The sequence below is a fragment of the Hibiscus syriacus genome, unplaced genomic scaffold (genome assembly GCF_006381635.1).
Source record: "Hibiscus syriacus cultivar Baekdansim isolate YM2019G1 unplaced genomic scaffold, ASM638163v2 tig00111493_pilon, whole genome shotgun sequence".
Classification (NCBI taxonomy): Eukaryota; Viridiplantae; Streptophyta; class Magnoliopsida; order Malvales; family Malvaceae; genus Hibiscus; species Hibiscus syriacus.
In genome coordinates this window covers 211,578-283,666 of record NW_024063102.1, presented here as the reverse complement: position 1 = coordinate 283,666, position 72,089 = coordinate 211,578, and the positions used below count along the sequence as shown (strand labels likewise).

Genomic DNA, 72,089 nt, shown 5'->3' with positions numbered 1-72,089 from the left:
ATCTTAGCATGTATTCCATATAGTTTGATCCGATCGGTGTAACCCAACCGCAATGTACAATCTGTCTCATATCGTACAAATCTTTTATAAACAATGTAAATGCAAGTGAGTGAAATTTGTGTGATGTAAGGGAATAAATCAAGTCATTGCCTCTAATGTTGACGATTGGAAACTATATAATATTCCCCATTGTACGAGATTTTATGGAAACCCATCATGTCTTACTCACAAAAATCATCTTATCTCCTAAACTCTCAACTTCTTCCCATCTGAATTCACGGTCACAATTAACTTGAAAAACACTAACATACTTACCAATATGGCTGGCGCTTATCAAAATCAGTTTGTCGGTCGAGTCAACTAGAAAGTTATCTTGGATATGTTGAAAGTTAAAAGTAAAAAAGGCAACTAATTTCAGTGTATTAATGCACTGAATTGTTGTAGTGATAATTTTCAAAAATTACTACTGATTTTGGTTGAAATTTGGCAAGGTAAAAATTACTCATTTAGTCCCTACACTTTAAGGTATTTATAAGATTAGTCCTTAAACTTCAATTATAAATATTGTAGTTCATTTAGCTTCAAAACCATCCCAAAGTATTCTAACTTTCTTCCATTACTATAGAAATTAGAGAGTTTTCTTAAGAGTTGTTTTCTTCTTTTTATCAAGAGAGAATTGTTATTGTTTTCTCCCTGTTAGATTGTGAGAACTTGTAATTCTTATTTTCTTATAGTGAAATTCTTTTACCTTTTCCCTATATTATTTAGGGGTTTTCTATGTAAAATTTGTGTCTCCTTTATATTCATTTTTCGATTTTGCTCTATCTGATGACCATATTCCGTAACAATTAGCATCAGAGTCTGATTTGAGTGTGTAATATCTACTTATTATCTTTTTGGTTTCCATCAAAAGACGGATCCTCCATCATAAGAAAGTAAAAAGGTATTATCCATTCTTCGAATGTTCTAGGGAACTATTCATGATAGTGAAATAGTGGGAGCTATCCGTGATAGAAGTTATGGCAATGAAATTTGATATTGAAAAATTTAATGGGAGAAATTTCTCATTGTGGAAATTAAAGATGAAAGCCATCCTGAGAAAAGATAGTTGTCTAGTGGCTATCAGTGAAAGGTTAGCAAGTTTCACAAATGACAACAAATGGAATGAGATGAATGAGAATGTTATGGTAAATCTTCATCTAGCATTAACAGATGAAGTATTGTCAAGCATCGAGGAGAAGAAGAAAACTAAGGAGATTTGAGATCATCTCACCAAATTGTATGAGGTCATATTGTTGCATAATAAAATTTTCCTTAAGTGGAAACTGTACATTCTTCAGATGTCAGAATCTACTTTAGTGATAGAATACTTAAACACGTTGAACACTTTATTTTCTCAGCTTACATCCTTAAAATGTACGATAGGAGAACAAGAACATAATGAACTTATACTCCAAAGTCTACTTGATTCATATGATCAACTCATCATCAACTTGACAAATAGTAATGTCACTAGTCTAGTCTTCAATGACGTTGCAGCTACTGTTCTACAAGAAGAAAGTTGACGCAAAAGCAAGGAAAACAGATAAGTGAATCTATAACAAGTTACATAGATGTTAATGGTGATGAGAGGAAGATCAACAAAATATGGCCAAAGTAGTAATCACAACCATGGTAGATCAAAGTCGATAAGTTAACACGTTATATAGATGTTGACAGTAATGAGTGGAATCTGACATTTCATTCAAGGACAAAACACATACGAGTTTAGTACCATTTCGTTCGTGAAAAAGTGAAAGAAGGAACGGTAGCAGAAAATCCATACCAAAGACAACATAGCAGATTTCATGTCAAAGGCTATCAGTGCTGATAAATTCTTTGGTGTCGATTCTCTTGTGGCCTGGTAGAGACATAAGAAATATGAATGGTACAAGGAGAAAGAATGGTGTGAAGATATAATTGTTCCAATAAAATCTTCAAGTGGGAGATTGTTGAAAGTTAAAAGTAAAAAAAAAGGCAATTAATTTCGTTGCATTAATGCTCCAAATTATTGCAGTAATAATTTTAAAAATTACTTCATTTAGTTCCTACACTTTAAGGTATTTATAAGATTAGGCTTTAAGCTTCAACAATAAATACCTTAGTTTATTTAGCTTCAAAATCGTCTCAAATCATTCCAACTTTCTTTCATTACTAGAGAAATTAGAGAGTTTTCTTAAGAGTTGTTTTCTCCTTTTTATCAAAATAGAATTGTCATTGTTTTCTCCTTTAGATCAAAAGTTGTAATTCATATTTTCTTATAGTAAAATTCTTTTACATTTTGCCCGTGATTTTTACTATATATTATTTAGAAGTTTTCTACATAAAATGTCTCCTTTATATTCATTGTTATTTTCTCAAATTGCCCATCTATGCTTAAACAATAGAAAGCACCCTTGTAGAAAACAGGGCTGCCATGTGATGAATCGAACCATTGGTTCTCTTCACTGCAAAGGAAAGTCGTTATCGAAATTTTTCTTCGATGAATTATTATGATATTGGCTTCTTCCGGGTTGTCGTCGTCAATACCAAAAACCATGCAATCGGGTGAAGTCGGGGGAGACGAGAAGCACATTCTGGCACAGGATTTAATGTGAGCAACGTAGGAAAGCCATGGAATCGGTAAGTGGATCCTTTGTTTGGTGAATGGGTGGAAGAAAAAAGTCGAGCAGCATGAGACATGAGCAACCAGCCATAGTTGGAGTGGCAAATTCTTGCATTGATCAACTCGTCGGGGATTAGAGAGTCGTACGAGGCATTGTAGAAGGGGTCATAGAATCTGCAATCCGAACTGTTATCGTAGAAGTGGAAAAGCTATGGATATTCCGATGAAGAAGGATTAAGGATGGGTGTTGGCGGAGGTGGAGCCAACCTCCATGAACGGCAAACAGCCAGAAAACTCATATGATCTTTACCAAAAAGAACGGATCGTAGCTAAAATATCATTAGGAAGATTATACCACTGTCCCGTTTGTTCAGCTGAGAATTAGCACCTTTCCATGTTTTCTTTATCCTGAAAACACCGAACAAAATTCTTTTTAATTCTGTAAACTCAAACTAATAAAGAATGAGGGGATTAATTGATATTTATAGAGGTCGGGTCAGGTCACCCCTTAGCAGTGTTTAAGTTAACAACCATCTCTTGAATTCCGACTCCCAGTTTAACAAGGATACTCGCTCGGAGTTTAATTTAGTTTATCTTCTTTACAAAGAAAACAAAACAATAAAGATAAATAAAAAAAGATCTACAGCCGGATCATGTCAGTATTTTGATCCAAAATGTTTGTCTGTATATTCGTGGATGACGACTAAGGAGAAGAACTTTAAAATAGAAATAAGAACACCGTCTGTGGGAGTCTAACCCACGACCACGTGGTTAAAAACCACACGCTCTACCGGCTGAGCTAATATGGACAGGATGTATATGGAAATTATTGTCGCTGAAAACCTCCGAGCTTTTGCACTTGAAGTTGTTCAGGAAGCTGAAAGAAGTTAAGTTTGAGTTTATTAATTGCATTAAAACTCTGTTGGAGCTGAAGATAAGGTTTTGAAATTCCAGGAGACCAATCAACTTCCTGATCAAGCAGCTCTCTACTATTCTCTGCAAGTACAGATGAAAAAAAAACCTACTGCTTGACAGATAGTCTTTTTTAAAGTAAATTTCAACTTCATTCGTAACTAAATAATATGCAAAGACCCACCTGCGGAGCTTGCAGACCTTCTTTGCCTGGAAGCAAACGCAACTCAACAAGAAGTCACTGCTTTTTAGCTTACTGTATTAGGCTTCTCTCTTTCAAGTAAAAATAATAATAATATGCAAAGAAAATAGAGAAGGAACGCGTTGCTCTGCCGGGACGATGAAACTGTATTCGAAGTGGAATCAAATCAAATTCCCACCTCATCTTGGTTTGTATCAGGCTATCAGCCTTGTTCATGTGTTGTCTATTAAGCCCCTGCGCTCAGTTCATATATGCCTGTGTGATCTGATTATTTGTGAATAAAACACAAAGGACAGTGCCATAAATCAAGATGTCACACTCTTGGATCCTGTACGGGCGCTTTCTTCTTTCCTTCAACCTGCAAGTTTCAAACATATTTGTATCCGACATGATAAAACATCGAGAAAAATCGAACATAACCATGTCGGATACGTAAACTCACCTTGGAGTTTGCTCTGCATAAGCTTTCTGATATTTTGAAAAATTATCAGCACTTCTATTTTTAGTAATCTTCTGTTCTGATCAAAGTTTCTACTAGTGAGCTCAAAGGTCAACTCGTGGCTTGAGCAAATGACACAAAATAGTTATAATTTTGGCAGTAGAGATGATGGAGAGCCACATGTAAGTTGCATTTAATCTACGCGAACATTTATCGACCTTAGAGAACTCTTATTAGAAGGTAATCGATATTATAATGCTTTTATTAATGATTTCGCAATAATTTGTTAGATTTTTTTCTTAAAATTTAAGTTAGAACTGGTTGGAGTATTTTGAAAGTTCAAGAAATTGTGAAAAATTAAAATGACAGCCAAATTCCAAATATTGAAGTCTAATAATGGCAAAGAATGAAATTTAATACATTTTGTGAAGAAGCTGGAATTGAACATCAATTAATAGATGTATGTTGCATGAGAAAATTTACCTAGGTAAAGACACGATTTTCTTACAAAACAGACTACTAAAGGGTCAAAAATTTTTACACCAATTTCTCATTTGGACACAATAAGACTTGTAATTTTTGTAATTACTCGAATAAATTAGAGGATGTATCATATTGATGTAAAATCAACCTTTTAAACAGGAAAAAAATATTTTGAACATTATGAAAGTTTTGTGAAAAAAGAAGAAGAGGAAAACAAGTTGTTTCTTCCCAAGAAGATTTCTTTTTATAAATTGAAACAAGCTCTAAGAGCTTGATACAATTAGATAAATAATTATTTGTTGAGTTAAGGTGTTGTTATTTTTTCTTAGTTTAAATTGCAAATTTTGATGAACAAAGAAATATAGTCTAATTTTCTTCCTTTTCAATTTTTTTTCCTGATAAAGAATCAACAATATATTTGTAGCTGAATGGATTCATGAGCTAGCATCTTCACAAATAATTTGAAAGGAAAGACTATTATCTGTTATATTTAAAATAGGATGAAATGAATACATTTATACTATATGGAAGGAATACAATCAAGGATAGATCGAAGGGTATATATTTTCAGTTTTAATTTGCATTCAATCAAAACATAATCCACCTGCTAAATACAACAGCTATAACAATGAAATTCATGCATTTGAGGATGGCGAGCAAGGTGAGAGGATCTGTCGGGAAAGACTGCGTCACGATTATCATTTTCAACATCCCAGAGTTTCTTCATCATCAAGGCCTTTGGCTATTTTTTGATAAATATGGTGAGGTGATTGATTCCTTCATCCCTAATAAAAGAAGCAAGGGAGGAAGCAGGTTTGGTTTTGTTCGTTTCACCATATTGGAGGATGCGAGGAAGGCTATTTTTTATGCTGACAGATCTAGGATTCAGGGCAACAAAATTAGAGTTTTTATGGCGAGATTTCAACCTCGTGAAGCCTTCTGGAGAAAGAAATGTTCTGCTCCAAAACCAGCTGTGGTCAAGGACCCCATTGTTGGCGTTATTGATGAGGATAAGCTTTGTACTCTTAAAGATAGTTTGGTTGGTTGGTGCAGAAAATTTTTCAAATTGAAGGAGTTGGCTTCTATCATGCACAAAGAAGGTATATTGCGTCCGAGAATTATGAGATTAAGCGGATTAGCTATCTTAATCATTTTTGAAGATGAAGAGAGTATGAATTTTACTCTTAACAATTAGTTTGAGGCACTGCAAACCTGTTTTGACAAAGTGGAAGTGTGGTCGGAAAATATTCGGTGTAATAATCGACGGGCTTGGTTGTCGTGTAAAGGGATCCCATCGTTTGTGTGGAGTCCTTCAACCTTCAGAAATATAGCAGGAAAATGGGGTGAACTCATTTCTATAGAGGATGAAACTTTAAATCCTAGCTCGTTTGACAGGGTTTTATTTCAGGTTATTACGAACCATCAAGCTCGTGTGGAAGAAAATGCTGAATTGATAGTCGGGGATAGGACCTTTACTGTATTTGTTTCAGAGTTTGAACCCTGTTTTAACCCAGAATCTGTTTGGGAAGATTCGTTGCTGTTGGAAGAGGCAGTTGCTGTCCCGGTCTCTACGGTGGGTGAGATTGAAGGCGCCACGCCAGTTAAGCCTCCCGAGCTGGAGACATGTGCCGGATTGACTTCCCATGTAAATATTGATTCCATTCATATGGAGAATGTTCTAACAAAGAATCAAGAGTTCAAAGATGGCTTGTGTACTGGTGCTGGTTCGTAACGTTCAGTTGTTGTGAAAGCAACTGTAGGTTTTTGTTTCAAAGATGAATGGGCTAAGGAATCAGATTCCCAGGCAGCTCGTAATGGGGCAGCTGCGCATGTTGCATCGTGCCAGAGGAGTGGCATTTCAAATGCGGTTGAGGAAGTTTTCTGTCGAAAGTGGATCCTATAGTGGATTTAAGTGATGATATTAATAATGACAATTTAAAGCTGGCGCCGTCGCATAATGGAGTGACCTTGTCCAAGGTGGCGCATTCCTTTACCTGTCAGAGGAACGGCATTATAAACTTGGTGGATGAATTTAATATTGCGCTTGTGGATTCAACAAGAGCATTGGATGCTGCTCACGAGGTTAATGCTCTTGAGGATCCTGTCCCGTCTTTGGACAGTCCGTTTAATAAGGAAAATACAAACGTGGGTGAGGTTTTTTATAATATGCATGTGGATTTAGTAGTGGCATTGGATGATGCACACGAGGTAAATGCTTTTGAGGGTCCTTTTACACCTTTGGATAGGCCGTTAAACAAGGACATTGTCGTTGGTTCGAATGTAGAATTAATTCCTTTCCGTAAAGCGGATGAGGATACTTTTTCTAAGTCTCCTGTTGGGTGCGATTCTGAGGAGTCGTTAGTATTGCCGTATCGGTCCTTTACCAAAAAATTGAAGTTGAAGAAATTCATATCAATGCTGGACATTCAGGGTAAAGTCCTATCTAAAGCTGAGAGAAGGAGAAGAGATCGAGCGCTGAAGAAATTTAATTTGAATAAATCGGATCTCTTATTATTTGAATTATCAGGTACATCTATATCAGATTCTGTTTTAAAGCAAAGGTGGGTTGAAGCTTTTGTTGAAGCACATGAGGCAGTGTCTGTAGGTAGGCAACTTGAATTAATGGTTGTTAGTCCTGAAATGGTGGCTCTTTAGAAGCTATTGTCGTTAGTAATGCGTTTGACGTTTTTTAGAGTATTGTTGGGGTTTCTAGGTGATTGCTTTCGGTTCTTGAGAATAAATTAGTTTCTGATTTTTTGTTCGACTGGATAAGGGGGTCTGGATCGATTGTTGTTCGTTCTGGAGCTGTTGGAATTGCAGATTGGAGTTTTTGATCGATTTACTCGTGGCCTGTGTAGCTCCCTTGTTTTCCACGCTTTTTGTTCGAAGGTCTTGGTCGTTCTATTATTAAGTTGTTATTGTTGAGTTGTGCTTTGGTGCCTTTAATTAGGAGGTTATGTGGTAAAATGTCTATGTTTCTTCTCGGCGGGTTACCAAATCTTTTTGTAGTTGTTTTAATAACAACAGGTTTGATGTGTCTTTGTAGTCTCCTATAGCTTAGGCAGTGTTTACTTTATCAGGAGCTAGTCTCTGGCTTTCTGCTCTTTCCACCTCATGGTTCACTCTTTTTCCTTCAAATAGGTTTAGGGAGGTTTTTTAATGAGGTCCATGGTTTACCTTGTATCCTTATCAATAAAAAGTACTCATCTTTAAAAAAAAATTAGTATATATTTTAGATACTTTTTGTATTTTCAATTGATAATCTATTTTCGTCCCCTAGAATTTTATAAATTTATCATCTCCTAAAATTTTTGAAGTTAATAGGTGACAATTTCAAGGGTATAAACAAATTGAATTTTTTTATTAAGCTAAGGTGATTACAAAGTAATATATGTTCTAAATATACCTCTCAACCATTTGATAATGAACGCTCAATCACCCTACTGTAGTTGTTAGAACCCGTGACCTCTTGGAATAACAATGATTCTTTTAACCACACAGGTAAGTTGGTTCGTGCATAAAGAAGCTGAATTAGAAGAATTAGAATTGTGAGTCTATAATAAATGTTTTTAGGGTAATATTAGTAGGAGATATTATTAAATTGAATGATTTTGTAAACAATAGTGTGCATATTTTGAGGATTAGCCATGCATAGTGTATAGATGATTTTGGTTGTTGATTCGTTGTATTTTATTGGAGTTCTGTACAGGAATTATATTTAAAATCAGAGATGAAAATGGGTAAATTACTCTCTACTTCATAAAAGTTCGAACATAGTTTCAATTAACCCACAAAAGGGAAAACTAAATAATCACCAATATCCATTGCCCAAACATGAAAATGGTCTTTCGTATGATAAAATCATCACTAACATTTTACTGTTACTCCCACAGCCTAAACTGACATAATTATGAGGAGACCTACGACAAGAGATCCGATTGAAACCGAGAGCGCGGATGAGCCTGCTTTAGGAGGAGCCGGCGTCAGTGCTGCCTCCCTTGCTCCCCCTGAGCCGGTTGTTGGTGAACCTGCTGTTGGTGTTGGTTGCACACCTACAAATTTAGCAGAGAATTTTAAAAATAAGTCTACTTACGAATTTGGGATGAGCCAAAGAAAGTTATCAACATAAAAGTATTGATGACAGACAACATTGAGATCAATTTATTTTTCAAGTCAATTTAAGTTTCAGTCAACAAGATTTTTCAGATCAGATTATCTTTATTCTTCCGAATTACTTATTCGAGTCGTTTTTGGATAATGACCAAATTCATATTATTTTAAATCGGGATCATTTCTGATTCGAATCGAATAAGTTCAAGTTATTACCTTTTTATTATCAAATCAGGTTGAGTCGAGATTTAAATTAGATTAATCATGTACTGTTTTTGGATTTGAATTAGAATGAACAAATCTAAACTAGATTCATCTCAAATTGAAATAGAGAAATTAAATAGCAAAACTTAACATAATAGAGGGACTAGAAGCATATTTACACCTTTAAAATGAAACAAACAATTTGGATTTATTAAACGTACCTGGAGCAGCAGCAGGTACAAGAGACACTGCCAAAGCAAAAACCCACTTTATCAATCATCATTCATAAATTCTAAATTGAAACACACGACGCGTGCTTTTATTTATATCAGTTTTTCATGGTTAATGAATAAATGCACGACAGCGATGATTTCTATGGAAAAACTGAGAGCCAGGCGTCACTCACAAGCGCATTTAGGGACGGAAGAATGGGGAGTTTTGCAAACAGCGGGCAAAGTGGAAGCCTTAGTGAGATTGAGAGTAACACCAAGAGAAGCACTGCTCTTAAAGGCCTTGCACAAGCACTCACCGTCGGTTTGGATCACGGTTTTCAACCCACTACAGCACGTCCCTTCTGGTTTGGAAAGCCGACTCCCGCTCGACACGAACGTCAAGCAATCCGCCATGATCAGGATCAAAGACGAGCAGTCCGCTGTGGGGGAGGAAGAGGGTGACGGCGCCGCCGCCGCAGGGTGTTGGTGGGACTGGGCAGCGTCAACGGTGCAGATTGAGAGGACGGAGAGAGTGAGGGTGAGAGTGAGAGTGAGAGTGAGAGTGAGAGTGAGAGTGAATTTTAAGAGTGCCATTGCTTGCTTGGAAAGGAGAAAAGTGGGGTTTGAGTGATTAGGGAATGGAGGTAGAAGGGAGGCTCTTTTGTTGGATGTTGAAAATAAAAACAATGGCAAGTGTAGGGATTTCGTTAGTAGATGAGAGTAATAACCGGGGATTCGACGAGGGCATTCCCTACTGAAATATATCATTAATTCAGTCAACAATAAATTATATTAAATATAAAAAAAAGAGAATTTAATTTATGGAATTTTTTGGAGCAGTTTTATTGGATAAGAGCATTTTATTTTCCCTAGATGATTCACATTCTAGTAGTATAGTATGAGAGTTTATATTTAGGTCTTTTAAAAAAATCAATTTATAAACATATTAAATAATCTTAGTAATAAAAAGAAAATAACAATTTCTTTAAAAAATTAGATTTAAATAGTTGCGGTTGCAAGATATGTGCGTGTTGTCGATAAAAAAAATATAAATAAATATAGTAAAATAATGAATAATTGTGATTTTTTTAATAGCTTGAGATTATTATAAGTTAGTATTTGTTCAAAAAATTTCTTAATTATAACAATCCATATATACACTCTATATACATAGTTGCTAGAACTCAAATACCTTTGTAAAGAACAACAGTTGATTTTATCACTAAAATCAGGATTCGAATAATCATGTGGTTATATTCGTACTCTTAAAAAATAATTAATTAGAGATACAGTGTGAAAATATATGGTCATCTGTTATTTATTTATTTGCTTCAATTTGAGAATTATAACGTTTATTTACAGATTCCCTTCCGCGTTTGGCAATGAAATCCCCGCACCACATAACAACTCCGGCAAATCATTTGTGAGATTTAGAAAATGAGATTTCACTTTAACGTTAAATTCTTGTTAATAGTATAGAATTTAATACTGGAAATTAGACGGGTTGAGTTGGATAGAATTTTAATACTGAAAGTTTTAGATAGAAGGTCAATTAAGTGATTGAGGTTTAACAATCTTAAAATTTATAATCATAATCATCTTTCATGCCAAATAGAACATTAAGTTTGGAGTTTTCGAATACGAAACATTTTGTATCATAACCATTTTAATTTCGAATAATCTTAATTTATTTATTGGAGTTATTTTATGTTTAAATTGTTGTGTTCAAATTTGAATAATTTATATTTAAATTGAACATACACCCCAATGATTGCTATTATATAGTATCCTATATATGGTTTTGAATATATATATATAATATATAGTTTTTGAAAAATATATATAATATTTTAAAGCATATTACAATTTTGAAAATATATCTTTTTAAAACATATAATGTATAATTTCTTAAAACATAGTTTTTGAAAATATAATATGTTATATAGTTTTTTGAAAATATATAGTTTTTAAAATATATATAGTATACAATATATTATTATTACTACTTTTTTACTTTTATTTTAGGAATCGGAAATCCTTGTTCAGATAAACTTCGACTATCGCTGTTAACTCAAAACATTTTAGAAGCGCTTGGAAAAACTCGACTCGAATTATGCTTTCTCGATGAAAGTTGAACTTGATCCCAATTTCTCTTACCATGCCATCGCTAAGTGTGTTCAAGGGAATTCAAATCAATTGATTCTATAATCCCAACGTTAAACCATAATAGCATCAAAGCCAAAATCTATTTTTGAAGTGAAAATGTTTTGATTTTAAGAAAGAACGATCGCCAATCTAGTTTCAGAAAATTGAGAATTTAACCCAAAAAGATATGAGGTGCTTTTCAATTATCGCGTTAGGAATAGAGTCATCGCTTCAACATTTGGTTATGAAAAACTTAGCTAAGTATGATAGAATCATACTTAGCATTTTTTTTTTAAAAAAAAACTTTGAAAGAAAAATAAAAGAAAGAAAAATAAAAGAAAAAGTAAAATTTTATAAAACTAAAGAAAGAAACAATAAAATTTAAGAGTGAATGATCTCAATGATGAATTGAGGCTTAACCCAATGGGTATTTACAATCCTCAAAAACCCTAAAAGATACACTTAAAATTAAAAATATAATTCCTAAAATAAAAATAAAATAAATTCTAATTTGAACTCAAAATTTTGGTTGAGTCTTTGGTCTTCACGCCACTGTTGAGTGGACCTTCTAGAAGCTGCTGACTGGATGTCACGTCAGCGAAGTCATGCCCACTAATCCAGTCATGATTCCAGAAAATCAAAAATTATATAATTTCATCAGTTTTAGCAACGTTTCTGAAATCTGTTGTCCTGCATTGAAAATGAATAAAAAGGTCCATGTTAGCAACTAAAAATAGCTAATCAAGGAGTAATTAATCACAAAATAATGTATAATTTAAGCACCAATCAAATTCTCTCTGACTTATTCAATGCTTGTCCTCAAGTATTTCTCAATTATCATGCTAAAAATCTCAAGTTGCCAACTCCAATTTCATAGAATTTCAAAGATTTCTAAGCAAACTCAACCAAGTAAATGTCAAAATTCAAGATCAATCAAGCAAGGCATAATCAATTAAGTGCAATTCAACAATGACATTTCAATCATCCATCAATTTCAAAGAATACAAGAATTAGTTCCTCGCATTGGTTCACTCATTTCGCTCAAGTGTTTCGGGTGAAAAAATCGCTCAAGCCTAAACTAATTAATACATTATCATAGGCTTGCAACAAAATCTAATCTCCACTACTTAATATGAAAATAATGCAAAAATCAAGAGGACTTTAAAACGGGTTGTAACGGGGCTAAGGTTCGGGTAGGATAAAGGTCGAAAATGGGGTTTCAAGGATTCAAGACAAAGTTGAGATTATTTCGAAGAATTATTCAAAGGGAAGAAAAAATTAATGAAATGATAAACAATAAATTCAACAAAGTTTTATTCACTCTCTTTTTCTTTTCTTTTTTTCTTTTTTTCGAATGTTTCTGTTTTTTCTTTTTCTCTTTTTTCTGCTCGAACCAAAATGTTTTTTTATGCATTGAATTTTTCTGCTCATTCGAATCAAAACTACACTATTTGAATTTTCCTTCACTGAATTTTTGCGCTATTCAAACCAAACTGCACTGGTTTTTTCTACTGTTCAAACATGGTAAATTTCTGGACTATCTTGTTCGATTCTGCATTGTTTAGAACATTTTTTTGGAACAACCTCACCTTTGACCTGAAAAAGGGTAACAAAAAGAGGGGAAAATAAAATTGGCTTGGGTTTAAAAAATGTGGTGAACAAGGAAAAGGATAAGGCTAAAAAATGGTTCACTAAAGGAAAATAAATAAAAAGGTAGGTTATTTTGTTTGGGAAGAGAAATGGGTTTAATCCTAATGCCTCTATCACATTAAAGCATCATAATCAGAATATGTAGTCTCAACAAGCATCGAGTTACAAGTTCTAGAATGCAATCAATTAGTTCGGTACACTCAATTGAAAACAAATAGAAAGAATAAAAGATATGATCGATAAGCTTAAAACTCACATGAAAGGTTTATTAAACTAAGTCATGCATCCAATTCAATCAACCAATTCATGAAATTACCAAGAAAAATTTTCATCAATTAGTCATGTCATGCTATCTTGCATCCTAAATTCAACAAGAACAAGATTGAATTCACAAAGAAACATAATGAAATTAAATCAAACAAGAAATCGACAACCAAGATTATCAACAATTCTAACCTAGAAACTCAATTTCAATCACAAAGCATAAGCAAGAGTTAACTTAATTTATAATCTCACCCCTCACTTAAAATCATATCGCCCCAATATGAACAAAAACTAAAATGCAAAAGAGAGAGGATGAAAATACTCCCCGATTAATGCAAAAGGTGATGGGAACGATACCTGGTTATGGAACCATTTTAATCGACTCCTTTGTGTTACTCCATATAGCTGCAACTCAAGGTCCTGTTATGTTGGAAATAGTTGACGACACTGTGGGGTAAAAAGTGTTATATAATCGCCGGTTTTCGATAATCTCAGTTTATGTTGTACGATGTGGTCCAACTGTGGCCATCAATGACAATTTGTGGAAAGTAATTCATAGTTTTCAAGGACTCCAGAAAATTAAGATTTTCCTATGGCTTGTTGGAAATAACCGAATCTTTACAAACGATGTTTGGGTTGCTGGGCACTTGACCACTGATAGTTAATGTTCGATTTGTAATGATATCGTAGAAAATGTTGATCATCTTTTTAAGGGGTGCCCGAGAACGAGTTTGAATTTGGGCTACGTTTATCCGAGCTGAAAGTCTGCATGAGTTTCTCCACATGGACTTTAACGTTTGGCTTCTGCTTATTCTCACAAATGCAATGTGTTAGAGTTTGACTCGAATTTAAAATGGCACAAATTAATTAATATATAAATATTGAGAAAGTAGGAAACCCAGTTTAATTAACAGTAGAAAATTTTATTAAATTAGATTTCTATTTTATTTAGTTTTCCTTTTTAATCAAGTTTTTCTTTCAGAGATCAATTTTTTCTTTCACCAATATCCTTTTCCATTTTCTTCCTTCATATTAGTGAAATTATTCTCTTCTAACTGTGATTTTTCCCTTTTGGGTTTTTCACGTAAATCCTGGTGTTCTTTGTTTTTCTTTTTCGATCGTATTTATTTGTTTGTTGATAATCATCGTTATAATATTATAACAAATTAGTAACAGAGCTTTAGGTTTAAGATTATGGAAACAATGAAGTATGATATTCCGCTGTTAGATCGAAACATTAGGTTCTCGCTATGGCAGGTGAAGATTCGGGATGCTCTTGCACAGTTAGATCTCGACGATCCAATAGAAGGATTTGACAAGAAGCCGATAACAGAATGGATGAATGAGGAAAAGCGTAAGGATCTTAAAGCTTTTTCTCAGGTTCGTTTACACTTATTAAATCAAATTTTACAGGATATATTGAAAGAAAAAAAAACAGTTGCATCTTTATGGGCAAAATTGGAGCAACTTTGCATGCAGAAATCATTGACCAGCAAGTTGTACCTAAAGCAACGTCTTTATTCGCTCAAGCTGGCGGAAGGTTCATCTCTTGAAGAACACCCGACCGCATTCAAGGAAACCATCTCTGATCTAGAGACTTTAGAAGTGAAGTATGATCAAAAAGACTTAAGACAAATCCTCCTATGTTTGCTACCTCCTTCCTACTCATCTTTCAGAGATGCAATATTGTACAATCATGAAACACTCAATCTTGAAGAAGTTTACAATGTCTTGCACTCGTTTGAAAAGATGAAACATATTGTATTTGGTTTCGAGCCCTAGGCAGATGGTCTCGTGATGCATGAATCGACTAGCTCAAACAATGGGAGAAAAGGCGAGCATTCTTCTGATAATATTAGAAGGGGTTGATCAAAATCTTCCAACCAAGGTAAAACTTGTCACTATTGTAAAAAGAAAGGTCATGTTAAATCGGAGTGTTACAAGTTGCAAAATAAATCAAAAGAGAAACTGAAGAGCAGAACTCTGGGAAATCTGGTGAGGTCGGTATAGTAGAGGATTACGATGACAGAGAACTCCTAGTTGAGGCTGATGACAACTTAATAACAAGTGATGAGTGGATATTTGAATCTGGTAGTAGTTTTCATATGAGTCCTAATCGTGACTAGTTTGCGGCGTATGAAGTTGTATCTACAGGTGATGTATTTTTGGGAAATAATGTCTCTTCTAAAGTCGTAGTTATTGGCATAATCAAGATTATGATGTTCGATGGGATTGCTCGAACACTTGGCAATGTGAGACATCTTTCAGATTTGAGTAGAAATCTAATTTTGTTAGGTACTCTAGATTCAAAATGGTACAAATTCTCCAGTGAAGGTGGAGCTATGAAAATTTGCAAGGACTCTCTTATTGTGTTGAAAGGGCAGAGAAAGACTATCAAGTTTTATGTTCTTCAAGGTTCAATAGTTTTAGATAATGCAGTTAGTATTTCATCCACCGTGTCAAATAACATTGTTGAATAAAATAACCATGGGCGAAATGGTTATGTGAAGTAGAAAAGAGTTCAATTTCGTGAACATAATGAATTTGAAGATAGAACTATCATTGATGATCGGGATCGTGCTGTGCATGATATTGCTTGTGATGAAACATTTGTGAGCAAAGTTGGCACTTATGATAACCATGTCAATGTAAAGACTAAATCCAAGCCTAGAAAAAGTTTGGATTTGGTCGGTGTCCATTACTGAAGATTACCCCTTTGAGGGGTGTTGTGGAAGAGGTGGAGAACTTGTTTGCTGAAGTGAAGAATTGTTTTTTGTTGAGTTTGGGTGTCACATCAAATTTAGATGTTTTATCTCGAAACCTTTGCACTTTCAGAATTCATGTCAAGCTGGAGATTTGTTAGAGATTCGAAGTGGCACAAATTAATTAATATATAAATATTGGGAAAGTAGGAAACTCAATTTGATTAAAAGTATAAAACTTTATTAAATTTGATTTCTACTTTATTTAGTTTTCCTTTGTAATCAAGTATATATCCCTATAAATAGATACTAAGGGTCAGGGTTTGATATCAAGTTTTTCTTTCAGAGATCAAGTTTTTATTTTACCAATATCAACTTGTATTTTCTTCCTTCATATTAGTGAAATTCTTCTCCCCTGCCCGTGGTTTTTCCTTTTGGGTTTTCCACATAAATTCTGGTGTTCTTTGTTTTTCTTTTTCGATTGTTTCTATTTGTTTGTCGATAATCATCGTTTCGAAATTATAACACAATGAAATTGTTGCTAATGTGCAAGATTGGACAATATTATTTGGGTCGCTCTTCTGAAACATATTGCTGGACAGAAATGCTAGGGTCTTCAATAACCCTTTGGATGAGTTTGGTAATGTTATTGACAGGAGTTTATATTTGCAGCAGTTGTGCTCTACGGCTAAACGTGCTGTCATGTCTAATCGAAGACATATATCGAGGAATGTGGGGACTGCTAAAAATCTGGCCGTGTGGCATCGTCCGGGTACGGGATGGATCAAGCTCAACTTGGATGGTGGTTGTAATTTGCACGATTGCCACACTGATTGTGGGGTGTCTTACGAGATAGTGATAGTCATTGGCTAGTTGGTTATTATAATTTTATAGGCATACGTTCGATCATGGAAACAGAATTGTGGGGTGTTTACCTTGGCCTTTGGTGTGCGTATGATCGGTGCTATTGATGTGTGGTGGTCGAATCCGATTCCTTAGAGGTGGTGCGACTTCTCCAATCTATTGGACTTCACCGTGGGACAATTTCGATAATGATTCACATTGTTGAGCATGTCCAGAGGGATTGGCACATTTGTTTCCAACATGTTTCTCGATGAGGAAATCGAGTGGCTGACTGTTTTGTTAAGTTGGCTCGTAGTGGAGACTTCGAGCTTCACCAATTGGACTTCCCGCCCACGGTAGTGGGAGAGTTGTTGCAATCTGACGAATATAGTTCAATAAGTTGTGTCGTAACCGGTTTTCGCCCGGGTACGAAAAAGTTTTTCGGCGGGAAAAATAATGTGAATAAATGATTTTGATTTAAAAAATATTTTGGGAGTCGCCATCGACCTTTTTGGGTTAGGTAGGTCGAATATCTAAAAATCATATTTTAAAAGAGTTTTTAAGAAAACATCATTTAAAAGAAAAATTGGTCTGCGTTTAACCAAAAATTCATTCTTTTTAGAAATAAAAAGGGATTTATGGTCGGTTATGTTTGGGGAAGGATTAACACCCCCACAACGCCCAAAATTGGTACATATTGATTATAAATTGTCTCTAATAATAGAATTTTAAAAATTTAAATATAAATTTAAAAACAAGGGGACAACAAGGGATATATATATGTACATATATTTGAAAGGATAAATGAAACAATGATGTTCTTCATCTAATACCCAGAAGCTTTTGTAAAAGGAGGTATCCTAGGGGGATGAATATTCAAGATTAATCTTTATGAAAACAATGTAATTAATGCATGATATATTTATCTAAATCAATCTTTTTTCTTCTTCTTTGGGTATGCCCCAATCACTCGAAATTATCTTTCATGATGCCTCATCTCGTTTCTTCTTGCAGGAAGATTCACGGATAATTTGAAAGTTTGGTTCTTTTTGAGGTCTTTTGATTTCACTGTATAAAAATGATGGTTTTGTATTTGGAAGGACAAAGGTGTGACTTTTGAAATCGTGTATGGCGTAAAGTTATAAACCAATCAACTCTACCCAAGAAGGTAAACATCTGGATTTGGTGTCTCAAAAACAGGTAGAGGCATTATTTCTAAGTCTCAGATAAATGTATAGTCAAGATTTGGTTTTTTTTAAGGATCAAGTAATTGGCATTGGATGAGATATGGAAGGTATAATTTTACCACTTGCCAAAGATCTATAATTCTTGAAAAAGAATATTTAACTTACTTGATACTCAAAAATTTCAAGATTAAAATTTAATTCCTTGCTCATAACCATAAAAGCAACACAAATTTATTTATTGCACAAAAGGCGGAGAAAGGAACAAAAAACATATTCAAACAAGATGCTGAAAATAGAAAGGTACTACAGTGGTAGATAACAACTTCCACTTGTTTATTTATCATATCTCATTACTCTTTGAATGTTGGGTGTGTACTTGGCCCAGGATTTCCATCTTTATTTGCCCCCCATTTCTTGATCATTTCTTGTATAAAGACTCCCTTGTCAACTAGCATCTCTATTTCTTTTAACAGTTACCAACAATTCCCTGTTGAATGCCCAGATACTCCCAAGTGAAAATTACAGAAACTATTTTGATCATAGCAATAGGCATAAGGCTTTGGTGATACTTTCACTAATCTTGGTGTAATGTATTGGCCTTTAACCAAATGAGGGTGCAGATCTGAGATAGATTCTTGAAACACCTTCAAAGTTTTTCTCGCTCGAGAGATTATCACTTTCTTTGATCGTTCTTAACGACAAAATGTTCTCCTGTAATCGAGGGGATTTTGGATGCTCATTTCAGCTATAACTGGAGTAGTATTAACTAGACTCCTTAAGTTGCCCCTTGCCTTACTGATTTTCAGAAAATCTGATATAGGTATATGAGTTGTCTTCTGGGTTATTTGCCTCATTCTTTCTTAGACCTATGGGCCAATCTTGAGTTACCTCCATGGGAGCCTTTTAATTTCTTTTCCCATTTTCTTGCGCCCGATATTCTTTGCAGGATTTGGTCACATTAGTCTCTATTGAAGCAACGATTTCTGGGTATTGAAACTTAACCCCTTCTTTTATCTTGCAATTTTGAATTGTTTGCTCTAAAGGATCTTAGAAATTTCCTTCAAGGTTACCAAGAACCTTAGCTGAACAATTTGGAATTCCAGTCTGATTTATCCACGAAACCTTCTTATAGGTCCAATTCTCATTTAGAGGTCACTGTGGTTGAACAAGTCGTGGAGTAGTTAATCTGGCTGAGAGCATTTTTGGATGTAATTTTTCACTCGAACAGTGGAATGGGAGAAATTGAAAACCCTGCATATTCTTTTTTTTCTTTATCACTCTATAAGGTTTGGCACCATATTTAACTGAATAGGACCTCACTGTATTAACCTCTGTTTTTTTCTTGACGTCAATATTGTAAAAGGCTCTTATGTTGCCATTCTTGATAGCTATTTCGATCATTTCTCCACTCATTATGATGTCAGAGAAATTATTAGTGACAACCCCTATCATGTGATTAACATAGGTAAATTTTAATGTATTGATGAACAAAGTAGTGAACTCCCTTTCAGTCAATGGTGGATACACTTGAGAAGCAATGTCTTTCCATCGGTTTGAATATTGTCGAAAGCTTTCATTGAACTTCATATTCATGTTTTGCAATATTGTTCGATTAGGGGCCATATCAGCCATGTGCTTGTATTGACCCAAAAAAGCTTGAGCTAAGTCTTTTCAAGAATGTATTTGAGTACGTTTTAGTTGATTATACCACTTGGATGCAGACCCAGATAAACTGTCTTGGAAACAGTGGATCAACAACTTTTCATTCTCCACATAGCTAGTCATACGAAGACAATACATAGTGATATGATATGAAGGGCATGTGGTCCCATTATACTTCTCAAAATCTGGAACTTTGAACTTTGGTGGGAAAACTAAGTCGGGGACCAAACTTAGCTCTTTGGCGTCAAAACCATAAAATGACTCAACCGACTTTCTAGATTTTATCATCTCTTCTACATTTTCAGTTGTTGGATGAGTTTTTTTCCTCTCAACTAATTCATTTGGGTCTGAGATCTTATTATCAGTACAAAATTCATATGGCTTCAATCCAGAAGCAGTAGGACAATCAGTGGGGAACGATGCTCCAGCTTGATATTGTGAGTTTTTAACAGCGAAGTGATTTGGTGATTGAATTTCCTGGTCTACAGAGGTGTGCTCAGGAATGTGAACAAGTCTAATACCCAAAGAATTTGTGGGGTTTTCAACAAGACTCTTTCCAGCAGTCTGGTGCTTCTCAATCATTTCTTTTATATTGTTCAGTAGATTGATATGAGAATTTGCGATATTAGCTTCAATTTGTGCCAACTTGCTCCTCAATTCTTCTTGTCTCTTTTTTTGCTCTATCACAAATTTGGCTAGCCTATCCTCAGTTTCTTTAGACATTTTTTTATGTCATGCTAAGCGTTCTACAAGGAAGAACCAAGATTACTTCGGTTGAAATCCTTATTTTAATGAATGATTGTATGATGTAAGTTTGAAACTATAGATGTAACTATGCAACGATGCAAATGCAAATACAAAGATGCAAAAATAAAAATGAAATTTGTGCAATACAAAAGCAAAAAACAAATGCAAAATGAAAATGCAAAGATGTAAAATGAAAATGCATGTATGAAAAGGTGTTACTCAAGAGTGATCATCTTAGAACAGATTTCATTGAACACAAAAGTTTCTGTACATCAAACAAAACTTTTACATATAGGGGACAACTTTCAGTCCTAACTTCAACAAAACTTTACATATGGGGGATAACTTTCCCACCTAACTTCTCTAAACCCAAGTTAGTCTATCATTTTATGGGCCATATTGCTTGTCTGGACTATAGCTTCTTCCATGCCATTCTCTTTTTCCTTCATTTTCTGTGTCAATTCTAGGAGTTGATCATTTTCCCTTGTAAGAGAACCTTTGTGTTCAAGAAGTTATTGGACAAGATATTCATATATGTTACAGTTCTTTTTCAGTTTGGTGACCCCTGTTATCCACTCTTTTGGGGTATTTCCTATGCCAGCACTTTGAAAAGCTTGACTCATCTTTTGGAAATCTTCATGCATAGTTTCTACTTCTGTGCTCAATTTCTTGTTTTGATCCTTCAAATAACATGCTTTATAAAAACCTCCTTTATTCTGAATGCCATGACTGATACTCTTGCCATAGACTACTTTTGGTATCAATCTGGTAGGATCTTTGTGTAATACTTTTGGTATTAATATAGCAGGATCTCTGTGTGCATTGCTCACTTCTATCCTCGGAGTTTCCTCAGGATGTCTTTCCTTGACTGCGTCATATTTTGTTTGATCATAAAACTTTTTGTCCATTTATGATTTATTTCCAATTTGATGAACAGTCTTTCAAGTCAACACCTTTTGGTTATGCCATGATCAAGCAATGCAAACAAAAGAAATTAATATAAACAAGTTAGAGCAAAATAACATGTATGAAAAATGAGAAAGGAAAAAATAAATTGGTTAGTACCAACTAATGGAAAGAAAAATTTTATCTATCAAGGTATAAATCCTAACCCCATGCTTTCTAGTTCCATGCTTTGTTTGGAAACATTAACTTAACCGCATGATTTCTAGTTTGCATGCATTTAATATGAAATCAAATAAATTAAAAGCTAGAGCTTATTTCTCCTTTGTGTACACCTACGAACTAGGTTTAAGTATTGTCTTAGATTAGGAGAATTTCTAGGGTTTATTATATGCAGGGTTTTAGTTATAGGAGTAAAGGTACCCGAATTTTCCTTGTTAGTGCCCCCTTGGGCTGCTAACGCTCAATCCTAGTCCATCACAGACTAAAGTGAATCGAGTTCAATTCGAGGGGACACACTTCTCTATGCTTGACACAGAGAATAAATTCTCACGAAGACATAGAGTATATGAACCCCGAAAGCTTATATTATGCAATACACGTGTTGTATGTGAGGAGAAATATTCAAACCTTTGACAAACAAATAAAGAATGAAATGTAATATATAAAAATAAAAAACATTAATAAATATTATGAAAATCATAAGTAATAAAAAAATTTGAAAGAAAATAATTATAAACTAAATAAATATGAATTTTTAATTTCTAATTAATAGAGACAATTTATAATTAATTTCAAAGCTTGACCATATCCCTAGCGGAGTCGCCATGCTGTCGTAATCGGTTTTCGCCCGGGTACGAAAACTTTTTTTCGGCGGGAAAAATAATGTGAATAAATGATTTTGATTTAAAAAATGTTTTGGGAGTCGCCATTGACCTTTTTGGGTTAGGTAGGTCGAATACTTAAAAATCATCTTTTAAAAGAGTTTTTAAGAAAACATTATTTAAAAGAAAAACCGATTTGCGTTTAAACAAAAATTCATTAGTTTTAGAAATAAAAAGGGATTCGTGGTCGGTTACGTTTGGGGAAGGATTAGCACCCCACAACGCCCAAAATTGGTACCTGTTAATTATAAATTATCTCTAATAATAGAATTTTAAAAATTCGAATATAAATTTAATTTATGATCCTATTATTTCGTATTTTAATCGGATAATTCTAAAAAAAGATATTAAATAATTTTTATAAATTATAAATAAAATATTTATTTATTTAAAACATCAGAAAAGGACATCTAGTTGCTTTAAGACTACCCTTTCTTAATATTTAAAAAATAAATAAATATTAAAAATAATAATTTTTCCTAAGAAAATAATTTAAATAAAACAATATGTGTTTTTTGGGTTTTATAAGTAAGATATTTATTTATTTTTAAAATACTATAATAGGACATCTAGTTGTTTTAAGACTTCTCTTTTCTTAGTTTTTAAAAATAAATAAATATTATTATCCAATCAAATTATAAAATTATAATATTGTATTTCATGTAAATATGAATAAAACATAAAACATAAATAAATAAAATACTATATTTAAAGTATAGGATAAATTAATACTATATGGTAAACAATAATAATGATCAAAATAAAAGAAATTAAAGCAATAATATTAAATTATAAAATATTAAAAATTCAGGGTCAAAAATGAAAATTAGTGATTAAAATATAAAATTATAAAACTAAAGTTCTAATTCAAAATATATAAAATATGGGCATTAAAAGTGTAATTTAACCATAATTAATAATATGGGACTAAAACAAAAATATTAAAATTATAGAGGACTAAATATATTATTTACCCTAATTATATATGCAGTTAATGACTAAAATAAAATAAAATTTAAATACTAAATTAAAATGATTAAAAGTCAATTTCAGTGACGAAATTGTAAAGTGTACAAACTTTGAGTACTACGGACAGGGTTTACCCCTGATAGAAATTACGCACACACCCCTCCCCAAAACGACGTCGTCGGGGAGGGGTATTTAAACCCTTTTAAGCCGGCCCTAAGGGCCATTGTCTCATTTCCCTCTTTTCATTCTCTCTCTAACTGAGAGAGAATAAAATTTCTCTGTCTTCTCTCTAAAATATTTCCGGCCGACAGCCATGCTCCGACGCCAGTCACCACCGCCAGCCACCGTCAATGGTGGCCAAAATTCCTAAATTACCCTAGAACGTAGGTTTTGACCTCCTAAAGCCGAATATAGCCTCTGTTTTCCTTAAATCCCCTTAGATTTCCATAGATCTAGGAAAATCGAAGCTTTTACCTCGGTTGAAACAACGTCTCTTGTGACGATTGAGCTCTCCTCGATGGTAAGTCCCTCGTTCTTACTCTTTTTTCTTTCGATTTGCTGCTATGGGTTTGGCTTGCTGTTGGTGTTTCTTGCTCGTATCTTTCTCTCTATGTTGTTGTTCTTCTCCTCTATTTTTTTTTTGTGTTGCTCTCTCTCTCTATCTGTTGGTGTTTCTCGGTGGCTGTCGTCCTCCTTTTCTTTTTGCAGGTTCGGTGGCCTTATTTATAGGCCACCACGAACGCCATTCGGACTGGTTATAAGGAGTGACCCTAGGTGAGTCACCGTAGCTATGGTAGTGACTCACCATAGGGCTTCAACGTGGTGGCATCGTGGCAGTGAAGGAGGTTTCTTCGAGGCGACTTCAGAGTGTTGGCAACGACTGGAGGTGGCATCTGACAGAGGCGGCGCTGCGTGGTCCCTAGGGTTATGATACCCTAGGGTTTCAAGCTGGAACCATCTGGGCCGTTGGATCAAGATTAGATCCACGGCAGCAAGCAATGACGGCTGGAGCTGAGATGACATAAACCCTAATTGGGTTTAGGGTTAGTTTTGAGCCTGGACCGGGTTGGACTTGTAAATTGGGCCAGTTTGTAATTGGGTTGAGTTTGATTTGAGCCTGAAATGTAATAATAATAATTTAATAATAATAATAATAATAATAATAATAATAAACAAATGGATAAAAAAATTAGTATCTTCAAGTTGATTGTCAATTTTGTTTTTCAGTCTCCGTTCTTGAGGTAGTTCTTTGTTAGTGAGTTTTATTGGTATCTGTGTGTGCTATTTTCTTCTATTTAAGTATAGGAAAGTTGTTAATGAGCTCTTGTATATGATTCGCTTTAATCGTGCACTCTTTACAAAAAAAATGGATTCCTACTTAAAAATGTAAATAAACAATGTAAAAATGACCTAAACAATACACATGATGACATGATGATCTTTTAGATAACAATTAGCTTATTGTTATTGTCGGCGATATCAATATGAGGTTTTCATTCCCACCGTATCAAAAATTATTTATTTAGGATAAATCGTTAAAATTATTTTTAAAGGTTAGAATATTAATAAAGTTGCGATAAATTTTTATAAGAGATTCGAATATATTTAGATCAAGATATCTTCTTATAAATCAATCGATTGTCAATTAACTTTCAAACGCATCTTGAAATGTTATAATCAAACACTGGTAATTCGGAATAAATCTATTTTAATAAAGTCAATATAGATACAAAATTGAATGCATATTCAATACAAGTATTTTAAAAATATTTCAACTTTTTAAAAAAATTTAATTAAATTTAACATAAAACTATGTATTTTAGATATCATATTTATCATTTATTTTATTTAAGATATGTAGATAAATTAAAATTTGTTTTAATATTTTTTTAGTTTAATTAAAACATGATTAGAATTTTAACTATTTTTTAAAAAATATTGAAGAACAAATAGATATCTTTCACATGTATTTTAACAACATTAATTTATCAAAGATTTATTGCATCATAATGAACCTTTGACTGTTCCATTTTACGTCGAACACCTTAGTGGGTGAGATAGGAGGTAGAAAAGCATGATGGCAACTTGTGTGGAGTGAATCACAAGATTAGGTAGGATAGAATATCACATCTTATAGAGGTGAAAATTAATCCCACATGAGAAAGGAAGATTGAGATTTTAGAGTTTAAAAGCGGTGATATTATACATTTTGATGATAGTTGACGACAACTAATAATATGATAACTATTTTATAATTAAATCAAAATTTTAATAATAATTTATCATTTCCTAAAAAAAATTAATGATAGAAAAATATCATTCAATATAGTTTAGTTGCCATTTATATAGTGTATCCATAAAAAGAACATATAAAAGGTGAGACCCTTCGAGGTTTTGTAAGCAACGAAATCCAAAAGGAAACGGTTCAAAATTTGTTCTCGTTTTCGCCTTCATAGCTGCAATGGCATTTCTCGATAACATAATATTATGATATTTAATGAAGAAACCAAAGACGGACATTAATTATCTACCTATTAAGACTAAGCAAACACAAATTTCACCTCACTTGTCTCTTATGGAGTCGCTTCCTTTTCCGAAGTATCTCCTTTTCGCCACTCTTTTTTCATTGTGCGCCGATTCCATTGCTCAATACGAACAAGAAAGAGATGTTCTATACGCACTCAAGCACACGTTCAGCGATCCATTCTTAAACGACAACTGGAACGGCCTTCAGTGCTATGAAAACACCTCGTACTGGCACGGCATTCAGTGCATCAATGGCCGTGTCACTGCTATTTTACTGGAAAATAGGGGTTTATCGGGTAAACCAACTGCTGATTCATTCGTCGTGCTGTCGGAATTGATCAGCGTCGTCTTCAAGAACAACTCTTTATCGGGGAACATAATGGATTTCTCTTTCAATCTCAAGTTGAAGCACATTGATCTGTCGGAAAACATGTTTGATGGGCCGATCCCACGTTCACTCCTCGAGCTCGAGTTGTTGGAATCGTTGCAGCTTCAAGAGAACAATCTGAGCGGCACGATCCCAGAGTTCGACCAAGAGAGTTTGACTTCTTTCAACGTCTCCAACAACAAAATCAGTGGTCCGATCCCTGGAACTCGAACCTTGAAATCATTCGGCTTTGCTTCGTACTTCAACAATGGCCCCGACATGTGCGATTCCTCGAGCTCCAGTTCTTGCCATTTTAGCGACGAACACAAAGCTCGAGACTCCAAACGGAAATCCATTGCAACTTTAGTTATGGTTTTGGTTATTATAGGCTTGGTTACCGTGATTTTACTGCTGATTCTTTACATTAAGAAATCGAGGAGAATCAAGAACCTGATGAAGAGTTACCCTTTCGAAGAAAAAGTCGATTTAAAGCTGGAAGATGAAGAAAAGAAGCTGGTGTTCATGGCGGATGAAGCAGGTTGTTTTGACCTAAACGATTTGCTGAAAGCTTCGGCAGAAGGGTTAGGGAAAGGGGTTTGTGGCCACACTTATAAAGCAACAGTGGAAGACGGGAAACCAATTGTTGTGAAACATTTGAGGGAGTTGAAACCATTTAGCAACGAGGAGTTCATGAAGCTGGTGCGAAGAATTGCAGACCAAAAGCATCCGAATTTGCTTCCTTTAATGGCCTACTATTATTCCAAGGATGAGAAGTTGTTCGTCTACAGATATGTCAAAAATGGAAACCTCTTCAACCGCCTTCATGGTGATCATATACTTTATTCCTGCTTTATATATATATATATATATATATATAGATTGAGTTACTCAAAAATTTGTGAGTTTAAAATTATAAAATTCAACTTAAACTCGAACTCAAAACAATCTCATACTTTACTAGACAAAATTTCTAGTTCAAGTTCGATTATAGCTCACTAAAACTTGAACCTTAAATACATGAAAATCTTACCTAAAGAGGAGAAGAATAAGGGCTCTAGAAGAAAGGAGACTCTGGGGAAAGGAGGATAGTGTTCCTAATAGATTTAGAACTCATGAGCTAAGAGAATATGAGAAAACAAAAAAGAGTAGTCTGTCAATTGGTCAAATGTTCTTGCTCAATAATGTATATAAATTTTACTATTATAAATAATTTAATTTAAAAAATTTCAAATATAATATATACTTTGAGTTGGTTGCGAGTTTTTCGAATTTGGCATCAAATAATTTGTTTTTAAGTTTAAGTAAATCTCTTCAAATAAGTGTCAATCGAATTTTAATCAAATCAAACTCCCTATATAGATTCATTCATACATACATATTAATTAGAAACTGATGATGATATAGTTCATTGATGGAAAATGCAGGAGGGAGGCGTAGCAGGGACCGGATTCGTTTCAGTTGGGGCTCTAGATTGACCGTCGCTCAAAGCGTGGCACAAGCGCTTGAATATCTTCACCTCAACTCAAACCATTCCCAAGACACCGTTCCTCACGGAAACCTGAAATCATCCAACATTCTTCTCGACGACGACGACACCTTTCTAGTTTCCGATCACGGGCTCGCTTCCTTCATGACCCTTCCCATGGCAGCTCAACTTATGGTCTCATATAAATCGCCGGAATACCAATCCTCGAAAAGGGTTTCGAGAAAATCAGACGTATGGAGCTACGGCTGTCTTCTTCTGGAATTATTGACGGGGAGAGTCTCGGTTCACTCAGCTCCTCTGGGCATCAATGGCGTGGATCTTTACAAATGGGTTCAACGAGCTGTTAGAGAAGAATGGATTTCTGAGATATTTGATACGGAGATATCTGTGGAGAAAAATGCTGGTCCGGGGATGATGAAGCTGTTTGAGTTTGCTCTCCGTTGCTGCGACGAGTCGCCGGAGAAACGGCCCGAGATGACGGAGATCGTGAGAGAGATCGATGGTATATAGGGTGCTGGATCGGATAAAGACGTTGAATTGTCGGCGGTTCAATTATCGACCGACGAGTATTTCTGTACGCATGCTTCGACGGTGTTAGAAACTGGTGGTACCGGAAGTTGGTAAGATTTTTCTGAAACGGTCGAATTCTTTTGGCTCTTGTACTACGCTCAAAATTGAGGTTTAATTTCTGTACTTTTATTTAACATAATTTTATCTCTAAGTTTATAATATGGAGTATTCAAATACCTAATAGTATTAATTATTATAATTAAAACTATGGAGGGTAAAAATGGAGATGGTGAGAGAGATCTATGATATAAAGTTATATAAATCTTAATATTTTTTAAGGTAAACAATACGGGTGACCACTAAATTATTGTTTATTTTCATTTTGATCATCGAAGTTTTTATTTAATCAATCAGATAATCTAACTATTTAAATGTTTCAATCAAATCATCAATCATTAAATTTAAACCGAAAAAATGATGTTGCAGTGGAAAAGCTAGTATAATTACTTGTATGATCTTCAATATTTGTTCAATCTATTAATATAGTCATAATTTAATTTCAATTTTATATGTTTAATCTATCAATTAAATAGTAATATGTGTCAATACATGTCACCATCTGATTGACTAGAAAATTATTCCATCCGATTGAGTAGAAAATAGTTAAAGAAGAGAAGAGGGTAACAAACAGTAAAACACACTTTGAGGGATTTAGAGTCAGATTAGAGGAAGCATTGCAAGCATATGAGACATCTGTTTTGAAAATCGGACCGGATCGGTCGGTTCAACCGGTTTAATCAGGAACCGTTGTTTAGTCCGGTTCAATATAAACTGGTTGAACCGTTATTAGTGAACCGGTCAGAATCGCTGAACCGTTCGAACCGGACCGGCTGAAAATCGGGAAAATCCAAGATTTTTGTTTTTTTTTAAAAAAAATTAAACCAAACAACGTCGTTTGTTAAACGAGCCAAGTCGAACTCGAGTATTGATGAGCTCGACTCGAACTTGAAAACTTTAAAAGTAAGCTAAACTCAACTCAAACTCACAAGCTAAAAATTATCAAGTTAAACTCAAACTCGAAATATAATATTAAAACTTGAACTCAAAAAGGCTTGAACTCAAAAAAAAATTAGAAGCTCAATTGAAACCTAAAATTCGAGCTTGATTGAAGTGAAAGAATAGTTCACTCAATGCTCACCAAAAGGCTCCATGATTTTGAATGTCAAATTACCTCTATTATTTATAGAAGTTAGTTGTGATGCGCTTCTATGTTTCTTAGCAATGTGAGATTGTTTTGTTCTCATATTTTTACTCTTTAGACTTTTGGGATGCTCTTCTATATTTCTTAGCCATGTGTGATTGTTTTTTGAAAAAAATTAAACCAAACAATATCATTTTGTTATGATTTTTTTAACCTCAAATTTATTTTTTAATTATAGTTATATAATTATATTTATTATTTAATATATTTTACCTTAAATATTATGTTGTAGTTAATTTGAATCATTTTGTTTCACTTGATTTTATGGTTTTTAACTTATATATGTTATGACTTGCTTTGAATATGACTTGTGATATAAAAAAAAATTTTTATTAAATATTTTTGGTATTTTTATTTAATTTTTTAAATAATTATGACATCGTCCGGTTCTTCCGACCGGTCGAACCGATTTAACCGGTTGAACCAGTAAATCAATAACATGACCGATTTACTAACCGATCCGGTTCTGAAAACCATGCATAAGACCACTAGGCCAAGCACATTACTCTGTAATATTTTGAAACATGTTCCACAAAATCTATTGTAACTAAGAGGAGCGAAAAAAAGAACTAAAATACTAATGAAGGGTCTCGAAGCCAAAAAATTAAATTATATTATATTTAAATTATCCACCGACCAAAGCAACCATTTGATTAAAGTTCAAACATTATATAATTATTGATTATTATATTGATTATTATTTAGTGGTTACATGTAGTTTATCGTAATTTTTAATAATTTAGAGGGATTATAATTTAGGGCAAATTACATAAATAGCCACCGAATGTTTAGAGCTTTTGCATTTTAGTCGTTCAAGTTTTAAAATTTGTGATACAATCACTGAACTTTTAGTTCATTTTCAATAAGATCTCTAACACTACCTCCCATTAATTTTATCTGACGTGACATGTTACCTCCTCCTCCTCCTCCTCCTCCTCCTCCTCCTCCTCCTCCTCCTCCTCCTCCTCCTCCTCCTCCTCCTCCTCCTCCTCCTCCTCCTCCTTAATCCCATCAAATGAACCATATTAACCCACTAATTTTCTGAATCCCATGAAATGAGCTTCCCCTTTCATTTCTTTTAAAGATAATTCCTTCTCGAAAACCATCTCTCATTCCACCAACATCCATGCTCCTATCAAAAACCAAACGAGTAGAACCCAACTTCCAGTTCGAACTTGTCAAGTCAACACTTAATGAGACGTTCTCACTACAGTTGCCACGGCACTATTTCAAATAGAAACCAAAGTGTCTCTAACATGTTTTTCATGTTTAGGATTAGTCATCCCAGCAAAGATTTCATCATAAGTATTAATGTCCATTATCTTGTCGAGATAAATTGCAGCAGTCGTGCTTACGAATCTTTGAATGCTATCACCAATTAGCTAATTACATCTGTCATCATATAGAAGCAAATTAACCTATTGGGGCACATTAGATGACCCATCATTCCCATTCAACCGCTTCCTTTCTCCACCGCTTGAGTAAAACCCCAAAACCAGATTCCTAGTAAAGCTACCAAAAACAACAGATACAATCACCTCAATGTTGTTGTATTTGTTGGCATCCAGATAATCGTGGTGAGGGAAGCTAGGATTCGTGATAAACCTTTATTTTTAGTTACTGACTTGGTTAATAATATTTTGTACTAACATGTAGCATCAAACATACGTATATTCCAGTTGAAATGCGAGTTGTTTCCACGCGAGATAGTTGATAATCTCAGTTAGTACTTGTTATTAACTCTAATAATTTATTGATTCATGATTACAAATTTGGCATTATAATTTTCCCATGGATGAAATGAAAGATGAACAAAAATACAAGGTAAAGAAAGCTTAAAGGTGGGTAGATTCCACTACTAGCAGATTGTAAATTTAGCACTCTACGTGATAAACAATGTTAGAACTCTAACCTTTACATCTTTGTTGTCCAAAGCCTGCTATGGAAGCTTCTCCTCCTCCTAGGCCAAGATAACCCCGACCTAGAGAAGAAGCAGAAGAATAAGAATAAGAAGGTGGTAATATGTCTCGTCAGATAAAACCAACGAGAGGTAACGTCAGGGACCTTACTGAAAATGAACTAAAAGTTTAGTGATTATATTACAAGTTTTAAAAGCTGGGTGACTAAAACGCAAGCGCCCTAAAAGTTCGATAACTATTTATGTAGTTTACCCTACAATTTAATATTTCTTTTAAAGTTTTCTTAGCTTATTGACAAATGACAATTCATCTTCATTTACTCAAATTCAAGTATCCAGAAAGAATAACGATTTGTTTATAGGCCTACTACAGTGTTGTGAGATGTTAATTGCATGCACCATATGTAGCCTCTCGTTTTGATTTTTCGTTGCTGGTGAACCCAAGTGCATTTCAGCATCACGACAATCTTTGCAAATGGTTGCATGCAGGATAATCGAATAATAAATCAATTGAGCTACAGACAGATGAGGATGTTATCAGGTTTTCTTTTAATAAGCCACCGGGTAGATCTGTTTCTACAAACAAAAAGAGGAAAATGTCTAAAAGGAAAAAAACAGAATGAACTTCGATTCTCAAGGCCAAAAAGAAGATGAATTCGTCAAATCCAGAAGTTAGGATTAGATATAAACTCGAGAAGGTTAGATAGACTCTCATTTAAACTATAGTTTACATTTCTGGTCAAGCTTTTCGAGGGTTCGAGCTTTCTTAATAGTCACTGGTAAAAGGGAACATTGTGATTGTGATGCCTAGCATGTGGAGACGTTTTTATGGGGACAAGTGGTACCTTCTCTGCTCTATGTTATTGATGAAACTTGGTAATAAGCATACAAAGGGTCTTAGAAATTGCAAATAACGATTTCTAAAAATCGATTATGTTTCTTGCAAATGTGTATATAAAGGTTGCAAAGCTTGTCTATTTTTGATGCAGGACAATAATGGATATAACTCGAGTTTAAGTTGATGATGCATTCTGCAACTGAAACAATGACTGTTTTATTTGGCTCATACGATCAACACATATCTCATGCCGTAATCATTTGGTCAACTACACATTGGTCGGGGAACCTGCCATTGCCCTATAATTGCTCTATACATTGATCAAGTAACCAGCCATTTGCATAAGTGCTCTGCTTTAGATGTTCCGAATAATGGAATTCCTGCCATGGGTGCGGAAAAGCCCCGACATCGTGGACATCCCGCATCCGTAAAAGGTTTGAACTTGAGTTGAGATCACTATTCCTTCCTCTGCCTTTTAGTTCTTCTCACACATGGAATCACTTACTTTCAATTGCATGTTTTCCATCATTCAATCCGGCGAGAACGCCGCACCATCTTCGATCGAACAAAGAGGGACCTGGATATGTTGTAGTCAAGTAAGTTGTTTGAGATTGATGATGGGAGTAATTATCATTGCCAGCCTCTTCTAATAAAGACTGTAGTCAATGCCGTCGTCGTCGTTTGAATATATGAAAGATGAGATCAAATAAATAAAAGAGTCATTTGAATAGTTAAAATTGAAATACAATGCTAAAAGCAAACAATTTACATGACAAATCAATTCATGGAATAAGAGATTAAAAATAATTAAGGAAAACAAAATGATCATGATTTAAACACCCTAAAATCGTTAGTGTACTTAAAACAATTGTTGTATATATATATAATTTATCATATTTTACCCAAAAAATAAATGCACGGCATAAATACTTTGTTTGTGAAGAGATGGAATTATTATAGTAAATTATAAAAAAAAAACGTTTTAATTAAATTATAGAATTAACATGATATTAACAAACAAATTTTTATTTAATTCAATTACCATAATTTTAAAATTAACTTTTAGACAAAAGCCACCTTAACCTTTAATAAAAAGCATAATGTACAAACTACTTCCAACGTATATCAAAATAATTATTTTAATTCATATTCTCTTTTTTGAAGTGTTTTAACGTTCAAAGTTTCATTTTGGAATAAAAAGACTCCTTCATAAATGGAAATTGTTAATTAACAAATGGTCTAACACTCCAAAATGTGAATCTTTTTACCTTAAAATGAAACATTAAAGGGCCAAAATGCTCTAGAAAAAAAACAAGGGTCAAAATGAATATTCAATCAAATATTATGACACTTTTTATCCTAAAATGAAACGTTATAAAAGTTAAAATGCTCAAAAAAAAAGAATAAGGATCATATCATCACTTATATATGTATTATATGTTTCATATCATCAATTATGTCGCACAAAACTTTTCACATCAATAACAAACATTGAACCAATAATTTCTATCCAATCAGAGATTAATTTACCCAAAATAAAATATTAAGAGTTAAAACGCTCTAAAAAGAATAATAAAGATCAAAATAATTATTCAATCAAAATGTTAGGAAAACTTTGACATTATACCATAAACTAGTAACTAACTTTTACATGCTTCTCTTTTATGTTAGTCAATGTTCGAATAATGCTTCTCATGGATCAAAGCCCACTCGAAGAACATGGTGACTTAGGGACAAGCACGTCAGTGGGTGAAGGCATGCAGTCAACAACATAGGGAAAATACACAAAAGCAGGCATTAGAAAAGAGTCGAACAGCAGAGCAATGGTGCCTGAAGAACCTACACTCATCTAGGTCTTTAGGACTTCAAAACTGCACTGAGCTGAAAAGACAAGACTAATGACTGACATTGTTGTCGGTATCTTGGTCGATGGGGCTGACCGGAGGTTGTTACAAAGACAAATTGGTGAAATATATTGCAGGATCATGGCATGCCATTGCCAGATTTATTTCATAAAAATATATTGGCCTAGTAAATGAACCTTTTGTACAATACCGAGTAGTGAGTTAATTTAGATTATTATTATATAAGGAAAACAATTCAAAAATTGTACCCTTTAACATGCTATGTAAATGTGAAATGACTGGTTCACTTTCCATAAAGCCATTCACCAAACCTAACATAGAAGAAAACGATGAGAATAGAAAGAAAAAGGGGGAGGGGGGGGGGGCAATTACTCATATCATGAAGATTAATCATGATAGAAAAACCTTGGAACAATAGACATTTTCAGTTCCCACAACTCCCAAACTGCATAAATGTTGCTACTTGTCGAACTTAACTAAGATCAAAGCATCTTTCATCGAGTTTTATTCATGGAAACAGTTGAAAATTATTCATTACCTACTATCTAGGTATTCGAATAACAATCCATAGTCCTCACAAGGTCGGAAGATTAAGGGTACCAGTTCCTCATTCATTGGCAGTCCCACCCTCTGGTTGAACACTCCCTCCATCTACATGATAGCATGATCAATAGAATTTAATTAAGCACCATTTCCCCACCAGAAAAGATAAAAGGAATGTTAATGCAAAAAGATCATTAGTTCCTAGGAATTTGCTATGTCAATAACTAGGCATACCTTCACCATCAGCTGGGGCACAAGGAGACTTCCTATATCGTGTTTGTTGTTGTGTGGGCTGAAAATTGAGCAAAAAAAAGCATAAGCAGCTTAAGAGTACTAAACAATTTTGTGAAAAGAGATAAACTCGTAGAACACTAAATAGGTTAAGAACTAATATGATACATCACCGGTATATTTCCAGAGCATACATCAGGATAAAGTTGAACAGGAAGAAAAGGTAGTACGAGTCCACAACCAACAAATCATCCTAAAACCTTTTTTTTTTTGTATTTCCTAAAAGGAAGGGTTTGACATTTAAAACTTCATTACAACATGATTCTGGATATTATCTTGTATAAGAAAATCATAATTTTCTCTTCATAAAAGTCATCAGATATAAAGTCAGCATGAGATGCAAGTCCAATTAATTATGTAGAAGAAACAACAAATTCCGAACCCAGTACCAAAAAAATATATAATTAAGGTAATGGATATATGTTAAAATTTAGGTCACAATAGTGCAAATGCTAAATTACAAGACTTCTTACACCATTTTCCCTTTCCCAACATAAATACACACTTATAAGGCAAATAAATCCAAAATCCCAATAAAACCATTGTTGGGACTGATTTTAGCATGATATTGTGAGACCTATGCAGAAAGTGCACTTTGTTCCAGTAGTTAAAGGCCTAAGAGGATCTACATATAGCAAACTCTTTTTCTCCTCCATACCTGTAAAAGTTCTAGTCACGGTCATTGAACCAATTAAGAGGGCCATGAGTGACCAAATTAAAGAGAGTCTGAAAAAAGTATGCCGGATAGATTTTAACTTTTGGCCAATTAGAGAATCCTATACAAGTGGACCAAATTGATTCAAGCTTTCATTGAATAAACCCATCTTCCGGCACTAGCAAATGACAAGCTACTGGGTTTCTCTCCCTAATCAGAGGAATTCACTATAAAATGTATACTTTTCAGTGTAAACCTAGGGTATCCCCAAGCCAATCGAACTTGGGACTAATTACTTTCAGGCCATTGGTGTTTAAGGTAAAGTCCTCCCAGCAAGTACACTCCCGAGGTGCGAATATTGTGTTCTCACTTGTACGGGACAAGGCTGCTACCACCTCAACCAATATCTTATTGGTTTAAAACACATTTATATATAAAAAAATTCCATCATATGTTTTCCATGTGATTTGGATCAAAATATCTAGTTCAAGGAAGTCAAAGGCCATTACACGAGAGATTATTATATTTTTACAAGCATAAAATTAACACCTGCAATTTGGGACGGAGGGCTTCAAGTGGTCCTTTGGGCTTCTCAGCACCTTGCTGTTAGCAATTAGCATCCAAGAACATCAAACAATAGTGAAAACGTAGGTTTAATCTGGATTCATTAGCATAGCCGAGCTAAAATAACAAAACCAAAAAAAAAAGTTAGATTCATAAGGGATGGCGGGAATCACTAAAGCTACCTTTCCAAGTGCCCAATCAGCAGAATCAAAGTAGGCACGTTCATGGTCCTGAGATCCAAAATGAAAAATATTGATGAGAAATAGCACAAGCCAGAAACCCAAAACTTTTCAACTTTCCAAGAAATTACCTTAGAGATGAGTGGCGGTTTCTTGGGCATAATCCCTCCATATTTTTTCTTTATAGCTTCCTAAAGTAGATATACAAGACAAGTAAATCATTGCATGTACAGAACACGAGAGAGAAAAATGTAACCCAGTACATGGCTTAGATCTTTGATCAACATTCCAAAATGAAGTGAGATAAGAACAAAACCTCCTCTTGAGATGGTGGTAGCACAGAATTTTCAGACTCCTCTGCAACATTTTCATCTACTTGTTTTTGCTCTTTGGAATCCTCCATGCCTGAGATTAGCTACTTGCAACCACCCAACCAATATCACCTACTGTAGTACACAAATAATATGCATAAAGCTTCAGTAAAGCTAAAACATTACCAGATTACAGGCAGCAGCAAAATGAAGGAAAAAACACTTAATGAGTTAATTCTCATTAAATAAATGAGGTTGCCACTGTCGAATAAAATTTATGAAATCTTCATAAACCTGAGGAATGCATCATCCAGAATACTATGGTGCTAGTAAATACAGCTCTCAGAGAATATCCATATCTACTTATACCAATTATTAACATAAAAAAAACATTGGAGTTCACTTTAAACATTCATATTCAAAGAATGAGACAACCAAAATCTAAAGTTAAAAAAAAAACTCCAAATCCATAGAATATATGCATATAGATACTGATAATAAATACAAAGCACTAAATTTAATTAATTTGACGCATAAAAAATGAATCCTTGCTTAAGCTAGAAAATTTAATTGAAAACCTATGAAATCCATAACTATCATCCAATCAAACCAAAACATATTCTGCAACTAATGGAAAAAAAAGCCTACACGAAAAAACCAAAACCCTAGGTGCTAATAATTATTTCAGAAATTAATCAGAAAACAAATGAGAAAAAATGGAGTTGAAATCAAAAAGGAAGGGGGAAATTGAGAATGATCGGGTACCTGAAAATTCAACTCTCTGCGGAGATCGGAAATTCAAAGGAATAATTTTGAAAAATGGCGTTTGAAATTAGAATATAGATTTAAACTGCTTTTTTTGCGTTGTTGAAATTTTTGGAGTTGTTATAGTCTACGATATTTATGATAAGGGCTTGCTTATTTTTATATTCTTCTATTTTTGGCCCCTCGGTTATTTATTTCTTTCAAATTACCCTGTTGAATGTATCAGTAATTTGTCTTTTAGAACTTTTTTTTTTTTGAAAAGATTTTTCTGACTCAAAGAATATACGAAATTATTCATTGTTAAAAAAGTGGGCAAAAATGTACAGGTAATGCATTGAAAAAAAATTGTGTACTACATTTGAAATTTTTACTTTCTAAATTAAAGTGATATTAATAATGTCCGAAGAAGACGATATGATGTTTTTTTAAGAATAAGGTTATAAGACATGATGTCGTTCAATTTTTCGATTGAAAAAAAAAAAAGAGATCTCTTTTCTTGTAGGTTTTTCTTGTTCTCAGTTCACCCAACAAGAAAAGAAGTGGAACTTTGTAAGTTAAATTAAGAACATGAGTAGAGGAGAATATATTGTTGTGTTTCATAAGCTGAAAAGATTCAAAGGTGAGTAAAGGACGTTGTGTTAATTACAGGATTTGGAATCAGTTGAGGCAACTTTTTATAAGCAGAAAATTAGATGGCTCTAAGAGGGGGACATGAGTACTAAGGTGTTCCATTCGCATGTTGTAGTTAAGAATAAAAGGAACACAATTAGGTTTTTGGTGAATGACAAGAGGGAACGATTAGAGAGCTTTGAAGAAATGTCTTCTAAAACGATCAATTTTTCACCAACTTAATTGGTATTACTGATGTGAAGGCTACAGATTGTGATGTGGGTCTGGTCAAGGAGTTACTTGAGTACTCGTTCTCAGAAGGGGCTTCGGATTTGTTGATCAAACCTGTTTCGAATGATGAAATTAAGGCTATGATTTTAGACAAGGGGACGATAAGGCTCCAGGGCCAGATGGATACACCCCACTATTTTTCAAGGCTGCATGGTCCATTATTGGTGCTGATTTTATAAAAGCAGTGCACTATTTCTTTGATACTAGATACTAGATACTTGTTGCCGGCTTTTACTTCCACGATTGTGGTTCTTATTCCTATGACTGTGAATGTGTGCAGGATTCAGGAATATCGACATATTTCTTGTTGCTCAGTGGTTTATAAGACCATTACAAGGATTTTGGTGGAGAGACTTGCTGTCTATTTTCCGAATATGATTCTTCCTAGCCAATCGGCATTTGTCAAGGGTAGGAGCATAGTCGATAACACATTGCTTGCTCAGGAGTTCGTTGTTGGTTATGTTAGGAAATCAATTTCGGCGCGTTGTGCGCTTAAGGTGGATCATCAGAAAGCATTTGATAGTGTGAGTTGGGATTTTATTTCGACTGTTTTGGATGCAATAGGGCTGCCGAGGGGTTTTAAGAATGGATTAGAGTTTGCTTAAGTCTTGTGGGGTATTTCCGTGGTGCGAGAAGGGCTCGTCAAGGGGACCCTTTGTCCCCCTACTTGTTCTTGCTGTCTATGAATGTGCTATTGAGTATGTTGGATGTGGCTGCCAGGAATGGTATTTTTTGATACCATCCTAAGTGCAAGAAGATTGGTTTGACGCACTTGTGCTTCGCGGATGATTTAAAGATATTCTCTAAGGGTTCAGCTGATTCTATTACTGGTATTCAGTCGGTTTTAGGGAGGTTTTTTGAGATGTCGGGACTTTGGTTGAACCCTTCAAAGTGTGATCTATTTTCGGCAGGGGTAGATGTTGGTGAGTTGCAGGATATGCAGAGAATTTGTTTTAGGGAGGTTTTTTGAGATGTCGGGACTTTGGTTGAACCCTTAAAAGTGTGATCTATTTTCGGCAGGGGTAGATGTTGGTGAGTTGCAGGATATGCAGAGAATTTTGGGGTTCAGGCCTGGTGTGCCTCCTATTCGTTATTTGGATGTTCCTTTGGTCACGAGGAAGTTGATGGAGTTGGATTGTCAACCCTTGATTAGAAGCATTAGTAGCATATTGAAGTAATGGGTTAAGCATAGGTTGAGTTATGTGGGCGCTTACAATTGATTCGTTCAGTGTTGTTTGGCATTTCGAATTTTTGGTGTCGACAACTTATTCTTCCAATGAGTGTTATTAACATGATTGAACAAATTTAATCTCGATTTTTCTGGAAGGGTTTCGATTCTGCTGACACACGGGCTAAGGTATGTTGGCAGTGTGTTTGCCTAAACCAGAGGGTGGGTTGGGTATTAAAGATCTTGCTTGTTGGAACAAAACTTGTATTTTCCGTTTGATGAGAAGTTTATTGGCGAAAGAAGGGTCTCTTTGGGTTGCGTGGGTGAAAGCTTATGTATTCAATGAGAAGGATCTTTGGTCTGCGGAGCTGAAACAGTCGACTAGTTGGAGTCTTCGGAAGATTTTCTCGCGGAGCTTTGAGTGGTATTTGGGAAGAAATGCGTAATAGGGGGACAAGGTGGAGTGGCAGCATCTCTTTTGGTTCCCGTTCCATGTTCCTAAACATGTAGTGATTGCTTGATTGTCCATTCTTAACAGGCTGGCAACTAAGGATCGGTTGTTGAGGATGGGGATGGTCGTGTGCGCTAGGTGTGTGTTATGTGATGTGATTGATGAATCCCGGGATCATTTATTTTTTTAGTGCTCGTTCTCGGTTGATATATGGAGCAGGGTTCTTCAACTATGTTGTCAAAATAAGATGGACCGGTCGTGGGATAGTGAATTAGAATGGGCGGTTTCTACGTTAAAGGGTAAGTCCATGGTTGTTACTATCATGAAGTTGGCTTGGAGTGCGTTTCTTTACTTGATTTGGGAGGAGCGTAATAAGAAGATTTTTCGTTGTTCACCAAGGGGGAGATGTTATTCTTGATTTGTTAAAGGATTTAGTTTGTTTTAAACTTTATAGAATAAAGGTAGATAGGTTGAGAGCTATTGATAGTAGGTTTTGTACAGGGTGGGAATTTGTTGTTTGAGTGTCATGGTTTTTGTTGATGGTCTTGTTTTTGTGTGCTTGCTGCTTCTTTGGATATAATACAATCGATTTATCTCAAAATATATATATATTGTTGTGTAAAAAATGTCACGTCTTTTATTTGTATCAGCTCGCAGATTCGGTATCAGGATAATCCCAGATGTTGAGATCAGCACCATATTTTCTCCAAGGTTCTTTTTTGATTAATAGAATAATCATCGTAAAATGATTTTTTTCTTTTATTTGTATAATCAGTCTGCAAAAGTTAGCAGGTAATCGAAAGAACCAGACTTTCTGGTTTTCTTTTTCTGTTCTTCTACGCCTCTTATGTTTCATTTATTGATTCAAAAGCAGAAATCCCGGAATGGAGGAACCCATGCACATCCTTGCACATTACAGCAGCTGTGGCCCCATGAGGCACGAGGAGCTGCAAAAATTATTGGCTAACATTCGGGAGGGACGATATTTACGTGCCAAGGACATGGTTTTGAAACTCAATAAACTCAAGCTACCACTTAAATGGGAACATGTAACAAAGATTGCAGGCAATGGAGTGGCTCCTGGGCGATTGCATGTTGCTTGAGCTATGGTCGAGGCAGGTTATGTAGAGAATCTAAAACAAACTTTTGCCAGATATTTATATGATGGTGGCCCTGCTTATTCAACGTAATATTTGTTTATATCTTTTCCTTCTTAATTATGCCCAATTCATATTTCTTCACCCTTAGCAATGATATATGGAAACTTTTGTTTGGTCCCTGTTATAGAGGAAGTGAGCCTCTTGCAGAAGAAGCAGTACGGCTTATATGTGAAACCGGGGGTTTAGCAGTCCTTGCTCATCCGTGGGCACTAAAAAACCCTATTCCAATCATAAGACGGTTAAAAGATGTGGGCCGTCATGGAATGGAGGTTTACAGAAGTGATGGAAGACTGGCAGGTATTTGTTTGCAACACCTGCATACTTTTACATATTGGCTTAGCTGTCCCTGTACTAGGGCAAAAAAAAAATACAATCGTGCTATGCTCCATTTCATTGTGATTGCATAATTGCATATTTTGTTATTCATTTACTTGTTTATATTGAGCTTAGCTTTTACACAAGGCTGATATGAGACTGCTTTTAGTTAAAAGCTTTTCATGTCCTTTTGATTTACAGCATTTAATGACTTATCGGATACGTATGAACTTCTGAAGCTTGGAGGATCAGACTATCATGGGAGAGGTGGGAATGGTAAGTCCGAACTCGGAAGTGTGAACCTTCCAGTGCTGGTTTTGCATGAGTTTCTTAAGGTAGCTCGACCTCTCTGGTGCGGTGCCATTAAGGACATCCTTGACAGTTATGCAAAGGAACCCTCTGCTTTGAATCTAGCCAGGATCGCAAGATTATCCAGGATGAACAGTTTTTAAAGGGAACTTCTTCCTTGAGTTGTGGCAAGGACTGGATCGATCGATGTTTATTGTCGTGGTTGACTACTGAAGAACGACAGAATGCCGAATTTGAGGCTATTAAGTTGAAGCTTTCACTTGCCTCAATTGACCTGGGTGGAGTACAAGTTCTTATAGAGACTAACTAGTGTGTTTCTTGCCGTTGCTGCCAAGATAATCGTGTGGCATTTGCTTTTAATAGTTTTTTTTTTTTTTGGGGAGGGGGGAATCTAAACTAAAAAGTATTCATGCTTGGTGGTAACCACTGGTCAACCGAATATGCCTTTTTTGTTTTGAAATCTTTGTTTTCTTGAAAGTTTTATGCACAATTTGAATTCTCGTGTTGAACACATCAATTATAAACGAAGAGACTGCAGTGCAGTATGTACGATTGACCAGGCTTTTCCTTTATTTTTTGGTGTTTCCATTAAAAAGATAATTGACACTGCACGTTTCCACACTAAATAAAATCAGCAGGGGCACAGTTCAGACATATCTGCCATGATTTTAGAAATGATTGGTGTTAATAAGAATCGAAACAAGAATATCAATTACAGATTACAAGTGCATAAGTAATAAATTCTTTTAGACTGTAAATTTGACAGTTTCTACAATAATTCGAGGACTAATATGTTGTCATACAATCTGGGATGTAAAAGGCAGCATGGATTCCTACGCGGGCACCATCCGAAAAAACTCTTTAAGACTATGTCGAAAGCCAAGGTGATGCATGGGAATAATAGGCAGATTAATCATCTGAATTTTCCGATTTCGGCCTTCTTCCTGATCTTTCTTTGACCATGATATACAAACGAGTCGATTATCCCCGCAAATGTGAAGATACCTAAACGAGAAGTAACACAATCTTGGTCACTTTAAACGAACACTGACATATCAGGTAAAGCAAGGCCAAAATGCGTAAGGAAATAAAGGATCTGGGAAAATATAGTGGGAGTTAGAAATGATAGTACCTCCAATTACAGCACATATATTGGTGATGAAGTGCAAAAATGAAATATGTTCCTCCCTAAAAGTGACCTGTACAGGGAAAGATGAAAACCCATGTTATACCGTCTTTTTTCTAGATGTTTTCGAGTTAATATCATCATGAACTATGCTAATGATATCTGTTTAGAATAAAAAGAACCTACCTTGATTGGAGAAAAGTCATAGAAGAAGTAAACTCCAGGATGAGCATTAGGGCTAATGAACTCCAAATCCATGAAATGCTCCGTCACGGAATACTGTGCAGTAGGAATCATAGTACACCTCAGTACATGATCCAATAAACATGATAAAATAATTTGATTCTTACTCTCAAAGTGTGAACTTTCAAGCAGTACCTGATTAGAGTTAACAGTGCGGCCTCTGATGTCAGTATATATTGTGGGTACTACCTGCAAAAATAACCAAGATATCAGTTGTGACAAGTCCATAGATTGCTTCCGGTGTATACAGGGTGACCCCAGAGAGACTGCTACTCTTTTTCTCAAAGAAAAACGGAGAGCAGTTAATATATGTTTTAGGCATCATGAGCATGAAAATGAAAGCGAAGTCACAGGAAAATGTTCATCTGTCAAAAAAGGAGCTTAAAAACAAGGAACATCCCTAGATTCTTTAAAATACCAACCTTGATGAAGTACTGGTACATTCCATTTGAGGTTTTATGTGTCCATTGTCCCCTGAAATAGCAATATGAAACAACCATTAAAAATTTCAGTACTTGCATTTGGCTTCACTTTCATCTTGAAAAGAAATATGCCAAATAACTCTAACAACCAGGAAATTTGAAAAAAAAAAATTAATTGAAATTTGAGGATTTAATCGAGTAATTTGGCGAAATTTGAGGATTAAATTGAAAGTTCTCAAAACTTGTAGTTTGTTTTAGGGATGAAGGAAATTCAGGGACCAAGCCCTGAATTTACCCTTGGAGTGTCGGCAGACACGCATTATAAGCATGAAACATCAAATTTCCTCCCTCAATGCCCCAACTTCCAACCACGATCCTGACGTCGTCTGACTTTCGATCGTTGTTTTGAAAACACCATCGTGTTTATCATCGAGCAAGGAACAAACCACATAAATTAATTGAAGTGAACACTGTCAAACGTCGTGAATTTCAAGTCAAAGTCTCAACTTTTTTTAGCACCATCGCTGAGAAAATCTTAAATTCATCGCCGATCGTTGCTCTGTTTTCGACACCTCCCGCACCATCGTGTTCCTTGTACCGTTTCGAGTCCGCCCGTGTCATCCTTGGTCTCCGTCAGCGGCGACGCGTGAGGAGGTGAGGCGGTCAAAGTTTTCGATTTGTTGAAATCGAGCTCTCCGCCGTTCAAAAATTTGAACCGAGCTTTGTAGGTACCTCGAAATCGCTCAAAATAATTTTTAAAAATTTTTATATGAATTTTACGACGCCAGAGAAGGTCCCACGCGCCGCCACTGCGCGTGGGGAAGGTTAAAAAAACTGTTTGACCGGTTTTGAACTGGTTTGACCGGTTTCGATCCGACCCGTTGACCCAACCCGACTCCTTGACCGAGTGATATTTTCGTAATTATTTTGAAAATTGTGCTATTTTTGTAATTATTTGAAAATGGTGATATTTTCGTAATTATTTTTAAAAGGTGATAGTTTCGTAATTATATTTAAATTTTCATAAATATTTCTTAAAAGGTGATAATTATGTAAAATGGTTTATCATCTGTTGACCACCTTTGACCAGAACTTTGACCGGCTTTGACCGGCCATTAAACGGCCGTTAACATTTTCCGAGTATACCTATTCTGACATTTTTCTACGTCCCAGATCCGTTTTTGGTGTTCGTTTCGTCAAATTCGAACCCGAAAGTCTCCAAATCATCAGTCAAACCCGTTGACTTTGATTTTGACCAATAATTCAAATTCCTGGAAGGTCATATTTTATATTTTCCGACGTCCTGAATCTGATTCCGAAGTCCGTTTTGTCAAATTCTGACCCGAAATCCCCGAATCGAGCATGTGAACCCAAAAGGCTTAGTATTCTAGTATTTTGATTATTTATTTGAGATTTGGTTAAGGTATTGATTCAGTAAAATATTTTATGAAGGTACTCGTGTTTCACCTGAGCGATGATCAGTTAGGTCTGGAGTTGTCCGTTCATTAGATCAGCCCGAACTGCGTACTACGAGAATTACCCGTAGGTTTCCGTATATTATTTAAATAAATATTTAGATTATTTATATTAGGATTCCAATATGAATTTTTCTAATTCGTAGGATCTAGCGCTGCAGCAAAGCGTGATCGACAAACCAGTAGTAGGCTTCCCTATCTGGTTTCTCAGACTGTTACAGGTGTATTTCCTGACGGTGTTATCTTACTGTTTTAAACTATCATATGAATTGTTTCAAATTGATGATGATTTTGAATATTGTTAAGACATGATACCTGATTTCTAAATAATGGTTACCCGACACCTGATTTACCGAATATTACTGATCTGATTTATGGTTTCTGTAATTTCTGCATATGATTTTCAAGCATGAACCATTTTCATGTTTTAATTGATTAATATTCATTTTCACCTAAATACATACATGTTTATTACTGTCATTGGGATATTATTGAGGGAAGTATTTCAGGCTCCTTTGCTGTGTGCTCAGGGTAAGACCTTATTGGTGTGCAGGTGGGTGTATGGTTCTGGGAAACCTACACATTTTGGTAATCGGAGTGATTGGATGGGGAAGTTATTACCGCAGGCTCATCGGCTTTGTGCTCAGGGTAAGTCCTTACTGGTGTGCAGGTGGGTGTATGGTTCTGGAAAACATAAAAATTCTAGTAATCGGAGTGATTGGATGGAAATAGTGTTCATGTTTTTTTAACATGTTTAATAAACTGATTTTTACTGCAATATTTTATGTGTTTAATTTTACACTGTATGAAACACACTGGGCTTTTTTGTAACATCCTCAATACTGGGTTAGTGACCAAATTGTAAAGTTTCAGAAATTGGTGACTAAAGTAGGATAATTGAATAGTTCAATGATTTATTGGAAATATGATGAAGGTTATTTAGTAATTATTGAATGAATTAAAGGGTAAAATGTAGTGAGATAAGGATCTCTTGATATCCGACATACCTGCTCTGCACCAAAGCACGAACCACAATATGTCTCATTTTTTTCAAGCCTGCCACCGTGCCTCTGCAGAGGTTTCTCAATCTGAAAAGAAAAGAAGCAAATTAAGCCAAAATGAACCAAATTTGGAGGCAAAGACAAAACAAATAAAAAGAAACATGATGAAGGCTATTTAATTAAGTGGTGGCAAAATCCATCAAATGCCAATATGTAGGGGACTTAAGGTAAAAGGAGATTGTGACATCTTAATAATCCGAGAGCCCTTCAACCAAACATCTGTAACAGGGTCCTCAACGCAAAACTTTACCCATTACAGTTGCATTGCTAATTATCAATAATTAGATCCTCGAATAATGTTAGCAACCCAAAAGCTGCTGCCTTTCTTAACTGGTTAACAGAATAAGCCTTAAAACAAAAGCTTTCAGCACCATCTACTCAATTGTAAACTATGAACCGTTACTTCAAAAATTTCAGTCACCACAGAAACTGCTGCTGGTATATTTGCTCTAGACAGCCGAGATGCATTCGCTTTTTAAGCAATAGCTTTTTTATGATCCCATTAACATATCCTCTCTTTTCATAAGTAGAAATAGAATACTTTTAATTTCAATTGTTCCTATCCAGCATATTTCCAACCTTGTAACAAGTCATTCTATTACATAAGTTGTTTCTATTTAAGGAAAATCAACCTTCAAAACCAAGAAAAAGAAAAAAAATGCATGCAAACAAGAAGGGCTAGAGAATTATATTTCAACTACCTTTGGAGCTCCAATACCATCCGGCCTGGATTCTATCACATCACCATGAGCATTGATTCTTTTCTTAATTATATCATGTTTCTGCACATAAGCATCGCAAGGTTACAAATGAAGCAGACAAAGAATTTGGAAAAAGAACTCACTGAAACTAATCAAAATAAATCTATAAGTATCTGTTGCACTGCACGTACTATGTCATGATGTTGCTCGCCACTTATATCCATAGTGTCAACACTGAGTAGCGTACATGGAATAGCAGGAAAAGTGACATCAAACTGCAAATCCAAAAGATATGAGGTGTAAATAAAGCATGAAAGATTGTTTAACATGAACATTTTTTAATATAAAAGGCTCCAACACCATGCTTTGAATATTCATCGTCAGTAGAGGATCAAGTAGAAAGGTCAACAATATTACGCAAACATGCACACGATACGCAACATCGACAACCCTTTTACAGGGAACACATTTGGATTATGAATCTAGGAAACTCAGTTAACAATAAGTAAGAAGAAAGATAGTTACATTTATGTGGAAGGTTTTGCCTCTTGAAGTATCCACCAATAGCTTTGTCTCAGTAACGGTATGAAGGTATAATGCTGCAAATAAAAGAACAACCAACATAATAAAAACAATTATGAATCAAAGATTAAACAACACAAGGTTCCAAACACAAACATAATTTTGGGAGGAAAAAACATATAGTGACAAATGACAATTTGATAATAGACTCAGTTGCTTAATTTATAGCATTAACACCTTTGGTTCTCATCTAAGTGGAGACCGAATATGAAAGGCAAACAATATGCATCTAAAAATAGTACAAAGTTTTATTTCTAGGAGTGGAGACCAAATATAAAAGGCAAACAATATGGATCTACAATAGTGCAAAATTTTACATCAATACTCAATCACTTCCTCAAAGATCTTACCTTTACACATTGGGTATATAATTGAGAACACAAAAAAACCCAAATTTCTAAAACTAACAAATACACAAAAATTCACAGAAAAGGGGGTGAATAGAGTTGAGATAAAACTAACTGAATTCGGAGAAGACAAGGAGTAGTATGGCAAGGGAGGAAACGAGGGTGATAATGCCACCGAAGAGTGTACGGCTGTAGAAATCGTCATTGACTTTAGGGTATGCGTCCAAATTCCGTAGCTTGTTGAAGACGGTGTTCATCATGGCCAACCCCTTTTCACCGGAGTTAAAAACAAAAACTAAACACGTACCAAAACAGCTTGTTTGAAATATATGTTTGCTTGTGTCTTTTTATAAGGACTAAATCAATTAATTAATATGTACAGAGAAATGGATAAAGGAAAAGTGGGATTATTTTTTTGGAGACGACGGCGGCGATTACGAGAAGAAAGAAAGGAGACAGAGACAGAGAGAGAGAGAGAGCGACGACTGAAGGCCGTGAAAGACTCTCGAGTCAAATTACATAAATGGGCATCAATCATGGAATGCATCAAATGGGTCGAAGTCAAATTTGATGTCTTAAAATGTCAAACCAAATTCATAATATTTTATAAGCAAAATCTTTCTTCCTTCGCCGCGGAGATTATCTGATATCACCTTTTGAAGCCCTAGGCCTCTTTGGAATTTCTTTGTAAAATGATCAAACACCCTTCAAATCGTATGATTATCTTCAGTTTCTCTCGCGTTTTGAATTTATACATGCAAAGCTTCCATTTTTTGCCCCCTTGAAGGAAACAAATTTTTCTGCTGTCTATTTGTCATCTGTTGATAACTGTTTTCTTCATCGTTTCCGGTTGGCATAATGCCACTGTTCTAATTTACCCAAAATATCCACCTACAATGCAAGCACCTCGTTTACATGTTTTCAGTTTTTATTGTACAAAAATAGTTTACCGACCTTTTCACTTATCTGTGTTACTTTCTCAACCTAGTAATAATTTTAACTTTAATATTTATTTGAATGAATCGAAATATTTTAATAATAAAAGAATTATGATTATTTTTTAAGATTTTGACCATCAACTATTAAGTCCTTTGGGAAAACTTAATATTTATTTTTTACTATTTTAAAAGAATAAAATTTAACCATCTTAAAAAATTATATTATTATTTTGGGTAAAGTACATAAATGATCTCTCAAGTATAAGATATTACTTTATTAAATCTTTTAATTATTAAAAGTTACAAAATGGTCACTCGACTATTTATTATGTTTCAAACTTATCATTTTTCATTAAAAAATTAACGATCGTCTGAGCTAGATGTTAACATGTTTACTGATATATGATAGTTGTTTGAGATTATGAGATCAAATTTTATAAATGTCTTAGTTAGCAGGTTAACGTACAATTCATCTTGTTGTCAAATTTTAACGAATAATGACGAGTTTGGAGCAAAATGAATAATCGGGTGACCATTTTGTAATTTTTAATAGTTAAGAGACTCAACAAAGTAACTCCTTCTAACCGGATGATTATTTTATAACTTTCAATAATATGGTCACTTAATAAAATAATATTTTATAATCGAGAGATCATTTATATACTTTATCCTATTATTTTTTATAAAAAATATGGACTAAATAATTAAAGTTTTAATGATGCTGACATAATTGTCTACTTTATACAGTAAATACATATGCACGTCACATTAATTTTATAATATAATAATATTATAGGATATGTAATACACTAATTATCTCACAAAATCTAGATTACACTTTAACAATTAATAATTTTTACTTGGTACATTCGCTTTCAGTTTTGATGATAAAAAATGAAATAGAGGTTCGTTTAGATACATACGAGATTCAAATTTGACGAATTTCGATTTAATTTAATTTTATTGGGATAGATTTTCATAAAAATAGAATTTATATCAGATCGAATAAAACCTCTTAAAAGATGAATTCAAGTTGAATCATGTTTAAATTTAAAATAAAAATATTTAATCCAACATGAAAAATTATATGATTATATCTTATATATTTAAGAATAATTATAATATATTCATCTATATATTATTATTTTAATTAAATATCTTTTTTATCTAAGATTTTTAATAAATTTATTTACTTCAGCTCTGAGTTCCAATTTGTTTCGAAAACGGATCAATTTGTGAATCGGGTGAAATCATCCTAAGAATCAAATTTGAGACAAAGAGTATACGTTTTTCATATCGAATCACGTTGGCTAAAAATCCGACACGCCTATCCCTAGGTCTATTGATGCACATGTCTCGTTATTTACTAGCTTTGGTACAAAACTAAATTTTATATCCCAAATTTAGCCCAAAATAAATACATGTACTAATTAGGGGTGAATTACTCTACACGAAAAAAATGAATTTTTTTAATTTTTAGTTATTCAAACTATTCAAATCAACTCAAATTATCAATTTGATTTTAGAGTTTAAGTTGAAATTTTAAAATTTTCAGTTATTCAAAAAATAAAAAATTCAAGAGAATATTTTAACAGTTTTACAATTTAATCTCTGATTTTATTATACTTTTAATTTCTCCTCTATTTTAAATCGATTTTTACCAAATTTTAATTATATGCTCCTAAAACATCGTAGAATACATTGCACTTTTAATTTCTCTTTTTGATAACAATTTTTTTTATTTTTCAATTTAATCCATCAATTTTTCATAATTTCCTTATTTCTTGAATTTATCATTTGTTTTAAGTTTTTTTATTAAATTTAAACCACATACTCATATGCCATAATAGAATACCTATGTAACTTCAATTTTAACTTTTTTACCATAAATGTAACCTCTTTTTTATTTAATCTCTTAATTTTATATTTTACTCTATTTGATCTTTTGACAACAATTGTTTTCAAATTCTTTCTTTATATGATTTTATGATTTTACCCTCAAAACACTTTCTTTAAAATATAATATTATAAATATATTATGATTTTAGATTGTATTTATATATTAAATAACATTATAACGTGAAATATATATGATTGGAGAAAGTCGAAAAACTAAAACAAATTCTTGTTATAATGTTATAAATAATTATAATAAAATTAATATAGAAAATCAAATAACTCAGCTCAAGAAAATTTTAAGTTAAGTTCGAGTTGTAAAATACGATTCGTTAACTCGAATAACTCAAATTTTTGACTCGACTCAACTCGATCGAATGCTCACCTCTAGTACCAACCATGGTTGCAAAGTTCTCTTTTTCTTTAAAAATGTCAGTTTTTTTTAAAAAAAAAAAAAGTTGAAAATTGTTTGAAAAAAAAAACAGAATTTTTGAAGTATTTCTGACAGATAAGGGGACAAGTAGCTTTCTAGAATTCACAAACCATTCTCTAAGAATCAACTTCGCATCATCTTTTATGTTTTGAGGTCGCACCCACAATCATCATAAATAAAGATGACAAGTGTTCTATCCAATTCCAATGTTACCTGTTTTCAGTCAGCAATTTTTCATCTGAACCAGCACCATTCTCGTCATGGCCAATGTGTTTTCGGCCATCACGGGTGGTGCAGTGGTGGAGCCGTGAATCTGCCATTTCCAGCCCACAAGCATAAAGGTTTTGTAAGGTTAGGGTAACATGAATTTTCTTCGAGTTCAACACAAAACTAGCAACGTACAAATTCTTACCGTGCCATTAGACTTCAAAGATGTGGTATCGGTAGCAGGTCTTAGAGATGGATCTGAAGGCCGGTGAAATAGCAAGTGTGCTATGGATCTATCTATAGGGTTTGTGTCAGTTTCTATATCCATAAATCTAGTGCACCTGCAAAATAAAAAGAAAAATAGAATTGAAAGAAGAAAAGATTGGACAAAACGAACAAACACAACACTCAAGATGTAATGGTTTGGAGCTCGTTACTACAAATGGATTCTTATCATGTTTACATCTATAAGTTCCTTTCTACACAAACTTCGTAGCAGACAGGCAGAGTGTAGCTGAAGGATGGAGCTTCAATCAACATGTTCAAGATTGCTAACTGTTTCTAAATTGTACCTAGTGGATTATATTTCTAAGTTGCACATAGTTTTTCAATTCGTACACGGTGCTTTTTAACCTAGATACATATGCTTCAAAATTCAAATTATGAGTGGTTCTATTTTAATATTTCATAACAATAGCAATTTAAAGCAACTAAATTATCCCTAGTCTCTAGGAAGCCGAAACATTGAAGAACTCGATTACTACCCATCATGGACTTCAAGTGGTCAAACAGTGACAACATAAATATTACGAAGAAATTCACGTTTAGAGCAACGAAAACATACTTGCTTGATTCTTCGGCTTCCAATGATCCACTGGCATCTTTATCATTTCTACTGCCACTTTTCGTATTTGTGCAGTTATGCCTTTGTTCAGCACTCCTAGCCAAACGATACAGACTATCTCGTATGCACAGTTTTGTCCTGATATCCAACTGAAAATTCAAGCAGTTTTAACTTGATCAATTACCATGTTTATTCATTACCTACAGGGAACATGCAAATCTGCACATCACAAAATCTTTTCATCTACTATACCTTTTCCATAACTTGTTGAAGCTGCTGAAAACTAGTTGCTTCTAGTGAGACTTCATCTGACATCAAACTTACACAAGAGCTTTCCTTCCCGTTTGAAGAAACTAATTCTGCTTGCTTTCCTACACTATGACCTTCATCCCATTCAGACTGACGGACCTGGTTTTGAGTGATGAGTGAATCAGAAAGTGCAATCTGTCTTTCCACTCTCGCTTGGTCGACAATCCTATTGACTAAGGCTTGTGTATCCTGTTGGTGGTACAGCTTTCCTATCTTATCATTCATTATAATGTCAGGAACCTCAAATGAATGATCATGATCTATGGATTGTGCCTGATTTGACGCATATGATGATCCATTTGTAGAAGAAGGATGCCTCTTTTTTTCAGATTTGCTACTAGTCAGACTTGGACATATTGAAAGTTGGTTCGAAGGACAGCTGTAGTTGCGATGCATAAAGGGACCATTTGTCTGTATACAACTTACAGAATCAGGTCCGCCGTTTTGCTTGTGCCACTGAAGATCCAGTGGGGAAAAGAGTTGACAGGATGCATCACTAAAGGGATGCTTCACGTCTACAAACTGCTTGGTGTTACCAATTTGGTTGTACAAGCCACCACTTTTGAGAAGATTATCTATTCTTTCTCTTGATGCACTCAGTTGCTTTGACTGCTTATTTTGTGGACTAATCTGAAATTTGGTTTACAATAAGACAACATAGTAAAAATTCCACATGGCAACAATATGTCAAAGGAAAACTTACAGCAAACTCTCATCAGAAACCAGCTTAAAAGTGGATTATATCAATCATTCCCTGAATCTAGATTGGAGATTTTATATCCACTATGAACCCTCACTATCAAAACAAGGTATTATTCCTACTTATCATCCCAATTTACAGTAGCTTGAAATTTATCTTTAAAGAAAATGTGCCTAAAAGATACTATGAGGATGACAATCTCTGGGTGCCAAAATTAGATATCGAGATATTCCTAAACAAAATGTGGATTTAAAAAGAGAGAAGAAGAAGAAAAATTTTACTAACCTGCACATTAGGTGTCAAGTCATCCTTACTTCCAGATCCGTTATTGGATACATTCAAAGATGACATGTGAGCAAGGCTAGAATTCCTACTGCTCATGCTAAGGGAACTTCTTTTGTCACTTAGAAGGATACTTTTCTTGTTGGAATCAATAGTTGAAGGACCTGCATCTGCACTAGAAGTTGTACAATTCTCTGGTAAACTATTCAATTTAGCATCATCCTTCAACACATCTAGTGATCCTTCAGTTGCTTGTGAAGATGAAACCCAATGCAAATCATCTTCATTACTGAGACTCCCCAACCCGAACGTTGAATCACAATTTCTGAGAGAAGAATAAGAAAGGCTGATAGCACTTTTTAAACACAACATACATGAACGGATAAAATATGGTATAGGTAAATCTATGTTGATAATTATGGATGTTTGAAATGTAGATACTTTTAAGTTATACTAAAAGCAGAGGTCCTATTGAACCTTGGGTTTTACATAGTAAAGCATAACATGAAAGTTAATAATAATGGGATTTCAAGAACTACCTGAACATCCTATCAACATCCTCAAAATTTCCAATGTCTCCCCAACCATAACATAGAAGATCACTGTTTTCTTTGTCTTCATGATTACTATTAAATAATCTGATATCCTCATTAGCTTCAGATATGTGATTTAGTGGAAAACGGTAGATGCTATTGTCCTCTGTAGCACAGTTGTCAACCAAGACAGGATCATCAGAACAGAAATCACTGCTAACTGAATCTATATCGCAGTTTTGAGACCATGGCTGGACATCATTGGATCATCAGAAATCATGCTTGTTACCTCTTTGAGTGAGTCATTATCACCTGAAGTGGGAAATATGCCATCAGGTTTGTCAGACCATGGACCCTTTTCTAACATTCTGTTGTTCGAAGTATGAAAACCTTTTTCCTTCTCCCCAAAAATACCATATTAATTGCATTATCTGCATTGCTAGCAACTTCAGTTACTTCATGACGTGGTTTTGTTTGACCATCCCCTTGAACTTTGAATTGAACTCCATATTCATCAATAGCATGAGGAACTATATGATCATCGGTAGCAATAGCACTTAATTCAGGCCACACATTATCTTCAAGCTGTAACATCAATTAAATAAGTTTGATCATGATCAACCATTCTTCATCAAAGGAAATGAAATTAGAGAAGACTAAGTTAAAATACTTCTAGAAGGGTGAATTGAGTTAGATCCTCAACTAGCACAAAGCATTTTTTAAAACGGTAATGCAACAAAAAAATCAAGGTGATTGCTTAGGTGGATCAAGACGAATCTGAAAAGCAACTTCAAAAGAATAGCCTCCCAATTATAATCCCACCAGCATAAGCACTATTGCAAAGTAATTTTTATAAAGCAGTCATCTCGTGCCTGCGCCCATATTCTTGTACACTTCTTCAACCCCAAAGATTTTTTTTACCATTGCACTAGATAATGGCTCTCTATTGCACCAAAATTTATCATTTGTAAACAAATCTAACGCTGGAATATCAAGTCCATTAAGTGAATAAAAATCTAAAACAACACACCAAGAAGAGATTGAACAACCATTCTTTAACAAAATCCAGTTTAGGAAATCATTGAAAACAACTTAAAATAAAAAAATAAAATCCATTTTGGGTTAAATTCATCGAAACTTATCAGAATGGCCAATCTCTAGTGAAAAGAGGGAAATTGAACAACCATTCCTAGAACACAGTTGTAATATATAATATGATAAAACATAACTTGAAAACCGGAACTTAACACAAACACAGAAAGCATCGCCTCAGCCCCTCCATTGTTGACAGAGAAAGAAATCCCAAAATATGACTTAATCTTAGCGTGTTCCAAAAGACAATGGGCAAAAGGACCCTAAAATCATAATTTATCAACGAAGTCCAACAGGCAACAGAAAACCCAATCCACAAATCAATAGAACAACAAGTAAACTACCTGTACTTGAGATTGTCTTCCGAACAAATCCATCACCCTCGAATTTTCAATATATCCCCCCATTAATATCATAATAAAAGAGTTGCTATCCGACGCTATACAACTTCATATTCTATTGACATGAAAAATCCAGAGAACAACTGAAAGTAAAACCAATCTCAAATTGAATTAATAAGCTGAAAGTACTACATCCTACAAGAACGTTTTTCACATAGCAACACTAGACTACTAGAAAATGGAAGTAAACTAAATTAAAAAGTAAATGATAATAAGGAAACTTACCTCATACATAAAATCAGACATTCCTCCAAGATCCTTATCCACCACCACTAAACACAAATCTCATCTTTTGATCGGTTGTCACCTTTTTGGAAGAATGTTATTGCCTGGATAAGCTTTCTGACAGGGAAAATAGAAAATTTGACAAATTAGAAAAATCCTTAAAAAAAACTGAATACACATCGAACAATAATTAAATCTAAATATCTAATACATATAAGCTATGAATACACATCGAGCAAAGAGTTTACTTTTCAGCATCAAAGCTATGAATACACATCGAACAAATAGTTAAAAAAATATTATTTTCTTGTGTAAATGTAGTTCATAATCAATTTTTCTCATCAACCAAACAGCAGAATAATCCTATTAACAGAAAAAATAATATTGTAAGCGCCAAAAATAGTATCAGATTTAGCTTAACTTCCAGTCAGCAGTTCATGATTCTTTTTTTTTAATCTAAAATACCATTTCATTTCAAACATTTCTCAGCAACCAAATAAATGCATAAATCAACAAACAAGCCAAATCTAAACAGATCAACTAAAAGAAAATTTCCGCAGAGAAAATAAAAATAAAACAAAAAGCGATCTTCAAGCAAAATCTCACCTGAAACTGACGAATTTCACCAGAAAATAAAATGCTCCAAATAAAAAATAAACAGATATTTTCTGTTCAACGCACAACTTCACCAACAAAAGCAAGCTCCGAAATCTGCAGTACAAAGTGATTCACCAATTAACCCGACCAGCCTTTTTTTTTTTTTTACCCTCAGTTCAAAAGATGAGATTTCTGGGAGGTTCTACCGTTCTAGAGAGAACAAATAGAGCAAATGAATTTTTAAGTATTTTTTGTTTTTCGCTTGTTTTTTCTTTCTGGACAATGGGATTAAATATTTTATTTATTTATTAAAAGGTTCAAACGTAAAGCAAGTTGGCAAGTAGGAATGACACGTGGCGAGGAGGTGAAAACAACGGCAGAGCTAAAAGGGATAATGATTCAGAACTCGTGGATGAGAGTGGGGCGATGAGATCCGATAAGTTTCCTTAAATTCATTGGTCCACGTCCTTATAGCTTTTGGCATATCGACACGTGTCCTACGAATTTTTCTAAACACGCATTTCAAAAACGGTTTCGCTTGCTTGCTGGTGGTTTCATCATTTTTTAATTGTTTTTTTGTAGTTTTTTTTGTCTTTTCAGGCTTTATATATATATATATATATATATATATATATATTAAATTCGAATACACCACCAAAACTTTAAAATATTAAAATAAAATACACATATGAATCAAGCTATAAAATAATATATATATATATATAAGTTTAATATTGAGTAAGCATTATTTGTTTTATTTATTTTAATTTAAATATTGTTTTTTTAATTCGAGTGAGCAATTTTTGTCCAACTTCAGAAATGTAAATTTTAGAAGAATTATTTAAAAATGAAATTAAAATGAAATTTTGCATTAATTTTGACTTATTTTTTTTACATGGAACTTTTTTGACGCAAGTTATATCTGGATGGAATATTGTTTATTATCTTAATAATTTTAATTAATTTTATGAGATAATCATGATTTGCCGAAGATTGAAATCAATTGTTAAAGATTACTTTTTATCAGGGTTTTAAATAGCAGTCCGCGATCGTAATAGCGTCTTTGAAATAGTGATAGTGTTGCCTTTTGATATACCCGCTATTCCTGCAATAACGCCCTCTATGGCCACAATTGCAATTAACATGACATGACCCAAAACGCAACCGCGACCACGATTTGAATCTATGTTTTTTATTCTATCCATATCCTATACCGTAGCTTGATCATAAATAGATATTATTGTTGTAGGTTTTTGTATCGAACTTTAAAGATAAAATAATTTTGATTGTTACTATGAAATTGTATCTGCAATATGTGAGCAAGTGATTGAGAATAAAACACATCTTATACAATTATGTATCATGGTGTTGCGTTGAAGTTATATATAAAGAAGATTTATGATAAAGTTGAATGGTCCTTCCTTCGCTATATGATGTTCGGATTTGACTTCATTTATCTTATTATATCAAGTGTTACTTTTTTCTCTTATTGTGATCGGATTAATATATATCTCACGAAACGATTTCGGCATGAACGTGGTATGCACCAAGGTGACCCCTTATCACCTTCTTTATTCCTTCTGCGCTCTCGAGGATTATCATCGTTCCTCAGTGATGGCATCGGGGCTCTTAATACTAATCGCATCAGACATCGTATTATCAACTTATTTTATGCGGATGATAGTCCTTTTATTCTATGCAATTCAACCTTCGGATTTCAGTAGGTTTGGGAGGTCCTTGACATGAATAAGCACCACTCGGGCAGAAGATCAATAATTTGAAGCACTACATTCGTGTTTACTATATCCGACGATTCGCCAATGTTGCTGCCCATGACCTAGCCCGTTACGCCTTGTCTTCTTCTAGATTGTTATATTACGTGTGTGATTATCTTTCACGTATTTTCGATGGAATCCTTAAAGATGGCATTTTATAATTGATGATATATAAATCCTTTGATTTTATTTTAATAGTACGAGAAAATTACAAGGTAGTATCTGTTCAAAAAATTTTAACCTATTAACAACGTATACACATCCTACAAACGTCATTGTGCAAACTCAATACCTCTAAGGTCCCAAGGAGATCCAGCATTCTCTTTTACTTAGATCATTTTATTTTAAGAAATAGTATATCATGTAATATAAAAGTTAATTTCACCGAATACCCTTATCTAATGTGTCACACCCCAATTTAGGGCTAAAATTTTATAAATTTCAAGGTATTGAATTTAATTGGTATTTTAGAAAAATTGAAGATTTAAATTAAAAGTTTTCAAAACTTGTATGATGTTTTAGAAGGTGAAGGAAATTCATGGATCAAACCCTAAATTTCTCCAATTAGTGTCAGCAGCAAATTCACGTTAAATGTGTGAATTGGTTTCTGATTTCAAAATCAGAAACAATTCATAAAATTTCCTCTCCCGCACCCCTCATTTCAAATCCAATCCCGATGTCGTTCGGCCACCGATTCGTTGATCCGAAATCACCATCGTGTTCGTCGTCGACCAATGAACAAAACCTCGTAAATCGATCGTAGTGAAACGTTGTCAAACGCCATGAATTTCGATTCAAAGTTTTGACTTTTTTTAACACCATCACCTTGAAAATCGTCAATTCATCGCCGATCGTTGCTCTGTTTTCGACACCTCCCACACCATTGTGTTCCTTGTGTCGTTCCGAGTCCACCGGTGTCCGTCGCATCTCCGTTGTCACCGGCGCGTGAGGGAGGTGAGGAAGTCAAAATTTTTGACATTTCGAAATCGAGCTCTCCACTATTCAAAATTTTGAACCGAGCTTGATAAGTGTCACAAAATCGCTTAAAATATTTTTTGGAATTTTTGGGACACCCTAGTACTGTTCATATGCCGCCCCTCGTGGGGAAGGTTTGAAAATAGGGAAGACAGCTTTAACCCGACCCGACCGTTGACTCGTTGACCGACCGTTGACTGCGTTGACTGCCATAAATCGGACCTTTGATCGGCGTTGACCAGCCGTTGACCGCCCGTTGAGTTTTTTTGTATACCTATCTTAACATTTTTCGACGTCCTGAGTCCGTTTATGAGGTCCTTTTCGCCAAATTCGGACCTGGTAAGTTGTTTTTCACTGATTTATCACTCGATTTGGTCCTTTTTTCGGAATTAAGCCCCGTTTTTTTATGAAATTTCTATTGTTATGTATTTGAGGAATTATTGGAAGTTGAATTAAAGATTGAGGGCATTCGAATGGAATTTATATGGTCGATCAGTATGGCATGGAAATCGAGGTAATACATTACTACTTTTTCATGATTTATGGAACCTGTTGTTATTGGTAAATGCATGAATGAAAATGTTTGGAATTATTGGATACTTAATTAATTCCTACACTCAATATGAATGCAGTAAAAAGTAGCTAACTGAATATGACTCTGATGACTAAAATAAGAAATTGCAGTACAGTTGGAATTAAATTTCAAGTTCTGGGATTAAGTGATAAAAGAATCAACCATGGATATGTAAATTATAATTTATCTTATTAAATGTACTTGGATGATAAATTATGAGAATACTTCGATTTGGTAAAATTATAAAAATACCCTTATATTGTAAAAAGATAATAATTGACCCTAGAAGTTGGATAAGAAGTTTGTTGAGGAATAATTTACAGTTTAGAGATTATCCGAAAAAGCGATCAACCCTAGAATCTATAAATTATAATTATCTTTGTTAAGAGTTTTAATACCGAAATTATATGGTTAAGAAATTTTGAAATTACCTTTGAGAGAAAAAAGTAGCCCGAATTAACCCTGAAAGGAAAAGTACTCAAGAAGTCATGCCTAAATCGATGAATTACCAGTTTCATTGTTAAGTTCACATGTTTATACAGAAAATTTCATATAATCTATAAATCCCTAAATTATGAGTAAATGCATGAAGAATAATTTATCGATAATACTCTTTTGTCAGAATTGTTTGAAAAGAAAAAAATAGATGATAAGTGCGAATTAATAATAAGATTGGACGGAAGGAAATTATTGAAATACATTTGATTTGTAAATTAACTGAAATACCCCTAGAATGCAAAAGACCCAAGAATATCACCAATTCCAGGAATGATTGGATATCTTCAAGCTCTGAAATAACGTTAAGCACCAAAATAACCAAAATACCCAAAATACCCTTATAGTGTAAATACCACTTGAATGCTCGTTCGTCTCAAGATTTGATCGATGATAATTCTATAAGTACTCGGCTCAGCTCAACACTAAAGAGCATTTGATATTAAAAAATGGATATTCGTGAGATAAATCAACCACGAATACCAAAATGACTGTATTATATTACCAAAGTGAACTGAACGGAAGTACAACATGTATCAGAAACTCAGAAGCATCTAAATTACTCGAGAAGACTCTGAAGAAACTGTGATAGATTTGACTACTAAATGAACTAAATAACTTTAATGACTGAGAATTTAGTAAGTGATTGTATGAGTCTGGGAACATCAATGAACTTGCATGATGTACGGTCTCTATAAGTTATGAACCAAGAATCGAATACATCGATAATACTTGATATTGTTGCAATGTGGAAAGGAAATAAAGATTATTGGGATATATGTTCGATTCCTTAAGATATATTCAACGATAATTCTGAAGATAATCAATGGACAATAATTATTGGTATTAAAAAGTGAATACCCGGAAAGGGAAATGAATTGATCAGTCGACAGACATCAGTTATGGGAGTTGTTCAGCTCAAGTTATTTGATAAACCGATTGATTGACATGGATGGTAAATGTCTTGAATCTTCATTTCTCCTTATCAACTCAAATCACTCCGAGCATTCTTGAACACTTTCCTGATGCACATGAAAACATAGTGAGATTCTAAAGTATCAACCTTAAATGTTTGATTAGATCGGTTAATAATCGATTCTCTCCAATAGGACCTCGTTCCTGTAATCCGATCAAATTGCACAAGTTCATGTTATCCATACTAATAACTACAAAATGCCTCTGAAAAATACTTAGATCCTCTAGTGTATTCCATATGTACTACATGACGATTTTATATGTTTTGAAATGAGTTTTAACACAAGTATTGATTTATTGGTTTATGAACCATGACAACATGGTAAGTGATCTACGATTATGGTTTTTATCGAAAAATATGAATTGTTTATGATTTATAGAATCATCAAAACTATTGGTTTATGAACCATAGTTTTATGTTTCACTAGTTATACCCGAATTGTTTTACTGGGATATTATATGGGTAGACATGAGATACAGCTCTAATCAAGCTGGAAATTTCTTACGGACCTAAGGGGATCTTTGGGTAGGCTCTCAGGCCCCAAGGTACTCCCTTGGGTTAATCATTTTGACTACTAATGGTGTACATGTGGAAATCGATTATACGATTTATTTAATTATCACAGTTATAATATATCACTGGGTCACGATCCAAGTATTACGATTTACAGCTAAAACTGATTTCTATTAGATTTTTATATGGATAGAATTCTGAAATATAAAGGCACAGCTCTGATCCAGCTGGTAAGACCTTACGGACTTAAGGATATCCTTGGGTAGGCCCATAGGCCCCAAGGCATATCCTTAGGTTGGTTCCCTTTGTTGTGTGCTTAGGGTAACCCTACGGATCTAAGGATACTGCAACACCCTCAACTCGTACCCGACCCGGATACGAGTCCGAGGTTTCACATTGACTTTTCAAACTTTGACTCTTGACAAAATTCAAAGAAAATTTAAAACTTTCATTAAAGTAAAAGCAGTTTAGTTACATAATTTGACCACAATAACCAAAATCGATCAGAGCATATTTAACTCAATCAATTAGTACATGCCAACTATATTCAAAATACCAAAAATCATTTAATTCATCTATTTTCTGATCTGAAATCTTGTAAGGGAGATGCTAACCTGTATTGCTCCTCACAGCTTCTATATTCACTTTCGGTAACCTGCGGGTGAAACACTCACACGCTAAGTCGATGACTTAGTGAGGCATAAAGAAAACACATCTAATGGAATTCATACCCACTAATCATGCATGATTGTTTTATGCTATCAAATTATACAACTCATTTACATATACATCAACATATATTCATGTATATTATGTAACAGATACCAAAACCCCTATCAAACATATATCATATCATGCAATTCATATCACACATCATATACATATATCACATACATTGTTCTCGTATCACCAACCTGTTTATCCTTACTAATTCCCTTGTCATTACTTCAATTCCGTCATATGAGCATATGATGAATATAAACATATTATATATATTTTAATATGCCACAATACATTACTAATTTCTATAATCATATAATACATAAACGCATAGCATCTCATATCACCATGACATATATGCACTTCTACCATGTCACGAGAAATACACATATCTTTATATCAAATTATGTTCTCTTTTCAAAGCTCATGTACACATGTGAGAACTATAGATATGTGAGTCTATAGAGGTTATGCACTATGTTGTCACCACAGCTCGTATAATTGCAGCGAAGTGCCACGTAGAATTGCACCGGAGTGCCGTGTAGAATTGCACCGTAGTGCCATATAATAATGTCCATAAGGAACACATATCATTACTTAAGAATCATATACATATACTAGGGATCAAGTATGTGTCTCACCAGACTTCACACATGTTCCAAAGAATACATATATGTCCCGAATGACCACATATCATTCCTTAAGAATCATATACATATGCCAAGGATCAAGTATGTGTCTCACTAGACTTCACACATGTTCCAAAGAATACATATATGTCCCGAAGGACCACATAGACCCTTGACTCTTGGCATGCCAACTATACCCCTAGCTCTCATGACACATAACATGGGCATTAATATTTATGTTAACGTACATTCACATATACACGTAGTCATGTAGTTCTTTCACATAGCTCATCGTCATATAAATCACATATCTCATATACATATAAACACATGGTTCACTTATGCGTAGAAGATTTTCATATAATCGCATAGTCATATAATATTTCATATAACATATATTTTCTCTTTCATATATCTCATATCATGTATCATATCTTGTGATCATATAATCATGTTACTTATAATCACATAACTTCTACTCATAGGGTTCAACATCATTAAACTTAGTTCACTTTTTCATATTATCATACATTTTATATACTCTTATATGTCCTATCAATAACCTATAAACTTACTCATATTCTCATATATACTATTTTAATATAATTTGTATAGTAATATTCTATAATTGTATCATATAATGATTTTACCCAAGTACTCCTTTATAAAGTTTATATTACAGGTTCAATTAGTATCATTCTATCCTATATATAATTTCCACTTATTTTATATCATTTTCCCTTTTCACTCACATAAACCATCTATTTTATTTAGTTCAATTTCTCATGGCTTCCACAATACTCTTTAATAAAACTTTGTAGCTCTTCACTTTAATACATAAACCATAGTTTCCTTTAATTTATCAATCTTCTCTATATAACTTATGTATCCTTACTTATGCCCTCGAATTCATACTATTCTCTTAGAGTCTCCTAACATTTCTCGTATAATCACTTATACCATATCATATGACTTATACTTGATTATCTTATTCTCTCATGTTCATTTCATTTCTTATGACTCTATCATATAACTTATTTCATGTTCTTCCATTATTACATAATAAAGTCTTACGTAAATCATATAGCATATACAAAGCATATCATTATCTTTAGTCATGCATACATATAATCACATATAGTTATAACCAACACATAATCATGTCTATGACTTCATGCATATTACTCTAGGAAATAGACTCGTCGCAAGTCTTATTTCCATTAAACACTACATGTCACTAGTATGCACTCACCTTGGCCTCACTAGTCAATTCCAATCTCTTATCTTTCCCTTGATCGATCTTACTTGCCAAATGTTCCGGAATTGCTTTACGCGCAGAATCTACATAAATGTACATTTTGAGGCAATCATTAGATACCTACACCTTGTAATTGGATATTAGCAACTTAAACGAACTTATTAAACTCATATTCACAATTTTCCTTTAGGGGGAATCGGTTCCCTCTTGTAGGGGAATCGGTTCCCCTATGAGATTCTGGAATTTTTGGTTCGTTTGAGGGGGTATCGATTCCCCTTGAATGGGTACCGATTCCCCTAGCCCAAAAATCATATTTTCAACACGAAATTTACTTCATTTCATCTTAAACACTTTATATTTCAACCTCTTTCATATACTAAACTCAAACACACATACTTAAGCCCATTTGTACTCATTTAACCCAGCTTAATTCTCAAAATCCTCTCCTCTTAATGAAATTCATAATTATACTCAAATTTCAACATGTTCTAAATTCCTTTCTGTCACTCCAAATCTCTTAATTCAACTATTGACAAGTCAAATTCAACTTAAAATTCAACTTATCAACTTTATTTCAAGATTTCATTCAAAAACTCAAAATCTTTAATCTCTCCTAATTCCACCATCCTTTGTTTTTAAGATGATTTAAGCTTTCCTTAAGCTTAATTATCATCCAATAATCATAACCAAATCCTAAATTCAGCAAAATATCAACTAACAAAAGATCTTACCTTTGCTTATGGCTTCACGGTGGAAAAGAAGAGAATGAAAAATAGAAGTCTGGAACTCTCTCATATTTCCCACGTTTATATAATACTCAAAAAGGGAAGATAAAAATCTTTCCCATGAAAAGACCATTTTGCCCCTTTAGTTCATCTATCTTTGCTATTTAATCCAATATTAAAATTCTTTACTTAAATCCCGAGACTTTTAATTTCATTTCTAAATTGAACACAAAACTTTCAAAGTTTGCAATTTAGTCATTGACCCTGATTTGGAATGTTACAAATCTTCCCTCCTTTAAAGAAAATTCATCCTCGAATTTTCACTGCATGCCTTTATAATATCACATCTTCTAATATTTTCATATTGCTTCCCTTAATATTTCCTGCCACCGCTACAACCTACCATTTTCCCATACTCAATTCTTCATATACATCCACATCTTTATAAGTCCATATAATATTATTCATTATATAGATAGCAACCCCAAATCCTTAATCCTCACTATTATGGATCAATTGATCTTTTTCATCATTCTCTATGTGCTTTGCACATAAATCAAGTTTTTGCTCATTTCTTAATCCTTGTAAGTATTATTATACACCCAATCTTTTCATATAACCCTTACGTATTTGTTCAAAGAATAATCACCCATTCTCGTTCTTCTAATAATTGAAAATTGTATTATTTCAATATCAACTTATAACTTATATCTCAATATACCTCTTGTCTTACTTGATCGTTTAACCTCCATCTTTGTCTTTTCCTATCCCTTTATTCTTTCATTCCTTCCAAAATCAAAATTTCCTTATAACATAGATCACATCTTTTCTTCAGGCTCTCATACTCTTTTCATATCATTTATACTTATCCCTGATTACTGATCTTCATCGCATCTTCATAACTTTGATAATCCGCTTTACTTATACAGAACCTCATTCTTTACCATCTCTTGTACTTGTATTTTCTTCCTCAAAGCTCCTTTCTAAACATACCAATACTTATTTCCTTGCCCACATCATATTTATATGATCAAAACCATATCCAAATCCACATCATACTTGATTAACTTAATTTTATATTTTCTTCAAATCTTAGAACTTTATTATCCATACTATTACAATTAATCAGTCACAACTTTTCCAATTTAGGGCATAAGCCCTAATTATGCCCTAATCAGACTAATCATATTCATCTTCTCAGTTGAAATTCAATCAGTGCAATTTACTCACTTATCCAGCCCACACTCTTATCCGTATACAATTTTATATTCTCTTGTTTCCTCTATTACCTTACATTTCCGTGATCAAAATACATAATTGTGTCTCAATTCACACCCTACTTAATTAATTTACCCTGACATCATCTTCTAATCCTTTACCTTTGATACACTTACCATCACATAATTCTGTTAGTCACCACCAATTATTCTAATCTAAAGCATAAACCTTCATCGAATCATTCATATACATTCATTCCAGTCAGAATTATCTCAGCAATAGTTTACTTAACTTATCAAATCCACATTTATTATGATCCAAATATACAACTGTATCCAGATCCACCTCATCTTTGGTTTTTCTGTTCTGACAATATCTCAAAATCTTATAATTCACATACATTTTCCATCACATAATCTGGTTAGTCAACGCTAACTCTTTTCATCTAGAATGCAAACCCTTATTATAGCCACACTCTTGCTTATACACAATATTATCCTTTTGTCTTAAATTCATAAACTCTATCTCCATATCTCTTATACACTTGTCACTGATGCATCTATTCTTGAATTCTTATACAAATACTCACCACATCCTTTGATCTTTTTAACAATCTTATAGTGACACTTGTTCACCATATTCTATCTTATCCACATAATAACAAAACTACTCAATATCGTGTTTCCGATTCAAAACAATGAAAAACTTTCTATCATTATTCAGATATGATCTCAGCTTTCTGAAATCAACTTTTGATTTTACTAGGCATTTCCTGAGGTGTCCGCTCTTTATCCTGCCCGGCCAGGGCAGGTGAATAGCTATCACAGTCAGGAATATCACCTTTCACTTACTTCGAAATTATCACGATCGGATTTCTACTGTATTAAACTATTCTTATTCTATTAGCAAGACAACATACTCCTTACACTATCAGATCAGAAATTTTTCACTCTATGTTGACATGTACACATTTTATGACATTTTGGACTTCGGTTTATGCCGAGAATCGACTAAACCTTAGCTCTGATACCATTAAATGTAACACCCTCAACCCGTACCCGTACCCGACCCGGATACGAGTCCGAGGTGTCACTTTGACTTTTCAAATTTTGACTCTTGACAAAATTTAAAGAAAAATTAAAACTTTCATTAAAGTAAAAGCAGTTTAGTTACATAATTTGACCACAATAACCAAAATCGATCAGAGCATATTTAACTCAATCAATTAGTACATGCCTACTATATTCAAAATAACAAAAATCATTTAACTCATCTATTTTCTGATCAGAAATCTTGTAAGGGAGATGTTGACTTGTATTGCTCCTCACAGCTTCTATATTCACTTTTGGTAACCTGCGGGTGAAACACTCACACGCTAAGTCGATGACTTAGTGAGGCATAAAGAAAACACATCTAATGGAATTCATACCCACTAATCATGCATGATTGTTTTATGCTATCAAATTATACAACTCATTTACATATACATCAACATATATTCATGTATATTATGTAACAGATACCAAAACCCCTATCACACATATATATCATATCATGCAATTCATATCACACATCATATACATATATCACATACATTGTTCTCGTATCACCAACTTATTTATCCTTATTAATTCCCTTATCATTACTTCAGTTCCGTCATATGAGAATATGATGAATATAAACATATTATATATATTTTAATATGCCACAATACATTACTAATTTCTATAATCATATAATACATAAACGCATAGCATCTCATATCACTATGACATATATGCACTTCTACCATGTCACGAGAAATACACATATCTTTATATCAAATTATGTTCTCTTTTCAAAGCCCATGTACACATGTGAGAACTATAGATATGTGAGTCTATATAGGTTGTGCACTATGTTATCACCACAGCTCGTATAATTGCACCGAAGTGCCACGTAGAATTGCACCGGAGTGCCGCGTAGAATTGCACCGTAGTGCCATATAATAATGTCCATAAGGACCACATATCATTACTTAAGAATCATATACATATACTAGGGATCAAGTATGTGTCTCACCAGACTTCACACATGTTCCAAAGAATACATATATGTCCCGAATGACCACATATCATTCCTTAAGAATCATATACATATGCCAAGGATCAAGTATGTGTCTCACTAGACTTCACACATGTTCCAAAGAATACATATATGTCCCGAAGGATCACATAGACCCTCAACTCTTGGCATGCCAACTATACCCCTAGTTCTCATGACACATAACATGGGCATTAATATTTATGTTAACATACATTCACATATACACATAGTCATGTAGTTCTTTCACATAGCTCATCGTCATATAAATCACATATCCCATATACATATAAACACATGGTTCACTTACGCGTAGAACATTTTCATATAATCGCATAGTCATATAATATTTCATATAACATATATTTTCTCTTTCATATATCTCATATCATATATCATATCTTGTGATCATATAATCATGTTACTTATAATCACATAACTTCTACTCATAGGGTTCAACATCATTAAACTTAGTTCACTTTTTCATATTATCATACATTTATATACTCTTATATGTCCTATCAATAACCTATAAACTTACTCATATTCTCATATATACTATTTTAATATAATTTGTATAGTAATATTCTATAATTGTATCATATAATAATTTTACCCAAGTACTCCTTTATAAAGTTTATATTACAGGTTCAATTAGTATCATTCTATCCTATATATAATTTCCACTTATTTTATATCATTTTTCCTTTTCACTCACATAAACCATCTATTTATTTAGTTCAATTTCTCATGACTTCCACAATACTCTTTAATAAAACTTTGTAGCTCTTCACTTTAATACATAAACCATAGTTTCCTTTAATTTATCAATCTTCTCTATATAACTTATGTATCCTTATTTATGCCCTCGAATTCATACTATTCTCTTAGAGTCTCCTAACATTTCTCGTATAATCACTTATACCATATCATATGACTTATACTTGATTATCTTATTCTCTCATGTTCATTTCATTTCTTATAACTCTATCATATAACTTATTCCATGTTCTTCCATTATTACATAATAAAGTCTTACATAAATTATATAGCATATACAAAGCATATCATTATCTTTAGTCATGCATACATACAATCAATGTAATACATATAATCACATATAGTTATAACCAACACATAATCATGTCTATGACTTCATGCATATTACTCTAGGAAATAGACTCATCGCAAGTCTTATTTCCATTAAACACTACATGTCACTAGTATGCACTCACCTTGGCCTCACTAGTCAATTCCAATCTCTTATCTTTCCCTTGATCAATCTTACTTGCCAAATGTTCCGGAATTGCTTTACGCGCAGAATCTACATAAATGTACATTTTGAGGCAATCATTAGATACCTACACCTTGTAATTGGATACTAGCAACTTAAACGAACTTATTAAACCCATATTCACAATTTTCCTTTGGGGGGAATCGGCTCCCATCCTATGGGGGAATCGGTTCCCCTATGAGATTCTGGAATTTCTGGTTCGTTTGAGGGGGTATCGATTCCCCTTGAATGGATATCGATTCCCCTAACCCAGAAATCATATTTTCAACACGAAATTTACTTCATTTCATCTTAAACACTTTATATTTCAACCTCTTTCATATACTAAACTCAAACACACATACTTAAGCCCATTTGTACTCATTTAACCCATCTTAATTCTCAAAATCCTCTCCTCTTAATGAAATTCAATAATTATACTCAAATTTCAACATGTTCTAAATTCCTTTCTATCACTCCAAATCTCTTAATTCAACTATTGACAAGTCAAATTCAACTTAAAATTCAACTTATCAACTTTATTTCAAGATTTCATTCAAAAACTCAAAATCTTTAATCTCTCATAATTTCACCGTCCTTTGTTTTTAAGATGATTTAAGCTTTCCTTTAGCTTAATTATTGTAGATGCTCGTTTTTATCCGGGGTCGAGTCGAAGCAGACTCGAAACAATCACAACCTAACCCGACCTTGAATCAGTTCCAGGCCCAATTCAAACCCAATTAAAGCCCAATGAACGACAGTTGACTACAGAGGAAAACAGAGAGGTTAATGTTGGTTTTTAGCAGTTTTTTATATATACAGAGGGGATTAACGACTGGAAACGTGGGGGAGTGGGGCATTTTTTGGAAAGTCCTTTCTCAACACAAACAGGGCAGGAAACTAAAAGAAAACAGAAACAAAGAGAAAAAAAATCATCCTCAGTCATTCGACATCAAGATTGAACAAACCAAACAGAGCAGGAAACAAAACAATTAAACAGAAAAAAAAAACACAGTAAAAATCATCCTCAGTCATCGACATCACAATTGAAGATGGAGGAATTTGATCGTTACTACCTGAGTTCGAGGCCTTCATTGCATGAGATTTGCCGCCGGTTTCGTTTGGCTTTGAAGGAGTACCCTACCACTTAAAGGTAATACTTTTAATGTTCAGCCGAGGGTTTTGTTAAGTGTCAAGGGTTGTATTTTCGGGGCTAGGTTGGGATATAAGGCTAGATGGTGTCCTGTTGGCTATTTAGGTAAATCTTACACGGATTTAGACCCTCGTCGGAACTTCTAGGTGGTGGTCGTTCATTTTGGTCGAGGGCTAGAGAAAGAGAAGACATGGTGATTTGGGTTCTTCAAGGTGGTAGCGTAGTTTGTTTTGAGTAGGGGTTTTCACTTCTATTTCTTTAGGAACCTTGACTCTTCGTTGGAGCGGCTATAGGGCAGAGGCCATGGTGGCCTTGTGTGGTCGCTGGTTTGAAGAAGCAGAGGGCAAAGGAGAAGAGAGATATGCGGCTGGTAGAGATGAAGTTAGGTTTAGTTTTCATATGAAATTACATATATATTAGCGAATTAAAACGGTGTCGTTTAGGGGATTTAGGGTTTTCTGTTTCTGCGTGGTTTATTCTTAATCTGGGTCATCTAGATTTTCAATTTCATGTAGTTTCGTCCCTAAATCAAATTTTTCATATTTCTAATTTTGTCTCTTTATTTTACTTGTATTTAATTTCAGTCCTAAATGGCATTGTATTTAGTTTCTGCTTGTTTATACATTTGACTTATACTTTACGCACTTTATATTTTAGTCCTCAGGCTGTTTCTTTGGGTTTCTGTTCGTGTCCTCTAGGTTTATGTATTTCCTTTTTTCGTCCTAGATTAGGTTGTCTTTAATTCTATTTTGTTTTTACATTTAAGCTGTAATTTTGTGAATTTGTATTTTAATCCCGGAGCAAAGTTTTTTTTTGGGTTGTGTATGAATTTCTGTATTTAACCTTTAGTTTTATTTCTTGTGTATTTTAGTCTTTTGAGCATGACTTGTTGTTGTTTTATAATTTCATTTTTTCTTATTACTCGTTTTTATATAGGTTCGTTCTGGCCTTAGATGTTCATAGTTTCCTTTTTTAATAGTAATGCCTATATTTTTTTAAAATAGTTGATTTTAGCCATTGCATTGCTTTCTTTAGTTTGTATGTGATTTATCTTGGTTGTATTTTGGTGTGTTAATCACGATTGTGGCATGTTATTAAATTAATTGGTCTAGGAAGTGTTTATGTAAGCATGTTTGATCATACATATATAATTAGATGCCATTAATTTTTACATGACATACATTTTTTGCATAGTTTGTATGATAGTCTCATTTGCATAACTCGACATATTATATAATTGGATTAAGGGTAATATATTTTTAATTTAAAATTGTTGAAGTGGGCAGTCATAACTGATTTGAGGTCCGCTTTTAATGATTTTAAAATAAAAGTGTATCCCGAAAGTGAAACAAAAAAATTGATTTGTCACCTAAAATTGGGAACGAGAGAAAAGAAATGTTCGTTTATTTAAATATATCGAGAAAAGGTTGTTATAACTTTTAAGATCTGGTCTCGATATTGTAAATAATCGAACATTCTTTATCTTTCTAAACTGACTCGGTAATTTTAATTTAATTTATTTGAGTGCTTTTGAATGTTTTTTTTTAATTTTACATCATTGTTTTATTGGATCAAAAAATCAAAATAAATCCGAATTTGTAAAGTTCATTGCAAAGACGTTAATTAATCGATTAGGTATCGATTTAGGGCGTTGTGGGGGTGCTAATCCTTCCCCACACGTAATCGACTCCCGAACTCATTTTTTTTGGTAACGCAGACCTCAATTTGTTGTTTTAATTAAAATTAATTTTTACTTAAAATGACG

The 72,089-nt window shown here is 33.9% G+C and overlaps 4 protein-coding genes and 2 pseudogenes across 4 annotated transcripts; 2 read left to right on the top strand and 4 right to left on the bottom strand.

Moving 5' to 3' along the window:
• Positions 1-8,465: 8,465 nt before the first annotated feature.
• Positions 8,466-9,815, bottom strand: LOC120163730 (non-specific lipid transfer protein GPI-anchored 31-like). The gene is made up of 3 exons (XM_039173578.1): positions 9,401-9,815; positions 9,216-9,242; positions 8,466-8,732 (listed from the first exon to the last, which is right to left on the bottom strand). Exons 1-3 carry the CDS (start codon positions 9,798-9,800, stop codon positions 8,575-8,577), a joined length of 585 nt encoding a protein of 194 aa, XP_039029509.1. The 5' UTR covers positions 9,801-9,815; the 3' UTR covers positions 8,466-8,574.
• A 16,268-nt stretch (positions 9,816-26,083) lies between these two features.
• LOC120163729 (probable inactive receptor kinase At5g58300) lies at positions 26,084-28,055 on the top strand. Its single transcript, XM_039173577.1, has 2 exons — positions 26,084-26,881; positions 27,480-28,055. The coding sequence occupies exons 1-2, from the start codon at positions 26,119-26,121 to the stop codon at positions 28,049-28,051; spliced, it is 1,335 nt and encodes a 444-aa protein (XP_039029508.1). The 5' UTR covers positions 26,084-26,118; the 3' UTR covers positions 28,052-28,055.
• A 6,306-nt stretch (positions 28,056-34,361) lies between these two features.
• On the bottom strand, positions 34,362-37,357 carry LOC120163731. The gene is made up of 7 exons (XM_039173579.1): positions 37,242-37,357; positions 36,482-36,611; positions 36,297-36,356; positions 36,169-36,216; positions 35,972-36,025; positions 34,711-34,768; positions 34,362-34,584 (listed from the first exon to the last, which is right to left on the bottom strand). Exons 2-7 carry the CDS (start codon positions 36,566-36,568, stop codon positions 34,541-34,543), a joined length of 351 nt encoding a protein of 116 aa, XP_039029510.1. The 5' UTR covers positions 36,569-36,611; positions 37,242-37,357; the 3' UTR covers positions 34,362-34,540.
• Positions 37,358-39,500: 2,143 nt separating this feature from the next.
• LOC120163661 lies at positions 39,501-41,854 on the top strand (annotated as a pseudogene).
• Positions 41,855-42,431: 577 nt separating this feature from the next.
• Positions 42,432-47,811, bottom strand: LOC120163660 (probable endoplasmic reticulum-Golgi intermediate compartment protein 3). Its single transcript, XM_039173541.1, has 11 exons — positions 47,617-47,811; positions 47,098-47,171; positions 46,764-46,847; positions 46,573-46,653; positions 45,814-45,898; positions 43,631-43,721; positions 43,336-43,438; positions 43,049-43,102; positions 42,857-42,949; positions 42,677-42,743; positions 42,432-42,549 (listed from the first exon to the last, which is right to left on the bottom strand). The coding sequence occupies exons 1-11, from the start codon at positions 47,759-47,761 to the stop codon at positions 42,458-42,460; spliced, it is 969 nt and encodes a 322-aa protein (XP_039029472.1). The 5' UTR covers positions 47,762-47,811; the 3' UTR covers positions 42,432-42,457.
• A 3,043-nt stretch (positions 47,812-50,854) lies between these two features.
• On the bottom strand, positions 50,855-56,212 carry LOC120163727 (annotated as a pseudogene).
• Positions 56,213-72,089: the final 15,877 nt, after the last annotated feature.

What these genes read in the sequence shown, in the direction of transcription:
- LOC120163730 (XM_039173578.1), bottom strand. Translation starts at nt 9,800, where the DNA reads ATGGCACTCTTAAAATTCACTCTCACTCTCACTCTCACTCTCACTCTC. An exon ending in TTCCGTCCCTAAATGCGCTT is followed by an intron (nt 9,243 to 9,400) that starts GTGAGTGACGCC and finishes TTGCTTTGGCAG; the next exon opens with TGTCTCTTGTACCTGCTGCT. An exon ending in TGTACCTGCTGCTGCTCCAG is followed by an intron (nt 8,733 to 9,215) that starts GTACGTTTAATA and finishes CTAAATTTGTAG; the next exon opens with GTGTGCAACCAACACCAACA.
- LOC120163729 (XM_039173577.1), top strand. Translation starts at nt 26,119, where the DNA reads ATGTTTGATGGGCCGATCCCACGTTCACTCCTCGAGCTCGAGTTGTTG. An exon ending in CCTCTTCAACCGCCTTCATG is followed by an intron (nt 26,882 to 27,479) that starts GTGATCATATAC and finishes TGGAAAATGCAG; the next exon opens with GAGGGAGGCGTAGCAGGGAC.
- LOC120163731 (XM_039173579.1), bottom strand. Translation starts at nt 36,568, where the DNA reads ATGGAGGATTCCAAAGAGCAAAAACAAGTAGATGAAAATGTTGCAGAG. An exon ending in CTGATTGGGCACTTGGAAAG is followed by an intron (nt 36,026 to 36,168) that starts GTAGCTTTAGTG and finishes AATTGCTAACAG; the next exon opens with CAAGGTGCTGAGAAGCCCAA. An exon ending in TGCCCCAGCTGATGGTGAAG is followed by an intron (nt 34,585 to 34,710) that starts GTATGCCTAGTT and finishes GCTATCATGTAG; the next exon opens with ATGGAGGGAGTGTTCAACCA.
- LOC120163660 (XM_039173541.1), bottom strand. Translation starts at nt 47,761, where the DNA reads ATGATGAACACCGTCTTCAACAAGCTACGGAATTTGGACGCATACCCT. An exon ending in ATGGTATTGGAGCTCCAAAG is followed by an intron (nt 45,899 to 46,572) that starts GTAGTTGAAATA and finishes TTTTCTTTTCAG; the next exon opens with ATTGAGAAACCTCTGCAGAG. An exon ending in TGTCTGCCGACACTCCAAGG is followed by an intron (nt 43,439 to 43,630) that starts GTAAATTCAGGG and finishes ATGAAAGTGAAG; the next exon opens with CCAAATGCAAGTACTGAAAT.